A 72,089-nucleotide genomic window follows, 5' to 3' on the forward strand; every position below is an offset into this window, starting at 1 on the left:
CCCATCCTCAACGATGGCGGAGTCCAGCACGTGAGTGCAAAAAGAAAAGGCTGAAGCATTTGCAACCATCTTCAGCCAGAAGTGCCGAGTAGATGATCCATCTCGGCCTCCTCCCGATATCCCCACCATCACAGTAGCCAGTCTTCAGCCAATTTGATTCACTCCAAGTGATATCAAGAAACGGCTGAGTGCACTGGATACAACAAAGGCTATGGGCCCCGACAACATCCCGGCTGTAGTGCTGAAGATTTGTGCTCCAGAACTCTAGCCAAGCTGTTCCAGTACAGCTACAACACTGGCATCTACCCAACAATGTGGAAAATTGCCCAGGTATGTCCTGTCCACAAAAAGCAGGACAAATCCAATCCGGCCAATTACCGTCCCATCAGTTTACTCTCAATCATCAGCAAAGTGATGGAAGGTGTCGTCGACAGTGCTATCAAGCGGCACTTACTCACCAATAACCTGCTCACCGATGCTCAGTTTGGGTTCCGCCAGGCCCATTCGGCTCCAGACCTCATTACAGCCTTGGTCCAAACATGGACAAAAGAGCTGAATTCCAGAGGTGAGGTGAGAGTGACTGCCCTTGACATCAAGGCAGCATTTGACCGAGTGTGGCACCAAGGAGCCCTAGTAAAATTGAAGTCAATGGGAATCAGGGGAAAACTTTCCAGTGGCTGGAGTCATACCTAGCACAAAGGAAGATGGTAGTGGTTGTTGGAGGCCAATCACCTCAGCCTCAGGACATTGCTGCAGGAGTTCCTCAGTGCAGTGTCCTAGGCTCAATCATCTTCAGTTGCTTCATCAATGACCTTCCCTCCATCTTAAGATCAGAAATGGGGATGTTCGCTGATGATTGCACAGTGTTCAGTTCCATTTGCAACCCCTCAAATAATGAAGCAGTCCGTGCCCGCAGCAAGAATTGGACAACATCCAAGCTTGGGCTCATAAGTGGCAAGTAACATTCGTGTCAGACAAGTGCCAGGCAATGACCATCTCCAACAAGAGAGAGTCTAACCATCTCCCCTTGACATTCAACGGCATTACCATCGCCAAATCCCCCACCATCAACATCCTGGGGGTCACCATTGACCAGAAACTTAACTGGACCAGCCACATAAATACTGTGGCTACAAGAGCAGGTCAGAGGCTGGGTATTCTGCGGTGAGTCACTCACCTCCTGACTCCCCAAAGCCTTCCCACCATCTAAAAGGCACAAGTCAGGAGTGTGATGGAATACTCTCCACTTGCTTGGATGAGTGCAGCTCCAACAACACTCAAGAAGCTTGACACCATCCAGGACAAAGCAGTCCGCTTGATTGGCACCCCATCCACCACCCGAAACATTCACTCCCTTCACCACCGGCGCACAGTGGCTGCAGTGTGTACCATCCACAAGATGCACTGCAGCAACTCGCCAAGGCTTCTTCGACAGCACCTCCCAAACCTGTGAACTCTACCACCTATAAGGACAAGGCACATGGGAACAACACCACCTGCACGGTCTCCTCCAAGTCACACACCATCCCGACTTGGAAATATATCGCCGTTCCTCCATCGTCACTGGGTCAAAATCCTGGAACTCCCTACCTAGCAGCACTGTGGGAGAACCGTCACCACACGGACTGCAGCGGTTCAAGAAGGCGGCTCACCACCACCTTCTCAAGGGCAATTAGAGTTGGACAATAAATCCTGGCCAGCGACACCCACATCCCATGAATGAATAAAAAAATCCTCTCCTTTTTTCCATCCTCTCTTGCTGCTGTTCCTTCTCCATTATAATGGCAAAGAAAGGAATGCTGTTTGGGAATCCCATTGCTGGTCCTCAGAACCAATGACCATGGATGGGGGTAAAAGTATCCTGGGGGTCTCACAGTCCTTCAGGAAGTCAGAGGTAAATGCACTGCTATCTAGGTGAAAAGTAAAAAAAAAAGTGCTCACAGAGCTCTTTCCCAGCTCTGGTAATTCGTAGTCAAAGTTTCTGCATTCATCAAGCTCAAAGGATCCTCACTTCTGCTTGTCTCAGCTGTTACTGGCAACAGCTACGCTTCATTTATCTTGTTCTAAGTTACCCCTGGTGCATTGCGAGCATAACATTCGGGACTTCAGCCACCGACGTCACTGGCCCTCTTGTAAACACATAGAAATGAGCTCTATGGGTCCTTGGCCGATGGATTGTGGAGAGGCCCAAACAAGCATCGGAAATTGGAGTGCGCGAGTTTGGGGCTGAAACCCAGTGTAAGTGGCTACCACCCTAATTGCACACCTGAAAATGCCCTTGTGCCAATCCACTGCCAAGGATATGTCAAAAATGGGCAGTAACCTGGTACCTACCCAGTCTTCCTGCCAGTCCCAATCATTCCATATGTAAACATCTCTCTCCCCATTAACAAAAATGACACATCACCCCAATCAGATCTCATTAAGCCTCAGGAGTTCATCAAACAATAAATTCAAATCAAAGTGTAACATCAGATTTATTGTAAAAATGTGATCAAATCTATTTCTTATCACCATGTTTCCCCTGAGTGCTCAGACGTGCTTTTCTAATATCCATCCACCGACACACACAAATCCAGCTACTCGTCAGAAGCGGCGGCAAGTGGAGGGGGAGAAGAAGTGAGAGGAAGTGAGTATCCTGGTACTGCGTCCAGGTCCCACCTGAGATCCACTCTCAGACGAGGTGTTCGGCTGCTGGATTGGTACAAGAGGCTCTTGGGACTGAAATATCATGAACTTCTGGTTTCCTGAAGCATGCGCGCACCCAGAGGGTCTGGGCCATCCACGTTTTTCGGCAGGTTGGAGTCGGGATTCCTTCCCGCTCTGGAAATCCCCGATTTTGTTTGCCCCCCCCCCCCACCCCTTATGCACCCAGACTTCGGAGATAAAATCCAGCCCTAGGTGTCAGTGTAGCAAAAAACGACGAGTCTTTTTCAACACTCCTGTTCCTTCAGATATTCTCCTCCAAATCAGGTGACGCTGTGCCTTTTGAGCACAGGGCGAATTCAGCAAAGGACTATGATGGTGCAGCTCAGAGTTTATCTTACAGCACAGAGTCCGGAACCCATGGGACCGAGTCCCAACAAGAATCAGCACGTCGGGATAGACGGCAAGAACAGTAGGCCAAAAAAACAAGGAAATCCATCAGTACTGTGGGAGCACCTTCACCGCACGGACTGCAGCGGTTCAAGACGAAGGCCCCCCACCACCTTCTCAAGGGCAACTCGGAATGGGCAATAAATACCGGCCTCGCCAGCTATGCCCACATGGTGAATTAAAAAAATTACTTTAATTGTGTGTCAGATGCAGCATCCTGAGGTGATCATGACTGAGAATCAGAAAAAGCCCCAGTTATGGTTTGTCTTGTTACAAAATAAGGTAATGATTAAAAACAACTCGAAAGAGTAAACACAATCCAAAATTCTTTTGGGAAAAATATATCAATCAAATAAATATTTGACTATTACTATGAGTATGAAAATTAAACTGTGTTCAGATGACAATAATGCCTAAAGTGAATTAAAAAAATTATACAAACACACCCCACCACAAAAACTGGCACGTCAAATTTGCATATTGTACAATGGAACTAATAGAATTATTTTAAAAAGCCAGAGAATGAGAACAACAGAAACAGTCACTGGGGGCCCGATATTAGAATGGAGGTGGGGTGGCAGCAGTCGGGGGGGGGGGGGGTGGGTGATTGGGCGCGTGGGTAACCCACCCAATAAAAAATGTCCGTTTCGTACGTGATCGCGATTCAATTGGTGCCACTTTTAAAAAAAATTAGTTCATGGGATGTGGGCATCGCTGGCGAGGCTGGCATTTATTGCCCATCCCTAATTGCCCTTGAGAAGGTGGTGGTGAGCCGCCTTCTTGAACCGCTGCAGTCCGTGTGGTGACGGTTCTCCCACAGTGCTGTTAGGAAGGGAGTTCCAGGATTTTGACCCAGCGACGATGAAGGAACGGCGATATATTTCCAAGTCAGGATGGTGTGTGACTTGGAGGGGAACGTGCAGGTGGTGTTGTTCCCATGTGCCTGCTGCCCTTGCCCTGCTAGATGGTAGAGGTCACGGGTTTGGGAGGTGCTGTCGAAGAAGCCTTGGCGAGTTGCTGCAGTGAATCCTGTGGATGGTACACTCTGCAGCCACAGTGCGCCGGTGGTGAAGGGAGTGAATGTTTCGGGTGGTGGATGGGGTGCCAATCAAGCGGGCTGCTTTGTCCTGGATGATGTCGAGCTCCTTGAGTGTTGTTGGAGCTGCACTCATCCAGGCAAGTGGAGAGTATTCCATCACACTCCTGACTTGTGCCTTGTAGATGGTGAAAAGGCTTTGGGGAGTCAGGAGGTGAGTGACTCGCCACAGAATACCCAGCCTCTGACCTGCTCTTGTAGCCACAGTATTTATGTGGCTCGTCCAGTTAAGTTTCTGGTCAATGGTGACCCCCAGGATGTTGATGGTGGGGGATTTGGCAATGGTAATGCTGTTGAATGTCAAGGGGAGGTGGTTAGACTCTCTCTTGTTGGAGATGGTCATTGCCTGGCACTTGTCTGGCACGAATGTTACTTGTCACTTATCGGGCCAAGCCTGGATGTTGTCCAGGTCTTGCTGCATGCGGGCACGAACTGCTTCATTATTTGAGGGGTTGCGAATGGAACTGAACATTGTGCTATCATCAGCGAACATCCCCATTTCTGACCTTATGATGGAGGGAAGGTCATTGATGAAGCAGCTGAAGATGGTTGGGCCTAGGACACTGCCCTGAGGAACTCCTGCAGCAATGTCCTGGGGCTGAGATGATTGGCCTCCAACAACCACTACCATCTTCCTTTGTGCTAGGTATGACTCCAGCCACTTGAGAGTTTTCCCCCTGATTCCCATTGACTTCAATTTTACTAGGGCTCCTTGGTGCCACTTAACGTGGCTTCCAGGTTTGCCGTCCAAAAGCTGCACAGCGGGCAGACTTCGCAATAGTATCACAGGCTGTCAGCTGGAGGAGCTCTATTTAAAGGGCCATTGCTCCAAAGTCTTTTGCTGGAGCAAAGACCTACATACGACAATGGAGCAGCACAGGGGCAAGGCTGCTCCAAGGTTCAGCGATGCCTCACTCCAGGTGCTACTGGATGGGGTGAGGAGGAGGAGGGATGTGTTTTATCCGGCGGACGGAAGGAGGTGGCCTGCCTTTGCTACCAAGAAGGCTTGTCTCGAGGTGGCAGAGGAGGTCACCAGCAGCAGCAACAACTCCCGCACATGGATCCAGTGCAGGAAGTTCTTCAATGACCTAACTAGGTCAGCCAAAGTAAGTACACTTACTGATTCTCCTACACTCTGTGTTGCACATCACTGCCCCCCACCAACTCATGCTGCACTGTCAAGACTACTCTATCACATCACTCCTCACATCCACTTAAGGCTCATCCTCAACTTACCTACACTTCCTCACCTCCCCATTAGTCACCCCACCACTACCACTCACCCCAATCCTCATCCAATGTGATGGCTCTGTCTCATACTTACCCTCTGATGCATCTCATTCACGGTCAGCCTCACCCAAACCAATGCATTCATCAGTTGGCCACTTCACCATCACTCACTCACACGTCTGTACTTTCTCCCCTTCTAGAAGAAGAGAGCGCAAAATGCACACGAGAGTGCGAGGACCGGGGGGCGGGGGGCGGGGGGCGGGGGGCCTCCACAAACAGTGGTCCTCACAGACGCGGAGCAGGAGGTGCTGGAGCTGAGCCACACCCTCGAGTGCCTGTCTGTCAGGGACTGCGAGGCTGGCACCCGACAAACGTCTGGTGACACAACTTTAACATTCATCACACACAATATGAATTGATGTTAACATGCCTTGCCATCTTCAACACCTCAGTATGCTCATCGCAACATGACACATTTGTGATGATGCTTAATATTGTCTTCTGTTCTCTTACAGGGCCTTCAGCGACCGCAGTGACGGCAGAGGGCGATTCCTCAGAGGACCCCTCAGTTGGTTGGGTTGGCATCTGGCGAGTCACCACACACAAGTGAGCACGAGCAGACACTGGTGGCAGGGGCAGCTGTGGAGAGTCCGTGTCGATGGGAGCACTGCTCTCCAGGCTCTCCTCAGCTGCAACCAGATGCTGAACCCCAGGGGCCATTCTTTAAAAGGAGAATGATTGAGGGACAGCAGCACATTTGCAAGGTACTGGAACAGGTGCCACGCGCACTCTCCACAATAGCACAGAGGATGGAGGAGTCCAACTCCTGCATGGGTGGAATGGTGGCACAGGTGCGGGAGGGAATCTCTGAGATCCTGTCGCAGGGACGTGAGCAACTCTCTGAGATAGTGTCACAGGTAAGTGTGGGAATGTCTGCAATGGAGAGAAGGCTAGACTCCATTGAGCTTCAAGCATGGCTCACAAATGAGTCCATTTGGGCCCTGACAACGGCCGTTCAGACTCAGGGTGAACAACATTCTGCCACCTTAAACAGGCAGACAGAAACTTTACAACTGGGCTTCCAAGGCATCATACATGTCCTCCAAACTGTTCTCCAGCAGGGTGATAGGAGTGATGTGGGCCTGGTCCAGGAGAGGGATGATGGCGAAAGGGGACATGGAAGTGGAGACGCCACTCAAAGCGCTCCCACGTCTCACCCATTGCCCTCCTCTCAACCAGTACCTGCAATGCTGCCTCCTCTCCAGGTGGCCGAGTCTGCCCCTGCACAGGGCTCCAAAACCCAGAGGGCGAAGGCCCAAAGCATCTAAGCTGTCAGGGCAAGAACATGAGTAACCTGCCACTACCCCTGCTGCAGCCACAAGGGATGCACCACGTAGAAATAGTCGGAAGAGAAAGGCGAAGGATTTGTGATCATGAAGGGGATGCACAAGGGTGTTTGTCAGACTGCCATGTTTCTCATTTATATTTAGTTTTTGTTAAAGTGATGTTAAATTTTATGATTGTCACCACTGCTGTCACGTCTTGCCCATTCTTGACTGGCTTTTGTGATAGGGCCCTTTCGTGAGATTCACCATGAACGGCGACACTTGATGCCATCATTGGGTCACTCTACAGTGGGTGTATGAGTAGTTGCAGGACTGTTTTATGCAGGGAGGGGTGGGTGGCCTGATGTGGGCGCTGCTCTTTCCAGGTGGCCTGAGGACTGGACTCTTCACACTTTCTGATGTTAGGAGAACTGTTCACATATCAGTGATTCCGTGGCCTCACAAGCAGCCAGGTGAGCCACTGTTCTGCCCATGGGTTCCTCCTCCTTCTCCATGTGGGTGGCAGATGTGGACGGGGCCTCCTTAAGCGCCACCCCTCCCTGTGGTTGCCCTCTGTGCTCTTGTGCAGATGTCTGTGGCGCAGCACTGTGTTGTGGCGCTCCAAGTGGTGGAGTTGGACGCCGTGCTGCGCGAGGCTGGTGATGTTGCTCGTCCTCGGATTTAATGGTGAATGCAGCCATGGTGCACCTCCCCCCCTCCATCCTGATGGTGTGAGTTTGAGGGGGTCCGAAAAGTTGTTAAATATGTTTGAACAGAAGAGTTGGGAGTGGAAAGTAAGAATTTTCAGTGAAAACACAAAGATCTTGCAGCCAAAAGTTTGTGTGAAAGAACAGAGTGCCCTGCAGCAAGAACTCACCTTTTCTCCCCATCTGTCAAACAAGTATTTGAATGTTCAACATGGAGTGTTTCCCACAGCACAGGAAACACGCTGAGGACGTTTCAAAATCGGACCCCTGCCTTAATGTGGACAAAATTAAGTACTTTAATTACTTTAAGTATCTAAATAAGTGTCTTAACTACCGTCCCGCCGACTTTAATTGCTGGTGGGACTTCTGCATTCGGGAGGCGCTCGCGCACACCCAGACGGGTCAATGGGGAACCCGGAAGTCTGCGGGTTGGAGTCGGGTTCCGAACGCACTCGGGATTTCCACGATTTTCGGAGCCCCCCCCCCGCCCCCAAAGCACCCGCAATTTAATTTTAAAATTGACCCCTAGGTGTCAGTATAGCAAAAAACAACGCGTCTTTTTCAATATAAAAGCAATAAATGCTGGAGAAGCTCAGCAAGTGAGGCAGCACCTGTGGAGAAAGAAACAGTTAATGTTTCAGGTCAAAGACCTTTCGTCAGAACTGGAAGATGTTAAAGAGTTAACAGTTTTTAAGCAAGTATAGAACCAGGGAAAGTGGGGCAGGAGGGAGGGGAGGGAAGAACAAAAGGGAAGGTCTCTGATTGGGAGGGCAGGATTAAATGACAAAAGGGATGATGGTGCAAGGCAAGGAGGGTGGGAATGGGACAAGTAAAGAAACAAAAGATGGATCCGGAGGAGCTGTAAATGGCAACAGCAGAACCATTACCAGCACCTGCAGCGCCACAAAAAAAATAATGGGAGCAGTGGTTATGGTCTGAAGTTATTGAAATCAATGTTGAATCCAGAAGGTTGTAAAATGCCTAAACAATGAACAGCTCGAGATACAGCACCTCATCTTTCATTTAGGCACTTTACAACCTTCCGGGAAGGTGGGAGTTCCTGGGATTCACTGGGAAATGCCTCCTTTCACAACAACAACAACAACTTGCATTTATATAGTGCCATTAAGCGCCATTAACGTAGTGAAACATCCCAAGGCTCTTCACAGGAGTGTTATCAAACAAAATTTGGCATAGCTGCCAATGGTGGAGTGATTAAAATTGGGGATGCGCAAGAGGCAAGAATTGGAGGATTGCAGAGATCTCGGAGGGTTGTAGGGCTAGAGGAGGTTACAGAGATAGAGAGGGACGAGGCCATGGAGGGATTCGAAAACAAGGATAAGAATTTTAAAATCGAGGCATTGCCGATGTAGGTCAGTGAGCGCAGAGGTGCTGGGAGAACGGGAATTGGTGCGAGTTAGGATATGGGGCAGCAGAGTTTATGGAGGGTGGAAGATGGGAGGCCAGCCAGGAGAGCATTTGAATAGTTGCATCTACATCTTGTATATCCGCCTCAGAGGCACTCAAGCTAGTTGAGACCTGGTGTGAGACCCGTTTTACGCCGGTGGAGTGGGGTCCCAGGAATTTCCAGGCCATTGGCTCTTCTTCAAAGCTGAAGTTCCTTCAGATATTCCACTCCAAAACAGGTGGTGCTGTGACTCTTGGATAGTGGATGACCCTCCTTATACACATCAGCAAAAAGCAGAGCGTGTCCTCTTTGTACCACCCAGCAATCATCGGCATTCATGCCAGCCTAATCTTGAAACCATTAGGTTCATCTTGCACGGGCTCAGTTCAGTGAGTTCCATCAGAGACACAAACATCTGTGTATTCATACCTTCAAATAGTCCAGCTAATCACAGACAGCTGCAGTGATTTCAAATTTGCGCTGGTTCAGTGGCGGCAGACCTGAGCGGGAGCAGAGGAGAGAGACCGAGAGCGGGGATAAAAGAGCGGCGGCCCGAGGCCCGAGACCAGAGCGGCGGCGGACCTGAGCGGGAGCAGAGGAGAGAGACCGAGAGCGGGGATATAAAGAGCGGCGGCCCGAGGCCCGAGACCAGAGCAGCGGTGGACCTGAACAGGAGCAGAGGAGAGAGACCGAGAGCGGGGATATAAAGAGCGGCGGCCCGAGGCCCGAGACCAGAGCGACGGCGGACCTGAGCGGGAGCAGAGGAGAGAGACCGAGAGCGGGGATATAAAGAGCGGCGGCCCGAGGCCCGAGACCAGAGCGACGGCGGACCTGAGCGGGAGCAGAGGAGAGAGACCGAGAGCGGGGATATAAAGAGCGGCGGACCCAGGCCCGAGACCAGAGCGACGGCGGACCTGAACGGGAGCAGAGGAGAGAGACCGAGAGCGGGGATATAAAGAGCGGCGGCCCGAGGCCCGAGACCAGAGCGACGGCGGACCTGAGCGGGAGCAGAGGAGAGAGACCGAGAGCGGGGATATAAAGAGCGGCGGACCCAGGCCCGAGACCAGAGCGACGGCGGACCTGAACGGGAGCAGAGGAGAGAGACCGAGAGCGGGGATATAAAGAGCGGCGGCCCGAGGCCCGAGACCAGAGCGACGGCGGACCTGAGCGGGAGCAGAGGAGAGAGACCGAGAGCGGGGATATAAAGAGCGGCGGCCCGAGGCCCGAGACCAGAGCGGTGGGGGACCTGAGCGGGAGCAGAGGAGAGAGACCGAGAGCGGGGATATAAAGAGCGGCGGCCCGAGGCCCGAGACCAGAGCGGTGGGGGACCTGAGCGGAGCAAAAACAACAGAAAACCAAGGAGTGACGTCACAGGACAGCAGGTAAGTGATTGGTTGGTGAGTATTACTGTTTTTTTTCTCTAAATTAGGGCATTGGTTTAAACTAAGAGCTGGGAAACTAAGCAGCTTTTATAGCAGGTAGTGTTTTTTTTTAGTGAACCTCGGTCCCGAGTATAGTTAACATTTTCTAATTTCAACGTAATTTAAAAGGGGTAACTAAGCTAAGGCAAGTCATGGCAGCAGACCTCGCACCCGTGATATGCCCCTCCTGCAAGATGTGGGAAGTAATGGACACTACCAGTGTCCCTGCCGACCATGTGTGCAGGAAGTGTGTCCACCTGCAGCTACTGACCGATCGTATCTCGGATCGTATCTGCGGGTGGACTCACTGTGGAGCATCCGCGATGCAGAGAAACTCGTGGATAGCACGTTTAGCGAGTTGGTCACACCGCAGGTAAAGGGAGTACAGGCAGGAAGTGAATGGGTGACCACCAGGCAGAGTAAGAGGTGCAGGCAGGTAGTGCAGGGGTCCCCTGTGGCCATCCCCCTCTCAAACAGGTATACCGTTTTGGATACTGTTGTGGGAGATGGCTCACCAGGGAAAGGTGGCAGCAGCCAGGTTGATGGCACCATGGCTGGCTCTGCTGCACAGGAGGGCAGGAAAAAGAGTGGCAGAGCTATAGTGATAGGGGACTCGATTGTAAGGGGAATAGACAGGCGTTTCTGCGGACGCAACCGAGACTCCAGGATGGTATGTTGCCTCCCTGGTGCAAGGGTCAGGGATGTCTCGGAGCGGCTGCAGATCATTCTGGAAGGGGAGGGTGAACAGCCAGTTGTCGTGGTGCATATAGGTACCAACGATATAGGTAAAAAACGGGATGAGGACCTACAAGCTGAATTTAGGGAGTTAGGAGTTAAACTAAAAAGTAGGACCTCAAAGGTAGTAATCTCAGGATTGCTACCAGTGCCACGGGCTCGTCAGAGTAGGAATGACAGGATAGCTAGGATGAATACGTGGCTTGAGAGATGGTGCAAGAGAGAGGGATTCAAATTCCTGGGACATTGGAACCGGTTCTGGGGGAGGTGGGACCAGTACAAATTGGACGGTCTGCATCTGGGCAGGACTGGAACCAATGTCCTAGGGGGAGTGTTTGCTAGTGCTGTTGGGGAGGGTTTAAACTAAAGTGGCAGGGGGATGGGAACCGATGCAGGAAGTCAGTGGGAAGTAAAGTGGTGACAGAAACAAAAGGCAGTAAGGGAGAGTGTACAAAACATGACCGGACAGATGGTCTGAGAAAGCAGGGCAAAGACCAAGGGAAGTCTAGATTAAACTGCATTTATTTCAATGCAAGAAGTCTGATGGGCAAGGCAGATGAACTCAGGGCATGGATGGGTACATGGGACTGGGATGTTATAGCTATTACTGAAACATGGCTAAGGGAGGGGCAGGACTGACAGCTCAATGTTCCAGGGTACAGATGCTATAGGAAAGATAGAGCAGGAGGTAAGAGAGGAGGGGGAGTTGCGTTCTTGATTAGGGAGAACATCACGGCAGTAGTGAGAGAGGATATATCCGAGGGTTCGCCCACGGAGTCTATATGGGTAGAACTGAAAAATAAGAAGGGAGAGATCACTTTGATAGGATTGTACTACAGACCCCCAAATAGTCAACGGGAAATTGAGGAGCAAATATGTAAGGAGATTACAGGCAGCTGCAAGAAAAATAGGGTGGTAATAGTAGGGGACTTTAACTTTCCCAACATTGACTGGGACAGCCATAGCATTCGGGGCTTGGATGGAGAGAAATTTGTTGAGTGTATTCAGGAGGAATTTCTCATTCAGTATGTGGATGGCCCGACTAGAGAGGGGGCAAAACTTGAACTCCTCTTGGGAAATAAGGAAGGGCAGGTGACAGAAGTGTTAGTGAGGGATCACTTTGGGACCAGTGATCATAATTCCATTAGTTTTAAGATAGCTATGGAGAATGATAGGTCTGGCCCAAAAGTTAAAATTCTAAATTGGGGAAAGGCCAATTTTGATGGTATTAGACAGGAACTTTCAGAAGTTGATTGGGAGAGTCTGTTGGCAGGCAAAGGGACGACTGGTAAGTGGGAGGCCTTCAAAAGTGTGTTAACCAGGGTTCAGGGTAAGCACATTCCTTATAAAGTGAAGGGCAAGGCTGGTAGAAGTAGGGAACCTTGGATGACTCGGGAGATTGAGGCCCTAGTCAGAAAGAAGAAGGAGGCATATGACATGCATAGGCAGCTGGGATCAAGTGGATCCCTTGAAGAGTATAGTGATTGCCGGAGTAGAGTTAAGAGAGCAATCAGGAGGGCAAAAAGGGGACATGAGATTGCTTTGGCAGATAAGGCAAAGGTGAATCCAAAGAGCTTCTACAAATACATAAAGGGCAAAAGAGTAACTAGGGAGAGAGTAGGGCCTCTTAAGGATCAACAAGGTCATCTATGTGCGGAACCACAAGAGATGGGTGAGATCCTAAATGAATATTTCGCATCGGTATTTACGGTTGAGAAAGGCATGGATGTTAGGGAACGTGGGGAAATAAATAGTGATGTCTTGAGGAGTGTACATATTACAGAGAGGGAGGTGCTGGAAGTCTTAACGCGCATCAAGGTAGATAAATCTCCGGGACCTGATGAAATGTATCCCAGGACGTTATGGGAGGTTAGGGAGGAAATTGCGGGTCCCCTAGCAGAGATATTTGAATCATCGACAGCTACAAGTGAGGTGCCTGAAGATTGGAGGGTAGCAAATGTTGTGCCTTTGTTTAAGAAGGGCGGCAGGGAAAAGCCTGGGAACTACAGACCGGTGAGCCTGACATCTGTAGTGGGTAAGTTGTTAGAGGGTATTCTGAGAGACAGGATCTACGGGCATTTGGAGAGGCAGGGACTGATTAGGAACAGTCAGCATGGTTTTGTGAGAGGAAAATCATGTCTCACAAATTTGATTGAGTTTTTTGAAGGGGTAACCAAGAAGATAGATGAGGGCTGTGCAGTAGATGTGGTCTACATGGACTTTAGCAAAGCCTTTGACAAGGTACCGCATGGTAGGTTGTTACATAAGGTTAGATCTCACGGGATCCAAGGTGAGGTAGCCAATTGGATACAAAATTGGATTGACGACAGAAGACAGAGGGTGGTTGTAGAGGGTTGTTTTTCAAATTGGAGGCCTGTGACCAGCGGTGTGCCTCAGGGATCGGTGCTGGGTCCGCTGTTATTTGTTATTTATATTAATGATTTGGATGAGAATTTAGGAGGCATGGTTAGTAAGTTTGCAGATGACACCAAGATTGGTGGCATTGTGGACAGTGAAGAAGGTTATCTAGGATTGCAACGGGATCTTGATAAATTGGGCCAGTGGGCCGATGAATGGCAGATGGAGTTTAATTTAGATAAATGTGAGGTGATGCATTTTGGTAGATCGAATCGGGCCGGGACCTACTCCGTTAATGGTAGGGCGTTGGGGAGAGTTATAGAACAAAGAGATCTAGGAGTACAGGTTCATAGCTCCTTGAAAGTGGAATCACAGGTGGATAGGGTGGTGAAGAAGGCATTCAGCTTGCTTGGTTTCATTGGTCAGAACATTGAATACAGGAGTTGGGATGTCTTGTTGAAGTTGTACAAGACATTAGTTAGGCCACACTTGGAGTACTGTGTACAGTTCTGGTCACCCTATTATAGAAAGGATATTATTAAACTAGAAAGAGTGCAGAAAAGATTTACTAGGATGCTACCGGGACTTGATGGTTTGACTTACAGGGAGAGGTTGGATAGACTGAGACTTTTTTCCCTGGAGAGTAGGAGGTTTAGGGGTGATCTTATAGAAGTCTATAAAATAATGAGGGGTATAGATAAGGTAGATAGTCATAATCTTTTCCCAAAGGTAGGGGAGTCTATAACGAGGGGGCACAGATTTAAGGTGAGAGGGGAGAGATACAAAAGGGTCCAGAGGGGCAATTTTTTCACTCAAAGGGTGGTGAGTGTCTGGAACGAGCTGCCAGAGGCAGTAGTAGAGGCGGGTACAATTTTGTCTTTTAAAAAGCATTTGGACAGTTACATGGGTAAGATGGGTATAGAGGGATATGGGCCAAGTGCAGGCAACTGGGACTAGCTTAGTGGTATAAACTGGGCGACATGGACATGTTGGGCCGAAGGGCCTGTTTCCATGTTGTAAACTTCTATGATTCTATGATTCTATAATCAGACCAGTCAGATGTGGTCAGGTGAACCAATGGGAAAAAGTAGACACAATAATGTGATGAAAAGGGTGACAACAGAGGTGAGATTCTACCATTGAGCCAAGCTGACACTTATAGACTAAAACTATAATCTGCGACAACATGTGCATTGAGCAGCTCCGTTATGGTGACTTGAATGTGTTGCTATTCCATGTGGTGATCAAAACATTGTGGACAAACTGCTTGTGGGGTGGTGGAGGGGTGGGGGCAGTGCACTGAGGGTAATGGATATAGCCCCAATCCTGGAACCTGCAGGAGGTGGGGAGAGGGAATCTAAAAGAAATGCTCAGCGGAACCAGGAAACAGTTGCCGTTTGTTGATAAGTAACAACAACGTAAACCAAAGAACATGATGGGAGTATTTAATAATTGAATTAGGCAAATAAAAAAGTGTAATCTCTTATTATTAAGTGATCCAGTTGCATCCACTTTAATGTATCATCAAAATTAGAGAAGACCTACTCGCAAACAACAGGCTATGAATGTGAAGCCGTTCGAGGGGACAGGGCTGTGTGTGTTCCCTTGTACAGAATTTCAGAGTGATTTTTATTCACAAAAATTATTCCAGACTTCATTTACTTCAGTGTTGTTTTTCTGCTTTTATGTAGTAAGGAGTTGTGCTTGATATCAAGAACCCATTCAGAAACTTAACACATTATCAAGCTGTTGTATTGAGTGCACTTTAATATTCGTGCCCCAAATGATGACCCATACTTTAATATCAACATTTTCCTCACTGTAGCCACACACCACACCCCAACCCAACACTAATTGGAGAGAGTGAACTGCGGCCTGGACACTTGTTCTCCTACAGCACTTGTACCAGGAGCAACTTCCACAGGATAGTAACGCACTGAAGAGGCCCTGCAAAGGACACGGCTGAGTCGATGTATAGCGGAGGCTAAATCCAAATGTACATGACGTGGACCCCTGCTAACTTTGCTCTACAATTGATTATTTGTTGAACCCACAAATGCACACAAGTAAAGACAACTCAGGATCCATACTTTATCTGACCATGTGCCAATATGCATCACATAGAGATACTCTGCCTCACTCACAGTCAACACTCGGCATTGGAGATTGAACACCTCATTCCTTGGGCATCCCAACCTTCACCACCTGGGCAACAAAGCAACTTCCTGAATTGGACTGCTGAGACCAACTATAGGATCCTGTGCCACATTGCCATATCCGAGTTCACTTAACTCAGTACAGAGCAGAGATTAAACCGGGGACCTTTCTGACGTGTGTGTTCTAAAAGATAGAGCACCAGATATGATTTATCTTTGGTCGGGCATGGAGAAACTTACAGAGTGAATTAAATGGGTTGCGTAGGGTCCTTGAGATGGTGGATTGAACACGGTCAGTGGAAAGAATTCATTTGATGGGCCTTATGGCCTTTTTTTATTCCATGCTTTGTATTCGTACTCAATGGGGAATTTCCACTCTAATCACGAAGGCTTTAGCGATTTCATTATTTAGCAGAGCTTCTTTGATCTTGGCTATTTTTTAACACAGCAGCATGTAAAACAATTTCTTCTGAAGTACACAGACCTGCGATAATAATTCAGTGGAAGTTCATGTAAAGGAAGAGTCCTGACAAGACATCCGGGGTGACCTTAAAGTATTGTTATTCTGTATAGCAGCCAAAACATTTGTGGGACAAACCTCTGTGTTTGTATGTGATTTAAGGGAACGGGCACAACCAATACTACATACCCGTGCAATCTGCAAGTGATAAGAAAGAAAGACTTGCAATTATACAGAGCTTTTCATGACCTCAGGACATCCCAAAGCGCTTTACAGCCAATGAAGTACTTTTGAAGTGTAGTCACTGTTGTAATGTAGGGAACGCGGCAGCCAATTTGCACACAGCAAGGTCCCACAAACAGCAATGTGATAATGACCAGATCATCTGATTTTTGGTGATGTTGATTGAGGGATAAATATTGGCCACGACACAAGGGAGAACTCCCCTGCTCTTCTTCAAAATAGTGCCATGGATCTGTTTACATCCACCTGAGAGAGTCTCAGTTTAACATCTCATCCGATAGACAGTATCTCTGGCAGCACAGGACTCAAGTGTCAGCCTAGATTTTATGGTGGAGTGAGACTTGAACCCACAACCTTCATAACTCAGAGGCGAGAGTGCTACCACTGAGCCACGGCTGATACCTAAGGGCTAGGAATCTAACAAGAAATGTTCAGAATTAACCATGAAGCAGTGCCATCAACTGAAAACCAAAAAACGGATGACAACAAGATTTAAAGAATGGAATCAGAGAGAGAGAATTTCTATAATTGTTGCTCAACTTAGTGGTTGCACTTATGCCTTTGAGCCAGAAGGTTATGGTTCAAGCACATAATCTAGGCTGACACTCAGTACAGTACTGAGGGAGTACTGCACTGTCAGAGGTGCCGTCCCTTGGATGAGACGTTAAACCGAGGCCCCTTCTGCCCTCTCAGGTGGACGCAAAAGATTCCGTGATGCTATTTGAAGAAGAGCAGAGGAGTCCTGGCCAATATTTATCCCTCAACCAACAACTAAAACAGATTATATGATTTATCTTGTTCCTGTTTGTGGGACCTTGTTGAGCACAAATTGGCTGCCACATTTCCCCACATTGTATCAGATGTGACTACACTTCAAAAATATTTCATTGGCTGTGAAGTGCTGCGGCTATGAAAAGCATTATATAAGTGCAAGTTCTTTCTTATAATTGGGGAATCTGCCTGCACGCCACCTTAAAGTACCAGGAAAATTATTGAAGACCTAGCAGCAAACAGTAAAATGTAAAGTTGGGATAGGAGCTGTGTTGTGTCACAAACACAGAATCTCACAGTGATTCATGCTGGGCTGTGCTTCCATTGACATTGGTGACCATGTGATGCCTCACCCTAGTGTCCATTCTTCAAATGAGTGTCAGTAGGCTATTTAACTGTGGGGAGCATCACAACGAAGGCAATCCTTTCCTCATCCCATCTCAGAAGCACTCTCTGTACACGGGACAGCAAGCCCGAGTGGGGACCCTGCTGATTTTTCTCCTTTCTAACCCAAGAGTGCTGAGACCAAATTCAATGCCCTGGTTGTACCTTAGCTGAGATTGGCTAATTCAGCATAGACCAGGAATTGAACCTGGGTCATCCTTGCCTGTATAGCTTAGCGCCTCTACCCAAAGAAAGAATTGTATTTATATAGCGCCTTTCACGACCTCAGGATGTCCCAAAGTGCTTTATTTACAACCAATGAATATTTGTAGTGTAGTCACTGTTGTAATGTAGAAAACGAGGCAGTGAATTTGCACACAGCAAGATCCCACAAACAGCAATGAGATGAAGGACCTGATAATCTGTCCACTGAGGGAGGCCCACAATCAACTTGCATACATCATTGCATGGTACTGTGCACAGTATGTTCGGTTCAGTTTACATAGCACAGATACAGAGTGTTAGAGAACGACCCTTATACAATGAAAAAACATACAGTTCGTTCAAAGATTGTCGAGGCAACCAATGTGCTTTTTTTTCACTAAAAGCATCGATTTGTGGTTCCCTTCCCTTGGTCCTTGTCAAGATTTTCACCACGAGATCTCCTGCCCTGATTAATATAATCTTTCCATGTTTCCGTTATTGGTTTAATCTTGCCTCAAACGAACTGTTATGAACTTGTACTGTTGTTCGTTGTTGCTGTGATATTTTTCTCCTGCCGTTCAAAGAGTGATGTTCGCCTCGTCCTCTCCCATTTTCATTATGGTTTTTAAAGTTATTTCTTTTCCTCTCCTGTTGTAGCTGTTGCTATTGAATTCAAAATTCAGAAAGAACTGTTTTCTGTTCCGTTATTTGCCGCATAAACATTGGACACAATCCCTGGAATATTTACTGATGTTCCAACTTTTTATTTGTTCTCTTTTCCCTAACGACCTGGCGATGTGGCAGTACATGATTATGTAGCAAACAGGGCCAGTATCAACCCACGACTACACATCGAAACACAGAGTGATTTAAAACACATAGGGATAGAGTTCCCGCTTCTTTCCGCTAATATTATCAGCACAAGATTCAATACACCCGGATCAGGCCCCTGCCCACAAAACTGGCCACGCCCCCAGGTTGGAATTGTGACTTTCCACCAATCGCGCTGGTTCAGGAAGGCTCTTTAAACTGGGTTCATTTTCTTAGCCGCACAGGCACTAGCTGAATAAATTCAATAGCTGAATAAATTCTTTTATAAGTATTTTCATAATCAAAAACTATATAATTTGCTGAGAAACTGACTAATGTACACCAATGAAAGTATTAAATAGGTCAGTAGAATTTTTTTTAAGTCCTTTTCAGTGATTTTAAATCGGGTTACTCATAGATGGAGGACTGGACACTCTCTTATTAAAAATGCTTATTTTTGGTGATTTTCAGCTATATTAATAAATAAAACTGCACCAGGTCACCACTCTTAAATACATCAAGGAATACTTTTTAATGGAAATAAAGAAGAAAAAAAGAAATGATTACGTTCTGTTACGCTGCCCGATTGAAGATCATTGAAGATTTTGCGTTTGTGATTATGCAAATTAATTTTAGCGGAAACTTGAACTGTAACCTAACCAGTGCAATTTCAAGTGCATTTTGGGTGCAATTTCCCGATTGCGCCCAAAGCGGAAATTCTACCTCATAAATCAGAGTCGATCAGGTCTTTTCCCCAGTGAAATGCTCACAGGGTTTTCATTGGAATCATTCACACAATCAGTAAATTGTTTCAATGACCCTAAAGGCTCCCTTCACTATAACCTGATTAACACTGGGCTCCAAAAACTTCATCGCTTGATTATGTGCAAATGTTTTAACCTGAACAAATAAATAAAGATGAACTGATTTTATGTTGGCGCTTCTGAAATCGATGTTTTCAACAGCTGAATGAATTCTAATACCTCACAATATTTCTAGACACAATAAAAAGCTATAAATTGTATAAGGGTGTGTGGAAGCCTCCTTGATGCTGATCAGAAAACAAATCAGAAGGAAAATTGCAATGAGCTAATCATTGAAGAACCCAAGTCAGACTTTAACTAGACTGTACCAGTGCACTAAGCATCTCTGACATCTACTTTGATTATGGAATGAGCCTCATTTGACATTGTGGCTGAAACAATCAGACCTCCCCCACTAACAGAAATCGTTTCACTTCTTGGGCTCAGTACTTCTTTAGCAAAGTTTATCTTTGGTGTCAGCTGCGAGTACATCTTCTTGTACAGAGATTTGTCAGTTATCACTGGTCTGTCAGGGATGTATAAAGCAAACACGATGGAGTACAAGTTATAGTCATAAGGGTTGGAGAACATTAGTGAAAACTGGTTATCTCCAAACCTATAGGTCAGTATCCCAACACTGCCACGCGCTGCACCTTTGGTCTTGACAAACGTGGCATCTCCTTTCCCCCCGGGGCTGATGATAGGTGGTGCTGGATTGTATACATGACCACTGTAGTTATAAGTCCTGTAAAAATAATGACATGTAGCGTATTAGAGAAGAGCTGAAACTCGGTTTATCCCAAGCTTCTCAAATCAACTCTCTGGCTTCCAGCAAAAGGCTTGGGATTGTGTCTTCTTCTTTGCCCTGAAAAATGGCTAAATGCCCTTATTTCATTCATTTTGGTCAACCCCAAATCAAAGTAGCTTGTCAGTACAGGTGAATTTGTACAGTATGAGTCTTAATAAACCAGCCAAATACAAACCACAACTTCTCCAAACAACCTCCTTCAGATTTGTTTTAACTTTGAGTTGAAGGCCTGCAGATTGCAACTCAGGCTAGAACCTAACACAGTCTCCTTTCATATCAGACTAGTGGGGGTGATTTTAACCCCACCTGCCCAGCGGAAAACGGGCGGACGGGCAGATGAAATTGCCCAGGTGACATAACTGCCAGAAAGCCGCCAGGAACTCACTGTTCCGAATTTTAACCTGCTCTACTCAGCAGGCAGCAAGGCGTTGGGCATATTTCAGGCATCCTTGGGGCGCACGGCATAGCCCTACGAAATTGGTCACTTTTGCCCCCATTTTCCACAATTCCTACCCCAATGTGTGTTAATGGAACAAAATGGCAGTATAATTCAGGAGTCAGGTCCCAATCTGAATGCTAAACTCACTAAAGGAAAGACAGAGACTACCTCTGGTATGTACAGATATAATATAACAGCAGCCCAGTGCAAGATTGCATTTAAAATTGCCGAAGTGACCCATTGAATGCAACTTTCAACCTTTTCAATGTTATGACAAAGTCACAGCTGCTACACGCATACTCATTGTATTCAAAATTAGCCGCCTGGGAAGTGGAGCTCTGTGCATTGCAAAACTCAGTTGGCAATGTAATTTGGGTCTGTTAGCTGCATATCACACTGACAGATAGTAAGAGCTACAAAAAGAGAGTATGAAAAGAAATTTGCAAGGGATATCAAAACCAATACGAAGAACTTTTATAATTATATTAGGAAAAAAAGGGTGGTCAGGAGCAGTGTTGGCCCCTTAAAAACTGAAAGTGGGGATATTGTCATTGACAATGGGGAAATGGCGGACATGTTGAATAATTACTTTGCTTCAGTATTTACAGTAGAAAAAGAGGATAGCATGCCGGAAATCCCAAGAAAACTAATATTGAATCGGGGACAGGGACTCAATTAAATTAACGTAAGTATAACAACATTATTGAAGAAAATAATAGCACTAAAGAGTGACAAATCCCCAGGACCAGATGGTTTCCATCCCACGGTTTTAAATGAAGTAGGTGAGCGCATTGCAGATGCCCTAACTATAATCTTTCAAAGTTCTCTCGATTCAGGAACCATCCCTCTAGATTGAAAAATTGCACATATCACTCTGCTTTTCAAGAAAGGAGAGAGAGGGAAACCAGGGAATTATAGACCAGAAAGCCTAACATCTGTTGTGGGGAAAGTGCTGGAGTCCATAATTAAGCATAGGGTGACTGAACACCTCGAGAATTTTCAGTTAATCAGAGAGAGCCAGCATGGATTTGTGAAAGGTAGGTCGTGCCTGACAAACCTGATTGAATTTTTTGAAGAGGTGACTAAAGTAGTGGACAGGGGAATGTCAATGGATGTTATTTATATGGGCTCCCAGAAGGCATTTGATAAGGTCCCACATAAGAGACTGTTAGCTAAGATAGAAGCCCATGGAATGGAGGGAAAAGTACGGACTTGGTTAGAAAGTTGGCTGAGTGAAAGGAGACAGAGAGTAAGGATAATGGGTAGGTACTCACATTGGCAGGATGTGACTAGTGGAGTTCCGCAGGGATCTGTCTTGAGGCCTAAATTATTCACAATATTTATTAACGACTTAGGTGAAGGCATAGAAAGTCTCATATCTAAGTTTGCTGATGACACAAAGATTGGTGGCATTGTAAGCAGTGTAGATGAAAACATAAAATTACAAAGGGATATTGATAGATTAGGTGAATGGGCAAAACTGTGGCAAATGGAATTCAATGTAGGCAAATGTGAGGTCATGCACTTTGGACCAAAAAAGCATAGAACAGGGTACTTCCTAAATGGTAAAAAGTTAAAAACAGTGGATGTCCAAAGGGTTCAGGTACATAGATCATTGAAGTGTCATGAACAGGTGCAGAAAATAATCAATAAGGCAAATGGAATGCTGGCCTTTATATCTCGAGGACTCGAGTACAAGGGGGCAGAAGTTATGCGGCAGCTATACAAAACCCTGGTTAGACCGCACCTGGAGTACTGTGAGCAGTTCTGGGCACTGCACCTTCGGAAGGACGTGTTGGCCTTGGAGGGAGTGCAGCGTAGGTTTACTAGAATGATACCCGGACTTCAAGGGATAAGTTACGAGGAGAGATTACACAAATTGGGGTTGCATTCTCTCGAGTTTCGAAGGTTAAGGGGTGATCTGATCGAAGTTTATAAGATATTAAGGGGAACAGATAGGGTGAATAGAGAGAAACTATTTCCGCTGGTTGGGGATTCTAGGAGTAGGGGGCACAGTCTAAAAATTAGAGCCAGACCTTTCATGAGTGAGATTAGAAAACACTTCTAGGGTGGTAGAAGTTTGGAACTCTCTTCCTCAAATGTCAATTGATGCTAGCTCAATTGCTAATTTTAAATCTGAGATAGATAGCTTTTTGCCAACCAAAGGTATTAAGGGATATGGGCCAAACGCAGGTATATGGAGTTAGATCACAGATCAGCCCTGATCTTATCAAATGGCGGAGCGGGCTCGAGGGGCTGAATGGCCTACTCCTGTTCCTATGTTCCTATGTACAGGTACCAGTTTATCAGTATTGTCAGCTTTTGTTGGGCTCTGATTCTTACATATGATATCTTGCAAGTTGATTACCATATTTACTCGAATACAGGCCACACTTTTTAACATAAGAGATCATTTTCAAATTTGGGTAAAGCTTATATATAAGTTATTAATAATGAATTGTTTTCCCAGGTGAGAGACGTGTGGTCTATAAGAAGATTCCGACTTATTTTTTTATATACTAAATGTCTCCCTTACAGCCTTCTTGTAAGTGTCAGATAGACTTCCAGTTACACCTACTTCCTGTCACACTTTAGCTGTCACACTTTATTGATTGGTTTAAAGTAAAACAGCAGCATATCAGAATTGAAGAGGCAAGGATCATAATATCAAAAGCAAGGAAAGCAGCTAGAAAAATGTGGCCCTGACAGCACATTTAGTGTCACATGGCATAACACGCCCAGTGATATGGAACCGTGTATCCTCCAACTCACCATGAGCAATATTTAGTCTTTCACAGAAATCATAGGACGAAAGACAGATTGGTGTCCTTCTCCCGTACCATTTTCAGTGTGGATTGGCTGGGCAGCTGAAGCCTGGGCCCTTTCACAGGCTGCCAGTGGTGTGGGGAGAGATGAGGCAGGCTCACTGTCATGTCTCTCAGTTTAGTTGGCGTGGAAGGAGGGGAGATTAGCTGGGTTAGGAGTGCTAAAGACTAATTCTTCAAAAAAATTACCAAGTTAACTGTTTTTTAAACTGACTATTGAGCGCCCGTGGTATTGCGTACAGACAACAAAAAACAACAGGGAAAATTTTGACTTTGTGCGATAGTGTAAAACGGTTGATAGCGAATCAGAAGCCTGTTTTACATCTCTCCTGATTTTCATTTCCAATGAAAGGAAGAAAGACTTGCATTTATATAGCACCTTTTTTGGCCTCAGGATGTCCCAAAGTGCTTTACAGCCAATGAAGTACTTTCACTGTTGTAATGAAGGAAATGCGGCAGCCAATTAATGCACAGTGAGGTCGCACAAACAGCAATGTGATGAATGACCAGATAATCTGGTTTAGTGATGTTGGTTGAGGGATAAATATTGGCCAGGACACTGGGGAGAACTCCCCTGCTCTTCTTCGAAACAGTGCCATGGGATCTTTACGTCCACTTGACAGAGCAGATGGTTTAACGTCCCATCGGAAAGATGGCACCTCCATTCCAGTGCAGCATCCCTCAGTACTGCACTGGAGTCACAGGCTAAGGCAAAGATCCTATATTGTTTTATTAACACCCACAAATTAAAAGGAATCTCAAGTCCTTGGCTATGTGATCAAGTTCGAAAAGAGAAAATAAATCCCCATGTTTTAGCCCTTGTCATAGGCAGGAATTTCAGCTGCTCACACCCTGGACTAAAATGTGCAAAGAGAGCTGGATCGAGAGAGAGAACCAGAGATCGAGGTGTCCAAATCTAAGTGCCCTCAAGGAATTGGAACTAACTCCTGAGACCTTTGCTCGTCTTCACAAACACTGAAGAGAACTGTAAGTGACTTCAGGAGGGCATCGGTAATTAGTAGATTGAGCAGATGTCGGATGAAATTTAATGTGAGTAAATCTGAGGTAATACATTTTGGGAGAAGAAAAAAGAACGGACATATACACTAAATGGTAAAATTTTAAAAAGAGTAGAGGAGACAGCCTCAGGGATTCTGATGCAAAAATCTTTAAGCTCTTAAAAAAAGCATATGGGATTCTAAGTTTTATAAATAGCTAGATAGAGTACAGAAGCAAAGACACAATGCTAAATCTGTGCAAATCTTTCGCTAAGCTGCAGTTAGAACCTTGTATCCAGTTTTGGGCGCCTTCGTTTAGATAGGATGTCAAGGCCATCTAGAGGGTGCAGAAGAGAGTCACTCAGATGATATCAGGAATGAAAGGCCCTAGTTATGAGGAGGGATTAGAGAAACTGGGGCTCTTTTCATTAGAACGAGGAAGATTGAGAGGAGAGCTGATAGAGGTGTTCAAAATTGTAAGTGGTCTTCATAAAGTGAATTGGGAAAAAGAACAATTTCCACTGGTTGGTGAGTTGGTGACTAGAAGGCAGACATTTAAGGCCATCACCAAAAGAACAAAAGGTGAGGGTAGGAATTTTTTTATGCAGTGGGTTGTTAGGAAATTGAATGCCCTGTCAGAAATAGTGGTAGAAATAGAATCCTTATATAATATATTAAAAATCATGGGCTCGATTTTAGGGTCGGGTTACCTGCGGGTTTCCAGCGGGGGGGCCCTGAAAACCCCGATCTCCGGTCACGTGACCGGATCGCGACGAAATCCCGGCCACTTCCGGGTACCGCGCTGACGTGCGGGGCTGCGCGCGCAAGCCCCGCTGGTGGGAATCCCGCAGGCAATTAAAGCCAGCGGGGTTCCACTTGAGAGTACTTAACTTGCTCGTTGTGGTCAGTTAATGAGCTGAAGCAGCTGTCAAAAGAGGAAGTGTGGGATTTTAGGTTCAAGGCAGTGAGTTTCCCACACTGGGGGAAACAGTCTCCATCCAACCAGGCGTGTTGCAGCCAGCAGCCTGTGGCAGGTGCCAAGGTGCGCTCCACGGGGGAGAGCCCTCACCCACACAGGAGGCCACCGCGTCACATAGGGCAACCCCTGCCCTCCACCACCCCCCGCCAAGCCAGAGGACAGACCGACACGAGACCGCAGCCCCAGTCCGAGGAACCACACACCTACCCTGCACAACCCCTCAGACCAACACCTGCCAGTTGGGTGGTGTGTGGACACCCTCGGAGGACGAAGAGCATGACCAGCACCAGCAGCCTCGCAGTCCACGCCGTCCGCCGCAGAGACGTGGATCCCCCCAACACGGTGTTGTTGCACGCCCACCTGCACAGCAGGAGGGAGGGCTACCGCAGAGAGAGACGCGTCGCAGAGGGCACTACCCTCGCCACAGGGTCCACAGACCGAGGCGCAGCTCCCCGGACCTCTCCGAGCAGCAGTGCACAGGGAGGCGCAGATTCGCTCGACATGTAGTCGTGGAGATCTGCAGCCTCTTTCATGCCGAGCTGCTCCTGGCTGGCCCCAGCACCAACTGCTTACCTGTCGCTGTCAAAGTCACCACTGCCCTCCACACCTTCTCCTCCGCTGCATCCTTCCAGGGTGCAGCCGGCTACACCGCCGATGTCTCTCAGTCGTCTGCGCGGACGAGCCCTGCAAATACACCTGCACCTACTCTGCAGTAACACGATGGGTGGCATCAGTGGTGGGTCCTCATAGTGATACCCAGGAGCGGGCATTATTGGACACAACGGACAGGATTCGCGGAGACATGGCAGTGGTGGTGTCAATATAATGTGTGCTGTTTGTTGCTCTGAAATTCAATATGGGTAACACCCATGACAAACCCTCAGACACCCTTGTGCACCCCCTTCATGCTGACGAGACGTTTGCCTTACGCTGCCTACTGCACATATGTGATGCATGCCCTGTGGCTGCAGCACAGGTGGTGGCAGGTTGAGTGAGGCTGGCCGTGAGGGAGATGCACGAGAGGGTGTGTATGGGATGGAGCAATGAGATTGTATGAGGAGTGGGTTGCGTGTTAGTGGCAGGGTGAGTACTGGCGAGGTGAGTAGGTGGAGGTAAGATGAGGACGGGGTGTGAGTGGGTATGAAGGGTGATGTGACAGAATAGTGTTGGCGGTGCCGAAGGAGATTTGGGGTGGGGGCAGTGTTGTGGCAGACGGAGTGTAGGGGAAAGACTTCGTGTTCTCACTGTGGCGGACCTACTGCGGTCATTGCAGCGCCTCCTGCACTGTATGCAGGTGGGCCATATGTTGGTGGCGCAGGTGACCCCCTCTGCCACCTCGAGCCAGGCCTTCTTGGTGGCAGAGGCAGGCCGCTTCCTCCCGCCTGCCGGGGGGAAGATCTGTGTCCTCCCCCTCCTCCTCACCCCATCTGATGATAGCTGGGGTGAGGCATCATTAAACTGGGAGCAGCCTTCCCCCTGGGCTGCTCCATGCTGCAATTTGTCCCATTGGTTGCAGCATCTGTCAGTGGAGGACTGCCCCTTTAACTAGAGAGCCTCCAGCTGACAGATCGTACTGCGCATGCGCAGCCCGACCGACGCGCAGGCCAGCGCCGTGGACCCCGGAGGAGCAGGTAATTGATTCCGATTAGTGTGCTGCCTGCTACGATCGCGTGGGCAACCCACTAATTTCGCCGTCCGCGTTTTCGACGCTCCCGGAGGACCACCCGCTGGGAACCCGCAGGCCTGCTAAATTCGAGCCCCATATTTCTGTGCACATTTCCTGTTTACTAAACCTTACTTCCTGTTGTCACATTTGTGTCAACTTTTCCCATTATAAGTTCCTATGTCCACATTGATAATTGAGACCACCTAGGTTAACTTGTCACACTGTAATTACAGCCTCTGCAGGTAGTGGCATTGCAATAACTGTTTGGTGTCCTAGCTCCTCAAGCCTGTACTGCAGAGAAACTACTAAGCTCTAACCAACTCCACTTCTCTGCTTCCCAAATTGCAGTAAGTTTTGCTATTTAACTATGAACAATGCTCAGCACTCTCACCTCTGAGTCAGAAGGCTGTGGGTTCAAGTCCCACTCCAGAGACTTGAGCATAAAATCCAGGCTGACACTCCAGTGCAGTACTGAGGGAGTGCTGCACTGTCAGAGGTGGCATCTTTCGGATGAGACATTAAAACGATGCCCTATCTGCCCTCTCAAGGGTGAAATTAAAAAGGAAATTAGGAAAGCAAAGAGAGGGCATGAAAAAATATTGGCAAGTAAAATTAAAGAAAACCCAAAGATGTTTTATAAATACATTAAGAGCAAGAGGATAACTAAGGAAAAAGTAGGGTCTATTAGAGACCAAAGAGGTAACCTGTGTGTGGAGGTGGAAGATGTGGGTATGGTTCTTAATGAATACTTTGCCTCTGTCTTCACAAAAGAAGGGGACGATGCAGGGATTGAAGTTAAGGAGGATGAGTGCGAAATATTGGATGGGATAAACATAGTGAGAGAGGAAATATTAAGGGAATCAGCATCTTTGAAAGTAGATAAATCACCAGGGCCGGATGAAATGTATCCCAGGCTGTTAAACGATCAAGGGAGGAAATGGCGGAGGCTCTGACCATCAATTTTCAATCCTCACTGGATACAGGCTTGGTGCCGGGGGATTGGAGGACTGCTATCGTTGTACCGTTGTTTAAAAAGGGAGCGAGGGATAGACCAAGTTATGACAGGCCAGTCAGTCTAACCTCGGTGGTGGGCAAATTATTGGAATCAATTCTGAGGGACAGGATAAACCGTCACTTAGAAAGGCACGGAGTAATCAAGGACAGTCAGCATGGATTTGTTAAGGGAAGGTCGTGTCTGACTAACTTGATTTAATTTTTTGAGGAGGTGACAAGGAGGGTCGATGAGGGTAGTGCATTTCATGTAGTCTACATGGATTTTAGCAAGGCTTTTGACAAGGTCTTACATGGCAGATTGATCAAAAAAGTACAAGCCCATGGGATCCAAGAGTAGCAAGTTGGATCCAAAATTGGCTCAGTAGCAGGAAGCAAAGGGTAATGGTCGACAGGTGTTTTTGTGACTGGAAGGCTGTTTCCAGTGGGGTTCCGCAGGGCTCAGTACTAGGTCCCTTGCTTTTTGTGGTATATATTAATGATTTTGACTTAAATGTAGGAGGCATGATCAAGGAGTTTGCAGATGATATAAAAATTGACCGTGTGGTTGATAGTGAGGAGGAAAGCTGCAGACTGCAGGAAGATATCAGTGGACTGGTTGGGTGGGCAGAAAAATGGCAAATGGAATTTAATCCGTAGAAGTGTGAGGTAAGACATTTCAGGAGGGCAAACAAGGTAAGGCAGTACTCAATAAATGGGAGGATACTGAAAGGTGTAGAAGAAGTGAGGGACCTTGGAGTGCATGTCCACAGATCCCTGAAAGTAGCAGGACAGGTAGATAAGGTGGTTAAGAAGGCATACGGGATACTTTCCTTTATTAGCTGAGGCATAGAATATAAGAGCAGGGAGGTTATGCTGAACTGTATAAAACACTGGTTAGGCCACAGCTTGAGTACTGTGTACAGTTCTGGTCACCACATTATAAGAAGGATGTAATTGCACTAGAGAATGTATAGAGGAGATTTACGAGGATGTTGCCTGGACTGGAGAATTTTAGCAATGAGGAAAGATTGGATAGGCTGGGGTTGTTCTCTTTGGAACAGAGGAGGCTGAGGGGAGATTTAATTGAGATGTAGAAAATTATGAGGGGTCGAAATAGAATGGATAGGAAGGGCCTATTTTCCTTAGCAGAGAGGTCAATAACCAGGGGGCATAGATTTAAAGTGAAACAGTAGAATAGATAAGGGAGAACCAGTGAATGTGGTTTATTTGAATTTTCAGAAGGCCTTTGATAAAGTCCCACTTAAGAGGTTAGTGTGCAAAATTAAAGCACGTGGGATTGGTGGTAATATATTGGCATGGATTGAAAATTGAGTAACAGACAGGAAACAGGGAGTAGGAATAAACGGGTCTTTTTTGGGAGTAGCAGGCGGTGACTAGTGGGGTACCGCAGGGATCAGTGCTTGGGCCCCAGCTATTCACAATATATATCAATGATTTGGATAAAGGAACCAAATGTAATATTTCCACGTTTGCTGACAACACAAAACTAGGTGGGATCGTGAGTTGTGAGGAGGATGCAAAGAGGCTTCAAGGCGATTTAGACAAGTTGAGTGAGTGGGCAAATACATGGCAGATGCAGTATAATGTGGATAAATGTGAAGTTATCCACTTCGGAAGGAAAAACAGAAAGGCAGAGTATTATTTAAATGGCGATAGATTGGGAAATGTTGATGTACAAAGGGACCTGGGTGTCCTTGTACACCAGTCACTGAAAGCAAACATGCAGGTGCAGCAAGCAGTTAGCAAGGCAAATGGTATGTTGGCCTTCATTATAAGAGGATTTGAGTACAGGAGCAAGGATGTCTTACTGCAGTTATACAGGGCCTTGGTGAGACCACACCTGGAGTATTGTGTGCAGTTTTGGTCTCCTTACCTAAGAAAGGATATACTCGCCATAGAGGGAGTGCAGCGAAGGTTCACCAGACTGATTCCTGGGATGGCAGGACTGTTGTATGAGGAAAGATTGGGTCGACTTGGCCTGTATTCACTCGAGTTTAGAAGAATGAGAGGGGATCTCATTGAAACATATAAAATTCTGACAGGGCTAGACGGACTGGAAGCAGGGAGGATGTTTCCCCTGGCTGGGGGGTCCAGAACAAGGGGTCACAGTCTCAGGATATGGGGTAGGACATTTAAGACTGAGAAGAGGAGAAATTTCTTCATTCAGAGGGTGGTGAACCTGTGGAATTTTCTACCATAGAAGGCTGTGGAGGCCAAGTCACTGAATATATTTAAGAAGAAGCTAGATAGATTTCTAGACACAAAAGGCATCAAGGGGTATGGGGAGAGAGCGGGAATAAGGTATTGAGATAGAGGATCAGCCATGATCACATTGAATAGCGGAGCAGGCTCGAAGGGCCACATGGCCTACTCCTGTTCCTATTTTCTATGTTTCTATGATTGGTAGAAGGATTAGAGGGGAACTGAGGAAAAGTTTTTTCACCCAGAGGGTGGTGGAGGTCTGGAACTCACTGCCTGAAAGGGTGGTAGAGGCAGGAACCCTCAACTCATTGAAAAAGTACCTGGATGCGTACCTGAAGTGCCGTGACCTACAAGGCTATGGACCAAGTGCTGGAAAGTGGGATTAGGCTGGGTGGCTCATTTTTGGCTGGTATGGACATGATGCGCTGAATGGCCTTCTTCTGTGCTGTAAATTTTTTATGATTCTATGATGTAAAAGACTCCATGGCACTATTTTGAAGAAGAGCAGGGGAGTTCTCCCCGGTGTCCTGGCCAATATTTATCCCTCAACCAACATCACCAAAAAACAGATTATCTGGTCATTATCACATTGCTCTTTGTGGGATCTTGCTGTGCACAAATCAGCTGCCACGTTTTCCTACAGTACAACAGTGACTACATTTCAAAAAGTGCATCATTGACTGTAAAGAGCTTTGGAACATCCCGAGGTCATGAAAGGCTCTCTATAAATGTTTCTTCTTCTTTCCTACATCTGGAATTTCCCCAGGGGTTCTCCTGATCTCTGGCTGCAAGTTCAGCAGAAGACCAGTGGAAACCCTAGAGAAATGCCTAAGTCATCTCTCCTCAGTTTCCTCCGATCCTCCATTAAAGTTATGGCGAGAGATCAGGGAATCCCTGCAAAAATTCCACCACGTAATATTAAAGTATTATTTTTAAAAAAGGAGAAATTGTATGAATTTAAAATGAGGATTTAATTATGTCTGCATACCCTGATCTAATTATACCTCACCTCTGATCCGTTTCGTTTGAAGGCTACACTTGGGTCTTGGCCTTCCATGTGCAACACCACAGAAGATCGACTTAGTAACTTTTAAAAGTGGATAAGTATTTGAAAAAGAAAAATTTACAAGGTGTGGGGAAAGGGCTGGGGAATAAGACTGGGGATAGTTCCTTCAGAGAGCTGGCATAAGCAAGATGGGCCGATTAGTCTCCGTCTGTGTTTGTATGATTTTATCACAAGATAGGTTTGAATGAAGAAGGCTGTTCAGCCCAGTTGAGGGTCAAGTCCCTGCTGAGACACTCTCCGCACACAGTGGTGCTCGCAGGGAGCACTGGTTGGGAAAATACGGGCCCACAGCAATTTCCTATGAGCAGCGCTCCACACCTGGGCCTCCCAATCAGAGAAGCAGGCCCTTGACGTCGTCCTTCCAGAATATCAATCTCACCGTCTTCTCGTTACATCGTCCAGTTATTTCTTAAATAAGCCTCAATGTTCTGCCTCAACCAGCCTTCCCGGAAACCTCATTCGTCCGTTGTGAATGAATACTCCGTGAAATCTTTCCTAAATTAGTCCTTCACAACCCTGAACCTATGCCCTTTTTTTCTTTCTCCTGGTATTTTCGAGAGTAATATTTTAGGTTTACTTTCTCATTAAGTACCTTACATACCTTTGTTAAGTCCCATTTGAGACATTTACTTTCAAAGCTGAAAAGCCTTAGATATCAAATCATTCATCATAGCCTTTCGCACTGACACTGGAGATCAGTCTTGTTACTGTCCTCCACTCTGCCGCTAGAGATTGGCTGGTCTCCTACATGAGGTTCAGCTGTATTGAATGGGGAGATGTGGAGCCAAGGCTGCGATGTCCAGAGCAACCAGAATGATTGAGGGGATGGAGGGATTGGATTAGGAGGAGCAATTATGTAAATTGGGCACGTTCTCACTGGAAAAGAGAAGGTTGAGAGGTGATGTGATTTTTAGGATTCCAAAGGGACTAGATAATGACTAAAGACCATGACAGCTATTTCAGCTTGTCCAGAACACTGGAATCATAGAATCATAGAATGGTTACAGGGCAGAAGGAGGCCATTAGGCCAATCGAGCCCATGCCGGCTCTTTGTAAGAGCAATCCAGTTAGTCCCAATCTCCCGCTCTTTCCCCGTAGCCCTGCAAATTTTTTCCCCTCAAGTATTTATACAATTCCTTTTTGGAAACCACGATTGAATCTACTTCCACCACCCTTACAGGCAGCGCATTCCAGATCTTAACTACTCGCTGTTTAAAAAGTTTTTCTTCATGTTGCCTTTGGTTCTTTTGCCAATCACCTTGAATCTGTGTCCTCTGATTTTTGACCCTTCCGCCAATGGGAACAGTTTCTCTTTATTTACATTATCTAAAACCGTCATGATTTTGAACACTTCTATCAAATCTCCTCTCAACTTTCTCTGCTCTAAGGAGAACAACTCCAGCTTCTCCAATCTAACCACGTAACTGAAGTCCTTCATCCCTGGAACTATTCTAGTAAATCTTTTCTGCACCCTCTCTGAGGCCTTCACATCCTTCCTGAAGTGCGGTGCCCAGAATTGGACACAATGCTCCAGCTGTATCTGAACTAGTGTTTTATAAAGGTTCAACATAACTTCCTTGCTTTTGTACTCTATGCCTCAATGCATAAATGATGTGGAGATGCCGGTGATGGACATAAAGACTGGGATCCTGTATGCTTTTTTAACCACTTTCTCAACCTATCCTGCCACCTTCAAAGATTTGTGTACATATACCCCCAAGTCTCTCTGTTCCTGCACCCCCTTTAGAATTGTACCATTTAGTTTATATTGCCTCTCCTCATTCTTCCTGCCAAAATGTATCACTTTGCATTTCTCTGCGTTAAATTTCATCTGCCATGTTTTCCCCCATTCCACCAGCCTGTCAATGTCCTCTTGAAGTCTATCACTATCCTCCTCACTGTTTACAACACTTCCAAGTTAATCTGCAAATTTTGAAATTGTGCCCTTTATACCCAAGTCCAAGTCATTAATATATATCAAAAAAGCAGTGGTCCTAGTACCGACCCATGAGGAACACCACAGTATACCTTCCTCCAGTCCGAAAAACAACCGTTTACCACCCTCTGTTTCCTGTCACTTAGCGAATTTTGTATCCATGCTGCCACTGCCCCTTTTAATCCATGGGTTTTATTTTGCTGACAAGCCTATAATGTGGCATTTTATCAAACGCCTTTTGAAAGTCCATGTACACAACAATCGCATTGCCCTCATCAGCCCTCTCTGTTACCTCATCAAAAAACTCAATCAAGTTAGATAAACACGATTTGCCTGTAACAAATCCGCGCTGGCTTTCCTTTATTAATCCACACTTGTCCAAGTGGCTATTAATTTTGTCCCGGATTATCGTTTCTAAAAGCTTCCCCACCACCGAGGTTAAACTGACTGGCCTATAGTTGCCGAGTTTATCCTTATACCCTTTTTTGAACAATTCTCCAGTTGGAAGACATGCCTGTGCTTGAAAGGGGATGAATTCAAAACAAATCTGTGGAAACATTATTTCAGTGAGCGAGTGGTCAATCTATGGAACAGTCTCCTTAGGGAGATGGTGGGAGCAGTTGGTATTGATTCATTCAAATGCAAATTAGATAGGTTTCTTTCAGAAAATAATATTTTGACATACAGTATATGAGTAATTTGAGACATGATATGTGGTAAGTGTCGCATATTTGGGAGGAACAGAGGAACAGGTGACTTTGGACCAAAGCTCTCCACCGCTGGGGGTTTCTCTGGCATCATGTCTGGGTCTGTTGTAGACTAATTGATAGAGATTGATCGCTATGATTAGTCAACAACTCCATTATCATTGTATCATGCAACTACCAAGATAGTAAAAAGCGAACTAGATGGATCTTGGTCTTGTTTTGTCTACCAATTCCTATTACATAGAATTACATAGAATGTACAGCACAGAAACAGGCCAATTGGCCCAACAGGTCCATGCCGGTGTTTATGCTCCACACGAGCCTCCTCTCTTCCTACTTCATCTAACCCTATCAACATATCCTTCTATACCTTTCTCCCTCATGTGTTTATCTAGCTTCCCCTTAAATGCACCTATGCTAGTTGCCTCAACTACTCCTTGTGCTAGCGAGTTCCATATTCTGACCACTCTCTGGTTAAAGAAGTTTCTCCTGAATTCCCCATTGGATTTATTAGTGACCATCTTATGTTTATGGCCCCTAGTTCTGGTCTCCCCTGAAAGTGGAAACATCTTCTCTACGTCTACTCTATCAAACTCTTTCATAATCTTAAAGTCCTCTATCAGGTCATCTCTCAATCTTCTCTTTTCTAGAGAAAGGAGCCCCAGCCTGTTCAATCTTTCCTGATAGGTATAACCTCTCAGTTCTAGTATCATCTTAGTAAATCTTTTTTGCACCTTCTCCAGTGCCTCTATATCCTTTTTATAATATGGAGACTAGAACTGTTCACAGTGCACCAAGTATACTCTAATCCAGGTTCGATACATGTTTAACATAACTTCTCTGCTTTTCAATCCTATCCCTCTAGAAATGAACCCCAGTGGTTGGTTTGCTTTTTTATGGCCTTATTAACCTGCATCGCTACTTTTAGTGATTTGTGTATCTGTACCCCCAGATCCCTCTGCTCCTCCACCCCATTTAGACTCTTATTTTCCAAAGAGTTTGTGGCATCCTTATTCTTCCTACCAAAATGTAATACCTCACACTTATCTATATTAAAATTAATTTGCCAATTACACGCCCATTCTGCAAGTTTATTAATGTTTTCCTGTATTTTGTCGCAGCCCACCTCAGTATTGACTATGTTCCCCAATTTGGTGTCGTTCGCAAATTTTGAAATTGTACTTCCAATTCCCAGTGCCCCCGGCACTGATCCTTGTGGAACACCACTTTCCATCTTTTGCCAGTCTGAGTAACTACCTTTAACCCCTTCCCTCTGTTTTCTGTTTGTAGCCATCTTGCTATCCATTCTGCTACTTGTCCCCTGACTCCACATGTGTCTACTATGTGGTACATTATTGAAAATCCAAATATATTACATCAACTCCATTACCCTTGTCTACCCATTCTGTTATTTCTTCAAAGAGGTCAAGCATGGGGAGGTTCACCAGTAATGTGGGTGGGGGGGGGGGTTAAACTAATTTGGCTGGGGGATGGGCACCAGGATAGCATTGGAAAGGGGAACCAAGGGACACAAAGGATCAGGAGAGAAGGAAAGCCGTAGAGTAAGAAATAATAAGGTGTTAGGTGGGGTCAGACCAAGATAGAGTACAACAAAGTCTAAGACGGGTTTGCGATGCATGTGTGTGACTGCATGAAGCTTGGCAAACAAGGTTGGTGAGCTGCAGGCGCAAATAGCCACATGGGAATACGATATTGTGGCGATAGTGGAAACCTGGCTCAAAAAAGGGCAGGATTGGGTACTAAATATTCCTGGGTACAAGGTGTTCAAGAAAGATAGGGAAGGAAAGAAAGGAGGGGGGTGGCAGTATTGATTAAGGAGAATATTGCTGTGCTGGAGAGAGAGGATGTTCTGGAGGGGTCAAGGACAGAATCTATTTGGTTAGAGTTAAGGAATAATAGAGGCACCATTACACTACTGGGAGTATTCTATAGGCCACCAACTAATGAGAAGGATATAGAGGAGCAAACTTGCAGGGAAATTACAGAGAGGTGCAAAAGCCATAGAGTAGTGATAATGGGGAATTTCAACTATCCTAATAAAGACTGGGATAACAATAATATAGGGAGCAAAGAGGGGGAGGAATTTTTGAAGTGTGTTCAGGAAAACTTTCTTGACCAGTACATTTCCAGCCCAATGAGGAAGGAGGCATTGCTGGATTTGGTTCTGGGGAATGAGGCGGGCCAAGTGGAGCAAATGTCAGTGGGGCAATATTTAGGGAACAGCGATCATAGTACCAAAAGGTTTAGAATAGCTATGGAAAAGGACACTGAGCACTCTAAAGTGAAATTACTCAATTGGAGGAGGGCCAATTTCAGTGGGATGAGAACAGATCTGGCCCGGATAAATTGGAATCAAAGATTGGCAGGCAAAACTGTAATTGAACAGTGGGCGGCCTTTAAAGAGGAGATGATTCAGGTACAGACAAGGCAGATTCCAATGATGGAGAAAGGTAGGGCAACTAAAGCCAGAGCTCCCTGGATGACAAAGGAGATAGAGATTAAGATGAAGCAGAAAAAAGCGGCATATGACAGATGTCAGGTTGATAACACAAGTGAGAACCAGGCTGAATATGGAAAGTTCAGAGGGGAAGTGAAAAAGGAAATAAAAGGGGCAAAGAAAGAGTATGAGAATAGACCACCGGACAACATAAAAGGGAATCCAAAAGTCTTCTACAGACATGTTAACAGTAAACGGGTAGTAAGAGGAGGGTGGGGCCAATTAGGGACCATAAAGGAGATCGACTTATGGAGGCAGTGGGCATGGCTGAGGTTCTAAATGAGTACTTTGCTACGGTATTTACCAAGGAAGAAGATGCTGCCAGAGTCTCGGTAAAGGAAGATACAGTTAAGATACTGGATGGGCTAAAAATTGAGAAAGAAGAGGTGCTAGAAAGGCTAGCTGTAATTAAAATAGATAATTCACCCGGTCCGGATGGGATGCACCGTAGGATGCTGAGGGAAGTAAGGGGGGAAATTGCACAGGTACTGGCCATAATCTTCCAGACATCCGTAGATACGGGGATGGTGCCAGAGGACTGGAGAATTGCAAATGTTACACCCTTGTTCAAAAAAGAGTGTAAGGATAAAGCCAGCAACTATAGGCCAGTCAGTTTAACCTCGGTGGTGGGGAAACCTTTGGAAACGATAATTCGGGACAGAATTAACAGTCACTTGGATGAGTGTGGATTGATTAGGGAAAGCCAGCACGGATTTGTTAAAGGCAAATCGTGTTTAACCAACTTGATAGAGTTTTTTGATGAGATAACAGAGAGGGTAGATGAGGGCAATGCAGTTGATGTGGTGTATATGGATTTTCAAAAAGCGTTTGATAAAGTGCCACATGGTAGGCTTGCTATTCAGATTGCGGCCCATGGAATAAAGGGGGCAATAGCAACATGCATACAGAATTGGCTAAATGACAGGAAACAGAGAGTAGTGGTGAATGATTGTTTTTCGGACTGGAGGGAGGTGTGCAGTGGTGTTCCCCAGGGGTCGATGCTGGGACCACTGCTTTTCTTGATATATATTAATGACTTGGATTTGGGAGTACAGGGCACAATTTCAAAATTTGCAGATGACACAAAACTTGGAAGGGTAGTGAAGAGTGTGGAGGGTAGTGATAGACTTCAAGAGGATAGAGACACGCTGATGGCATGGGCGGACACCTTGCAGATGAAGTTTAATGCGGAAAAAAGCGAGGTAATGCATTCCAGTGGGAAAAATAAAGAGAGTCAATATAAACTGGAGGGCACAATTCTAAAAAGGGTGGAGGAACAGAGGGATCTGGGGGTATATGTGCACAAATCATTGAAGGTGGATGGGTAGGTTGAGAAAGTGGTTAAAAAAGCATACGGGTCCTGAGCTTTATAAATAAAGGCATAGAGTACAAAAGCAAGGAAGTCATGATGAACCTTTATAAAACACTGGTTCGGCCACAACTGGAACATTGAGTCCAGTTCTGGGCACCGCACTTTAGGAAGGATGTAAAGGCCTTAGAGAGGGTGCAGAAGAGATTTACTAGAATGATTCTAGTAAATTCAGGGATGAGGGACTTAAATTACGTGGATCGACTGGAGAAGCTGGGATTGTTCTCCTTGGAACAAAGAAGGGTCTACTCAGAGTAGATAGAGAGAAACTGTTCCCATTGGCGGAAGGGTCAAGAACCAGAGGGCATAGAGTTAAGGTGATTGGCAAAAGAACCAAAGGTGACATGAGGAAAAACATTTTTACACAGCGAGTGGTTAGGATCTGGAATGCACTGCCCGAGGGGGTGGTGGAGGCAGATTCAGTCATGGCCTTCAAAACTGAACTGGATAAGTACTTGAAAGGAAAAAATGGGCAGGGCTACGGGGATAGGGCGGGGGAGTGGGACTAGCTGGATTCCTTGTGCATAGAGCCAGCGTGGACTCGATGGGCTGAATGGCCTCCTTCCGTGCAGTAACCTTTCCATGGTTCTATGACTTTCCCTTTTGAAATCTGTGCTGCCTACTCTTTATTATATTTTCAGTTTTTAGATGCTTTTCTATTGCATCTTTGAGTGAAGATTCCATTATCTTTCCTACCATCGACGTTAAGCTCATTGGTTGATAGTTCCCTGGACTTGTCTATCTCCCTTTTTAAATATAGGAATCACATCTGCTGTTCGCCAGTCCTCTGCCACTATTCCCTTTACTAATTAATTTTTATATCTATGTAATAGTGCCGCTGCTTTCTTTTCCCTAACTACTTTTAATATGTGCGAATGCAATCCATCCGGACCAGGGGTTTTACCCTCTCTAAGTTTGATTAGTTTGTCAATTATCTCCACCTTTCTATCTTTTTGATCTCTTCTTCTAATGTCATGCCCACCATGTTAGTCTCCCTGGTAAATACTGAGGCAAAGTCATGATTTAACATTTCTGCCATTTCGCTGTCATTACCTGTGAGTTTATCGTGTTTATCCCTTAGTGGCCCTATCCCTATCCTGATTTTTCTTTTCTTATTTATGTGCCTGTAGAATACTTCACTATTTCTTTTTATATTCCTTGATAATTTGATTTTGTAGTTTCCCTTTGCCTTCCTAGTTTTTTTTACTTCTTTCCTGACCTCTTTGTATTCCCATTTGTCATTCTCTCCTTTGTTGTCTACATACTTAGTGTATGCCTTTTTCTTTAAGTTCAATTTTGCACTTATTTCTTTATTCCCTCCCTAAACCTCTCAGCCTCTCTATCTCTCTCTTTCCCCTTTAAGAGGCTCCTTAAAACTTACCTCTTTGACCAAGCTTTTGGTCACCTGTCCTAATATCTCCTTATGTGGCTCGGAGTCAAATTTTGTTTGATAATCGCTCCTGTGAAGCATCTTGGGATGTTTTATTACATTAAAGGTGCTATATAAATGCAAGTTGTTGTTGTTATTCAACCATGGTGTGTCATTGCTGGCCAGCTTGTTCTTGCTTTTTAGGGGGATATATTTCTCCTGGACTCTATTGACCACTGTTTTAAAAGTGATCTCCCAGCAGGAATTGAAGAAAAGACAGAGGAAGACTGATGCCTGAGCAGCTGACTACAGGGGGCACTGGCAACATCTGGGAGCAGGCAGTGCACCCCCACACATTCTGTCTCCCAGGCAGATGAAGGAAGGGAGAAAATGCAGAAAAAAGGGAAGGGTACGCAAGAATACCCCATTAAAAAAAACTTGTATAACAGTAGTTTTATGATCAGTGGCGTACACAGAGGACGGGACCCCACATTAAATTATGCGAACTATAGATACAAGAAGAATTTCCTACAAAGCCCAACACATGACCACAAAGGAAAAGAGAGCTCTATTTATTGAGACTGGAGCTCCCCAGGTTGAACATTCACTGACTAGGCTCAAAGATTAAGAGTGGTCTGGGGGTACAGGTGGAACTGTACCCCAGCATGAGTCAGCACCTTCAGGAGACAAAATTGCAGCTGAGGCGGGAAGGGGGCATGGGGGTTGAGGAGAACTGCACATTTCAATTATCCCTGTCATTGATTTACTCAAAGCTACACTCCATTAGTTAATGAATTGTACTGGAAATGTTTCATTACACTGTAGGAGGAATCAGTGCTTTGGTTTGCCTGAGGCAGCATGTGATCGGCCTGCCAGAGAAACACTTAACATATTGAGCTGCTCTTACATCTCCAAAAGATGATTAGTTACTCCAGTGTTTATTCACCAATACTAATGCACTACTAATATAAACAAGATATTTAGCCATGTCCTTCTCTGTTGGATTCCCCACACCTCATACCAACCCCAGCTGTGAGGCAAGGTATCAGCCTGCTCCTGTACCTGGATTAATGCCAGGTAACAGCTGGGCACTGAGAGGTGAATGAGAGAAACCCCATCTTATGCTGATTCCAATTCAACAACAACAACTTGCATTTATATAGCACCTATAACATAGTAAAACATCCCAAGGCTCTTCACAGGAGCATCATCAGGCAAAATTTGACACCGAGCCACATAAGGAGATATTAGGACAGATGCTCGTTCAAAGAGGTAGGTTTTAAGGAGCAACTTAAAGGAGGAGACAGAGGTGGAGAGGTTTAGGGAGGGAATTCCAGAGCTTAGGACCTAGGTAGCTGAAGGCACGGCCGCCAGTGGTGGAGTGATGAAAATCGGGGATGCTCAAGAGGCCAGAATTAGAGGAGCGCAGAGTTCTCGGAGGGTTGTAGGGCTGGAGGAGGTTACAGAGATAGCAAGGGGGCGAGGCCATGGAGGGAATTTTTAATTCGAGGCGTCGCTGGAACGGGAGCCAATGTAGATCAGTGAGCATAGGAGTGATTGGTGAACGGGACTTGGTGTAAGTTAGGGTATAGGCAGCAGACTTTAGGATGAGCTCAAGTTTACGGAGGATGGTAGGAGGGAGGCCGGCAAGGAGAGCATTGGAATAGTCGAGTCCAGAGGTGAGAAAGGCATGGATTAGGGTTTCAGCAGCAGATGGGCTGAGACAGGGATGGAGCTGGCGATGTTACGGAGGTGCAAGTGGGCGGCCTGCTGCCTTTACGTCAGAAAGTACCAGCCCCGGCCGGGTGCCTCTATCTGGTGGCATGGCCCAGTCATGAGTGCAGTGTCATGCCCTCCCACTCAGTGGCACACCCCATTCACACTCCAGCATGCACAATTGCGTCCAGCGTAGGCTTTAATATAAAATTAATACAAAATGCTTCCATCATTTACATGCTGATACGTGCGATCAGAAAGGGAGAAAGCAGTGTAGCGTCTTTGAATACTTACGCAGCTTCAGTCAGAATTTTATCTTTGCTGTTGTTCTCGATTTGAACTTCAACAGTTCTCTCAGATAAAGGCTGTTTTGCCAAGCCTTTACTCTGGAATGCCATCCTGTTAGAACAGGTCAAAACAGATTCATTCAACACTATGAATTCACAATAGAAATGGCAACTTCAGCAATAATCAAAAATAAATATTTGTTTAACATACTCTTGAGTGCACGTAACGTGTCTGCCTCAGAGGTACCCTGTCCCTTCTGTTCTCCGTGTTCACAACCTTTACTATTTTAGGGCTCTGCTTAAATAGAACCAGTGAAGGAGAACCCGGACATCAAATTCTCCTCTGTGTCAAGCTGATAAAAAAGGAACTCCTACTGAGTATTGGATCTTGCCAAATATGTATCTAATTTCTCTCTAAATTCTGCTTCTATTAGGATCATGCCTGGGCCAGGATCTCAGTGTGTTCCCCATTAACACGGAACGTTGAGAACTTGTTTTGTTACAAGCCATACAGATCAGTCATTTGAGTAATTTTGAACTGACGTAAAAAGAAACAACATATGCGAGTGTAATATTTCAATGGAGCTCTGAGATCAGGCATGGACGGTCTTGGAGACAGATTATAGTCAACTGTGAGAGAAGGTTTCTCTTAACTTATGGTAGAGCTATCAATGCTGGGCAAATGCTAGGTATGAGATTTTGAGTTGTTAAACATGTACCTGAGGCACTAGCTCATTCCAAAAAAACATAAATATGGTTAAAAGCAGCAAGCAGCATCTGTTACGTAGGCTGCAGGATAGAGTCAACGGCGTTAATACATCTTCCTCTCCTCCGTCACTTAAACTCTTTTCCCTGTATTGATCTATCTCATTTCTTTATCTCATAGAATCATAGAAAGGTTACAGCACGGAAGGAGGCCATTCAGCCCGTCGAGTCCGTGTTGGTTCTATGCAAGAGCAATCCAACAAGTCCCACTCCCCCCGCCCTTTCCCCGTAGCCCTGCAAATTCTTTCCTTTCAAGTACTTATTCAGTTCCCTTTTAAAATCCACAATTGAATCTGCCTCCACCACCCCCTCGGGCAGTGCATTCCAGATCCTAACCACTCGCTGTATAAAAAAGTTTTTCCTCATGGCACCTTTGGTTCTTTTGCCAATTACCTTAAATCTATGTCCTCTGGTTCTTGACCCTTCCACCAATGGGAATAGTTTCTCTCTATCTACTCTGTCTAGATCCTTCATGATTTTGAATACCTCTATCAAATCTCCTCTCAACCATCTCTGTTCCAACTGTCAACCTTCTCTGTTCCAAGGAGAACAACCCCAGCTTCTCCAGTCTATCCACGTAACTAAAGTCCATCATCCCTGAAATCATTTTCGTAAATCTCTTCTGCACTCTCTCTAAGGCCTTCACATCTTTCCCAAAGTGTGGTGCCCAGAACTGGACACAATACTCTAGTTGTTTCATAAAGGTTCCTCATGACTTCCTTGCTTTTGTACTCTATGCCTCTATTTATAAAACCCAGGATCCCGTATGCTTTTTAATCACTTTCTCAACCTGCCCTACCACCTTCAATGATTTGTGCACATATACCCCCGGACCTCTCTGTTCCTGTATCCCTTTTAGAATTGTACCCTTTAGTTTATATTGCCTCTCATTCTTCCTACCAAAATGTATCACCTCCCAATCTTTGATTCCAATTTATCCAGGCCAGATCTGTTCTCGTCCCACTGAAATTGGCTCTCCTCCAATTGAGTATTTTTACTTTAGAGTGGTCCATGTCCTTTTCCATAGCTATACTAAACCTTATGATACTATGATCGCTGTTCCCTAAATGTTCCCACACTGACACTTGCTCCACTTGGCCCGCCTCATTCCCCAAAACGAAATCCAGCAATGCCTCCTTCCTCGTTGGGCTGGAAACGTACTAGTCAAGAACGTTCTCCTGAACACACTTCAAAAATTCCTTCCCCTCTTTGCCCCTTATATTATCATTACTATCCCAGTCTATATTAGAGTTGAAATCCCCCATTATCACTTCTCTATAGTCCTTGCACCTCTCTGTAATTTCCCTGCAAAGTTGCTCCCTCTATATCCTTCCTACTAGTTAGTGGCCTGTGGAATACACCCAGTAGTGTAATGGCACCTCCTTTGTTTCTTAACTCTAACCACATAGATTCTGTCCTTGACCCCTCCTGGACACCCTTTCTTTCCGGCGGTGCAATATTCTCCTCAATCAATACTGCCCCCCCCTCTTTTTATCCTTCCCTATTTTTCCTGAACACCTTGTATCCAGGAATATTTAGTACCCAATCCTGCCCTTTTTTGAGCCAGGTCTCCGTTATTGCCACAACATCATATTCCCATGTGGCTATTTGCACCTGCAGCTCACCAACCTTGCTTAACATGCTTCGTGCGTTTAAACCCTCCCCCCCCCCGCCCCCCCCACAGCACTAGTGAACCTCCCTGCGAGGACATTGGTGCCAGCTCTTTTGAGGTGCAACCCATCCGGCTTGTACAGGTCCCACCTCCCTCAGAACTGATCCCAATGCCCTCCCTCCTGCACCATCTCTCCAGCCACGCATTCATCTACTCTATCCTCCTATTTCTATACTCGCTAGCACGTGGCACTGAGAGTAATCCGAAGAGTACTACCTTTGAGGCCCTGTTTGTTAATATCTTTCCTAACTCCTTAAAATCTGCCTGCAGGACCTCATCCCTCTTTCTACCTATGTCGTTGGTACCAATATGGACCCCACAACCTCCAGTTGTTCACCCTCCCCCCTCCAGAATGTTCTGCAGCTGCTCAGTGACATCCTTGACCCTGACACCAGGGAAGCAACATACCATCCTGGAATCACGTCTGTGGCCGCAGAAACACCTGTCTGTTCCCCTAGCTATGGAATCCCCTATCCTTATCGCTCTCCTGACCTTTCTCCTCCCCCCCCTCCCTGTACAACTGAGCCACTCATGGTGCTATGGTCTTGGCTTTGGCTGCACTCCCCAGAAGAACCCTCTCCCTCACCAGTAGAATACTGGTTAGAGAGTGAGATGCCCTCAGGACACTCCTGCACTACCTGCCTGGTCCTCCTTGTCTGTCTGGCGGTCACCCAGTCCCCCTCTGCCTGCACTCTCTTAAGCTGTGGAGTGACCACCTCCTGAAACGTGCTATCCACTTAGCTCTCATGTTCTCATTTCTCTCATCACAGCTTCTCTGCCTGTAAAATTTCTTGTGGTTTCTCTTGCTTCGCTTCCCTTACCTTATAGATTTAATACCTTACTAATGCTGAAGGCATTACCGTTACTATTTACTGAAAGACCAGCTCTGCACCTATCTCTCATTCTCTGATGAGATGGATTACTGTGCTGAAGCTGATACACCAGGTACTGAGGGCAAGTCAATGGGTTGAATGATCTGCAAGCTGCTTAACATAAAACTGTTTGCAGGTCATTCAGTTCATTAACTCCCTCTCTGTGATTGGAGTATCTGTTGTTTTCCCCTCTCCCTTTTATTCACTCTATTTTTCCAGCCTTACTAAAATGCCTGCTTACCTTTGAGTTTTCAGATCTGATGAAGGATCTACATCCAAAACATGAACTTGTCCTTTCTCTTTTCAGATACTGGCTGATCTGCTGTATGATCTTTCCAGCATGATCTAGTAGTGAGACCGAGGGATTAGAAATAGAATTACAAAGTACAGGGGCTTGGTGACTGATACTCTGCCATCGATTGATACATGGAGGAGAGAGAGAATGTTGTGTTCGGAAGAGTGGAGAATGTGCACCAGGATGTGGAACTGGGAAACATCAGAGAGAAAAATCAGAATGAACGGTCTCCACCGAGGCACTCTCGTACTTTCTGATGACCAGCCAAGCACAGCAATGACAGTGAGTGACTCACTCACTCTGTCCTGTTACTCTCAAGGCCAGTAAGTCCTTGAGAGTAACAGGACTGTAAGGCCAGCAGAGACCAGCAAGAGAGCAAACAGGGAAAATAAACTCAAGTTACCCTCAAAAATGGTAGGAGATAATGTTACAATTTATTCGGTTGTTCAAAATATTCATTTCAAAAATGCCAGTATGAACACCTCCTCCAAAGAAAAATATTAAAGGGAGGCAGGAAAGAACAAGGAAACACGGTTAGAGTAGATAACAATGAGTTCTGGATGAGGGACTGGAGGCAAAAGCCCTGTAGTGACAAACATTTGGATGCTGTGATTGGGGACTATAGGTCCTTTGTGGGTGGACGGTCGAAGGTGGGCTTGATTGCCTCATGACCAGCTAGCTCTGTACAGGTTAGAAATCAAACCTGGGAGCTTCCTGGCCTGTGTAGTTCAGTTTCACACTGGGCACTACCTTTACCCACTGAGCTATCAGAGACACTGGGAAAAAAACTTTAACAGTTGAAAGTGACGATGGTAATATTCGGAAAGAAAGCACTGAGATTTTGTTTCCCTGAAACGTGTGCGGCATTACTAGCTTGATCAAAACATAGAGAAGATGTTTCCACTTGTGAGGGTTTCTAAAACTAGGGGCCATGAATATAAAATAGTCACTAATAAATCTGATAAGGAATTCAGGAGAACCTTCTTTATTCAGAGAGTGGTGATAATGTGGAATTTGTTATCACATGGAGTGTTTGAAGCGAATAGCGTAGGTAGACACCTTTAAAGGGAAGCTAGATAAACATATGAGGGAAAAAGGAATAGAAGTATATTTTTTTTTATTCGTTCATGGGATGTGGGCATCGCTGGCTAGGCCAGCATTTATTGCCCATCCCTAATTGCCCTTGAGAAGGTTGATAGGGTAAGATGAAGTAAGGTGGGAGGAGGCTCATGTGGAGCATAAACACCAGCATAGACCAGTTGGGCCGAATGGCCTGTTTCTCTGCCGTAAAATTTGATTTAATTCCATGTAAAAGAACACAGCTTACGGTTTCACTGGAAAGGTGGACCAGAGAAAATCTACATGTACCATGTGGGTGCAACAAGTCTTTCCTGCGGCATTCATTGCTCAGTAAACTACCTACTGCACAATTTTATCCAGGTAAACCTTAGACATCTGCCTGCCTTTTGTCTGAAACTTAGGGTTTTACTTTGTATTTTCTGCTTTTTTTTGCATTGAATTGCTAACTGAACGATTCACGTGGGCTGCGAAACGAGGATTTGCCCACTGGCTGTAGTGTGTGAAGAAAAACAGAAAATGCTGCCAATACCCAACCTTATCCTGCTGGGTTTTAACCCTTTGTCGGGCATGACGGTGTTGACAGGCATGCCGTGCATGGCCAACATTTTTATTTCAGCTTTCCAGCACTTGCCTTTTGTTTTTAAGAAGTCTTTATATCTCTCGGCTATTTTTGTGCGAAGTTCATGGAAATACCACACAATTCTAATTCAAGCAGAATTTCTGAACAAATTAGATACATATTTAGCAAGGCTCAAATGCGTATTTAGTCCGAAGGAGTGCCTTTTTTTATCAGCGTGACAAGGAGGAGAATTTGATGTCAGGGTGCTCCTTTACTGTTTCTATTTAAGCACAACCCAAAAATAGTAAAGATTTTGAAAACACAGAACAGCATGAGCTTGGTTTTCCAAACCACAGTCAAACTGCATACATTTATAGAGGAGGTCAGTGATATTATTTGTTTACTGTTAAAGTTTGCACCGCAGTACATTTATTTGTGATTTTTATCGTGTTGAATGAATTGCTTTTGTCTACTTGTTATAGGATGACAGGATGCGTGTGGATAACCTACTCGCCAGAGGTGGGTCCGTAAATAGTGCAGGCGGAAGGCTAGTTAATGGAGCAATTACTGTGATTATGAGGTGTTAAGTGGGTGTTTTTAAATTGAATTTAAAACACCATTGAATTAACGCCTCCAGCATGGGTTTCCCGCGCCGTTGGAATCACAACAGGTGAAAGGAGGCGAAAAGGGCCGGATCCATGAGGTAAGTGCCTTTATTGCATTGCTTGTGGGCCAGGAGGAGCAGGAGTGCATCCCTGCAGCTCACAAAACGATCAGTGGACCCCTCACCCAATGTCCAACTCACCTCCCGACCCCCGATGTCCAAATCACTTCCTGACCCCTGATGTCCAACTCACCTCCCGATCACCAATGTCCAGCTCATCTCCTGACCCCCAATATCCAACTCATCTCCCAACCCCCAGTATCCAACTCATCTCCCGACACCCAATATCCAACTCATCTCCTGACCCCCAATATCCAGCTCATCTCCTGACACCCAATATCCAACTCATCTCCCGACACCCAATATCCAACTCATCTCCCGACCCCCAATATCCAGCTCATCTCCCGACACCCAATATCCAACTCATCTCCCGACACCCAATATCCAGCTCATCTCCTGACCCCCAATATCCAACTCAACTCCCGACACCCAATATCCAACTCATCTCCCGACACCCAATATCCAACTCATCTCCCGATCCCCAATATCCAGCTCATCTCCTGACCCCCAATATCCAACTCAACTCCCGACACCCAATATCCAACTCATCTCCTGATCACTAATGTCCAACTCACCTACCGATCACCAATGTCCAACTCACCTCCTGACCCCCGATGTCCAACTCATCTCCTGACCCCCGATGTCCAACTCACCTCCTGACCCCCGATGTCCAACTCACCTCCTGACCCCCGATGTCCAACTCACCTCCTGACCCCCGATGTCCAACTCACCTCCTGACCCCCGATGTCCAACTCACCTCCTGACCCCCCATGTCCAACTCACCTCCTGACCCCAGATGTCCAATTCACCTCCTGACCCCCAATGTCCAACTCACCTCCTGACCCCCAATGTCCAGCTCACTTTCTGACCCCCGATGTCCAACTTCTCCTTGCCCCGATCTCCACCTCCCGGCCTGCAATCTTTTCCCTGCACCCCCCCCCACTCATGCCCCCCCAATGTCCTCCATAACTCACCATGCCTCCACGGCCCACGATCTCGCCCTCACTCTTCTCCGAGCCCTGGCTGCGGCCTGCTACTGCATGCTTTCCCGTCCGACAGCCTCTCAATCTGGCTGGCAGCGGGTGGGAAACCGATTTGAAAAATTTAAAACCAGTCCTATAGTTAAATTCTGTAGGATCTGCAGGGAACCCTTACTTTCGGGTTTCCCATCCGAAAACACCCCCAGCACTCTACCCAGCTCCAAGTTAAAATCCAGGCCCGTGTATCTCAGGCAGATCTTCCAGACAAATCCATATTTAGAGAATGTGTCTAATTCCTATTTCTCTTTGTTGCTTGCCTTTCTTTCGCCCATCTAGCACTTGATGAATAAAGGCATGTTAACTGCCCTGAATTATACACAGAGGGCTGGACAGTTTATTAAGAGGACCTTCTTATATATTATGGTTCTATTGTAGTGATTCCATACTTGAGTTGATTCCCATCATTACCAATTTGCTCCAATCAAATTGCGGGGTGGATTTGTCACTGATTGGATAACTGTGCACGTGGAACACATGGCTGAGATACTGAATGAATACTTCGCATCAGTCTTCATTAAAGAAGAGGATGCTGCCGTTGTAGCAGTAAAGGAGGAGATAGTCCGTTTGATTGGCACCCCATCCACAACCCTAAACATTCACTCCCTTCACCACCGGTGCACTGTGGCTGCAGTGTGTACCATCCACAGGATGCACTGCAGCAACTCACCAAGGCTTCCTCAACAGCACCTCCCAAACCCGCGACCTCTACCACCTTGAAGGACAAGAGCAGCAGGTACATGGGAACAACACCACCTGCACGTTCCCCTCCAAGTCACACACCATCCCGACTTGGAAATATATCGCCGTTCCTTCATCGTCGCTGGGTCAAAATCCTGGAACTCCCTTCCTAACAGCACTGTGGGAGAACCTTCACCACATGGACTGCAGTGGTTCAAGAAGGCGGCTCACCACCACCTTCTCAAGGGCAATTATGGATGGGCAATAAATGCTGGCCTTGCCAGCGACGCCCACATCCCATGAATGAATAAAAAAACTGGGACTCTTTCAAAGAGCCGGCACAGGCACGATGGGCCAAATGGCCTCCTCCTGTGTTGTACCTACTCTGATTCTATGACGATAATATGATTTGCTCTCGTGCAAATCCTAGTGACAATGGGTGATAGTGTGAAACAGGTGATATCGATTCAGCCGTTCCTTATACATCTCTCCTGATTTTCATTTGCATTGACTTCAGTAGTGATTCTGTATAACGGGTGGCTAAATCAAAATTATCCCTTTTGCACTATCACCCAAAGCCAAAATTACCCGTAGAACTTTAAATGTGCATAATACAGGTAGTTTGAGAAATGGGTTCTGGCTGCAGACTCAACTCCTCCACAGTACAAATGGTGAGCTAGCAAGCCGCCATTCAACTGAAATCACTGAAGAAAGAAACCATTTTTTAAAATTGGAATATTGTTGATAGTTTAACCTTTGCCCCAGAAATTGCTCTGAGCAGCGAACCAACAGTGCTCGCCATTCCATAGATTGATACTAACCCACTAACTTGCCATAGTCTTTACTGGATGCAATTCCTTTAATAGCAAGCGGAGAAGAGGCCAGCGTTAGTTCAAGTGAAGCTAGGGCACATGGGAGAAGTGAGAGGATCGATCTCTCCCCTCGATCAATCAGATTGCAGCATTTTTGACAGCTGCAAATGGTTTCTGCCAGCTTGGAACGTGAAATTCAGGAAGTGAAAGTCCAACATTAAAATCAAAGTAAAATCAGTGAGAAAAGAGAAGGTAAGAAATAATCAAATTAAATAAAAGAGACAGAAGGGAAAAGTAAAAAAAAAAATTTTTTAAATATTTAATAAAACATTTTTTAATGACCAAAAACTATTCAAAGAAGGAGTAATGACACTCATATTTTTTAAAGTTAATTTTTAGTTGTTTGGCAGTCATTAAGACTTAGTGCATGGATCTGGTATTTTTAAGCGTACCTGTTTGGTGGTGAAATTCGTTACTTTCCAACTGGGCAGATGAGCAAGTTGGCGCTTTTTCAATGATTTCACTGATTCCAGCCGGCGATATCCCTTTAATTCGAAGCTGTCATATCGCCGGCGAACCAGAGGAGCCAGTTCCGGATTTCTGCGTTTCACTGCGCGTGTGTGAACGCCGGAACTTGATCCTCCATTTTGCCTCTAACAACGGAGAGTGCTGTTGAACTCTCCGTTCTTTTCCAAGCAATTTCTGTCCCAGTCTATCTCCTAAGAATTCAGGATTTGATTTGGAAATCAGAGGGTTTTCACTTGGAACCCAGTGCCTTTGTTGGTTCCATGCAGCCGGCTGGCTCAGATTGCCCCGGCCGAGACCAAGACACAGAGGTCTGCAGCCGGGACAAGTTTAATTGGGAAATTTCCATTATAAATATGGACCATCACAGCCACAGGATGGACCATCACATGAAGAAGCTGGGCCATCACAAGCAGACCTGCCATCAGAGCAGTTTGAGTCAGTAACTACACCTGAACAATCACCAGCCAGAAATATGCACCCTGCAAGACGATAGTAAGTTTGAGGAGGGATCACTTAGTGAGACATGGGGGGACAGTTGGGGAACAGAGAAGTGATGGCAAGTAGTCCCAGAGGCCTGGGATAGTCCTGTCGCATTGCTTCAGCAATCAGGCCTCAGGGGGCAGGCTTTCAGATTGAGAGTGCTCCATGAACATGAAAGTGTACACAAGTCATTGCAATCCATGTGCACGATGATGCTGCTACATTAGGGGCAGACTATTTGTGCAGCCATCAGTAAGATGGTTGGTGCCCTGGTTGAGTATTTGTGTAGCCAGCGGTCTACCATTGATTGCTCGGTGGAGATCTCAGTGGTGCTCGGAGAGAAGGTACAATCTCTTATGAATGCTTCCGTTGATGCTGTTGAGACTTTTGCTCCATGATACTTGCAGATAGGAACTGGACTGCTCCAAGGGAGGGTTTAGGAGCCTCAGTGGAATTGGCTATGCTTGCCAAAATTGCTGACTTCTGTGAGGACTTGGCCTCTACCAGGATCTTACATGGAGTAGCACCAAGAATAGGTGGCTGGCTGTCATGTTGGTGCCAGTTTTATGCCATCCAATTCCTCTGTACCAGTGATAGGAGACACTTCTAAAAGCATGCAGTCCCCCACAGTGACAGTCCCGACACAGATGCACAGCCCTCTGGGTTACTAGTTCATCATTGCGATCTCCAGAGCCTAGCATGGCCACCTCAAGACCATCCACCCACCTGTTCCTTCAATTGATGATTGACTTATATAAAGCACCAGACAACAGACAAAAGGTGACAGCACCACAGCGCATCACATTAAACACATTCACACAGCTTGCACTATTACAGCAATAAAACACTAAACTACCCCGACATGTTGAAGTCAGTCTTCATTTTAATGGCTCTGTTGGAACAGCAGGTATGTAGCTGACAGAGCTAAACTGCCAAGTCACAGCAAACAGGTGATGCAAGGTATCAGTCAGTTCAGTGCCATCTGTGGAGCTCAAGGTGTAAAGAAATCCTCAGTAAGTACCTGATGCTCCCTCCCTATGTGCAATTTATTGTTTCCTCATCTTCTCTAGCGTCCTGCTGCTCTTCAATCATTTCCGTGGTGAAACTTTTGCCCATTGTGGAATTGGACAGCGCACAGAACGTCATAATCATTTTGTCAATCTTCTCTGGAGCACATATAAAGTTCCCTCCCCGCCAAGTAGTTCAAACATCTGAGCTATTGCTTGCACAGGCCAAATGGCCTGCTTTATAAATCTTGCAGCATGCCCTTATGGCTAATGGTAGCTCCGCTCATTGGTGTACTGAAATGGTGGAGAAGAGTCATAAGCCACGTTTGCATTGTGCACCCATGGAAGCCAAGCAAACAACCTTCCTTTCTCTGGCAAGAGTTCAGGCACTTTGCCTGGGGGGCATACATGGTATTCGTGCAGTGGTCACAGACCAATTACACATACCAGAAGCTATAGCCCTTTCTGTTTATGTAGGGCAGGGCATTGTTTGCAGGTGCTTGAAAGCCTGCATGAGTGCAGTCTATGACACCCGGAATCCTAGGAATGCCATAATTCCAGAAGGAATGTGCCTGCTTTTCCAGCTACTGCTCCATGCTAAAGTTAATGTCGGTGTCAATGTACCAAAATAAGGGATCTATCACATGTTTGATCTAGCAGTGCATGGCAAGTTTGGTTAACCTGTAATTGCTTATTAAACATTGGGAAGACCGAAGCCATTGTCTTCAACCCCCGCCACAAACTCTGTTCCCTCGTCACCGATTCCATCCCTCTCCCTGGCCAATGTCTCAGCTGAGAGTCTGACCCAAATCCTCTCCATCACAAAGATCATCTACTTCCTCTTGTACTTCTGTAACATCGCCCGCCTCCGCCCTGCCTTGGCTCATTTGCTGCTGAAAACATCATCCATGATTTAGTTAACTCCAGACTTGACTATTCCAATGTTCTCCCGGCCACCTTTCTATTTTCTACCCTCCATAAACCTGAGCTCATCCAAAACTCTGCTACCCATGTCCGAATGGGCACCTTGTCCAATTCATCCATCACCCCTGTATTCGTTAACCTACATTAACTCCCGGTCCACCAACACCTTGATTTTAGAATTCTTATCCTCGTGTTCAAATCCCTTCGTGGCTTCACCCCTCCTTATTTCTGTAATTTCCTCCAGCCCTACAACCCTCCGAGAACTCTGCGTTCCTTCAACTCTGGCCTCTTATGCATCCCCCGCTCTCTTCGCTCCACCATTGGAAGCCATGCTTTCAGCTGTCTGGGCCCTAAGGTCTGGAATTCCCTCCCAAACCTCTCTGCCACTCTCTCCTCCTTTAAATACCTTCTTAAAACTTACCTCTGACCAAACTTTTAGTCACCTTCTTTGGCTTGGTGTCAATTTTATCTGATAACGCTCCTGTGAAGCGCCTTGGGATGTTTTACTACGTTAAATGTGCCATATAAATGTTGTTGTTGCCTTGAATCATTTTACAGTGCAAAGCTTAAGGGCAATGGAGCCACTGAAGTCAATGGAAAACAATGAAGCAGGTTGTAAAACGGGCTGACAATTCGCTATTGTCCGTTTTACGTCACCGCTGAAGACCAATTTCACCCCTAAATGAGTCTTCAGATTTTGCCCACTTAGATCACATACCTCTATGATAGTCTCTCTTCTAAAGTGTAGCCTTCTGGTCAGAGCTCTTCGGTGAGGTGCAGGCAGTTCTATCTACAGTGGGACGTTTAGTGACTGGGGTATTGGTGAGTCCTCCGGCATGTTTCTCAAGCCCCCTCGCTCCCCCCCACCCCACAACATGCTCTTTTGTTTCTTTTGCTTTTCCTCCTTCCAGTCATTCATCAATCATGACATTTCATGTTGTACCAACATTATTGAACAAAGAGAACAAGGCCTCTTTTGTGCAGTTTTGTGCAACTCTCTCCACATAACAGGTTTCAACAAAAACTTAACACGCTGACCCAGATTTATACATGGTATTAAGTGTAACGTATGTAAAAGTTGCCAACGCTAAGGAAGAATTTTCTGTGATGTGCCGTGACCTCATAAACTCTGTTTTTGCTCGAACGTGGGTCAATTTCTGCGTCTGCTCCACTGAGGAAACTCAATCTCTAAGCCTGCAAAATAGAGGGGTGATTTCAGAAGCATGAGTTAAATTGAGCATCAGTCCTTCTCCAATCCTCTAGCTGTAATATGTCTTTTGATAAGACTTACATGCACATCGGATATCTGTACAGCCCACCTCCACCTGTCATCAGCCCAGGATAGAGCGGAATATGTGTGTTCGTCAAGCCACCATCATTAACTACGGGCTGCATTGGAAGATAGGTCATTGGAAGATAGGTCATTGGAAGAAAGGTCATGGCCAGTTCTCCCTGCTAATCTCCAATCCCTCCATCACCACCCTATTGACCAACATGTATATTTTATACATTTCAGAAACATTCAAACCAACTGATGGAACTCTGTACAGTGAGATGTTCTACAATTTGCAGACATCAAGTTGCTTTGCTAAGGCATCAATGAACCAAAGCAATGAAGCAGTTCTCCTTCGCAAAGAAGATCTGATCTTTTCAGCCACAATGTCAAATATGAATAAAGCCACAGCTAAACTAGATGTGAGAGATGGTGAACATACCAGTCAAGTCTGAATTCGATTCTTCAGTAATTAATTCGTTGCAATCTTCTTTCTGATTTGATGACACTTTCTAGCATTAATGAGGCTTTTGCACACACGTTTACAATTCATATATTTTTATTACATCTGAAAATAGTGAGATTTTAGCATTTGTTTAGCTATTAATGAAATTGATTAAAAAATTGGCAGCGTGAAATCAGTTCACCTTCATTTATTTCAACACACACATAGAACCAAGATATAAAGCTTTTGGGAGTCCCAATGTTAAGCAGATTAGAATAAAGGGAACCTTTAGGGTCATTGAAAACTAATGGTGTGAATGATCCCAATGAAAACCCTGTAATCTTTTTACTGGAAAATAGATTGGATCAACTCTGTTAGTTTATGTGCTTCTATGTTTCGATGTGTAATGGTGGGTTGATACTGGCCCTGTTTGCTATATAATCATGTACTGCCACAGCACCAAGCAGATAGGGAAAAGAGAACAATTAGAAAGTTTGAACATCAGTACATATCACAGGGATTGTGCCAACTTTCTGTGGCGTCTAATGAGAAAGAAAATTGTTATTTTTGAATTTTGAAGTCAGGTACAAAAAAACCACAAATAAATAAAGTCAAAAAGAGGTGAACATCATTTTCTGTACAGCAGGAGAGCAATCTTACAGCAATAATAAACCACAGTACAAATTCATAATAATCAGATACCTGAGGCAAGATTAAACTACTAATAGTAACATGGCCTTGAAATCACACTCATTAAAGCAAACAGGTTAATATCACGTTTCAAGGAAATGGCATTAATTATTCATAAACTACTAATCATGCAATATGACATCAAAGCCCATATAATCTATGACAGGAGGTATTGTACTGAGGATTTAGGCAATGACTGAACAGAGGAGAAACATTAGAGGCCTGTTCAGGGCTGATATTCACAAGGTTGGCTGAAACCAGGACAGTAAGTTCTGGAAGTTCCGAGACATTTTGCTTAAATGTTGCACTGTCACCTCAATTACCTTGCAATATTGGTACTTTGACAGAATCGAGCTGATCGAATTTTAGTACAGTTGAGACCACTACCTGTTAGAGCAACGTTGGGACAACAGCGGCAAATTACACTGCCAGCTCTGCATCACTCCCTGACCAGGGAAAGCAGAGCACACAGAGCATGACTCACTATTATCAAAATGTCGGTTAAGTTTTATTGTTAGCTTGCCCTCCCTAGGAACTTGTTAAACCTGAATGTGCACTGGCTGCAGTTACAGCATTTTGCATCATTGCAAACAATGCAGTATAACTGTCTTATTATGTCTATGTAGGCTTTTACTGCACTTTAAGGCGATGCCTCATGATTGAATTGTATTTCAATTTCCTCTAGCAACTTGAATATAACAGAATAACATGCAATTTGCTGCTCTGCTACAGAATTGCTGCATTGACCTTTATCTATGCAACAAATGTGTTATTGAGGAAGATGCAGAATTTGTGTATCACAAGGGGACAGCAAAAATTATCAGAGGCTGAGTCAGCACAAGTACTTGCAGCTGAGTAAAAGTACAGTCCACACATGTCCAAACGAGACAGGGGCTTATGGCTGCAGTTCTGGGGATATATTTTCCTCCACCATGTTATACGAGTCTCCATTTTTTCACTGAACTTAGTGGATGCAGCAAAATATACCCCCTGATATTTGTTTTATTGCTAAGCAAAATTCATGGAGAACTGCACAGTTCAGTGGATTATACACTCAGAGTGGGCAATTTTAACCTAACTCGCCAGGTGGGAAACCCACAGGGTCGGGAGGAACGCAGGTTTTACACCCCGCCCAATATCACTCTCCGCTGACTTCAATGGAGAGTAAAATGGAGCCAAGTGTAAAACCAGCATCGCACCCAATCCCGTTAGTTTCCCCACGGGCGGGTTAGGTTAAGGTTGACCCCTGACAGCTTTTATGTCTGGGGTCTTGGGTTCAGTAAGGGGCCATATGTAGAATGAATCTTAATCCAAGACCTTGTGGGACTCTAGTTCAAAACTGTTCCTAATTTGGCACTAATTAGCAATCTCACTCAGTGACTGCTGTTGTCAGAAATGAAAGAAAAATTGTCACAGTCTCTCTTGGGGTGGGAGGTGGGCTTCTGAGTTGCAGAAAGAACTTTACATCGAGCTGTGCCATATCTTACCTGGGAGTAAACACTTCAGGATTAACATCTCTCAGCTTAATGAGTGAACATTTTTACAAAACATTTCAAAAGCTGTCTTCTCTGATGTGTGAGTAATGTGTAGCTGAGCCATACAGACCAGGAATGTCCGTGATTTGACTGTCTGTCTGTTTGTGCTGAGTTATCTGATCACAGCTGGTGGCTGTAAGAGCTCTACACTTAGGTTAAGTGCCCTTGGGTTAAGGAAGAAAAAATTGGCCAGGGTTCCTGCTCCTCGTCCCTATCTGGTGATCCTGCTGCAAAAGTCAATGAGTGTGGGTCTACATATATTCACTGTGGTAAAGATTTTCACTTCATCAGATTCAAAGCAGTGTTTGTGTTCAATCATAAATAATAACGTATTGTCATTGCATCATTGTACCTAACATTGTCCGTCTGATTATCTTGTGCCAGCTTATATTTTGCTGAACGACCACGCATTCTAAATACTGCCTAATCCAAGTAATGTCTCTGTGCCTGGAATCGCCCTGTAATGTCGACATTCAGTGCGGTCACTTTAACTTCCACTGAGAGTGCCATCCAGATGTTTCTGTCCGGTTTGATTCCAGAAGCAGACACAGGTCTGTAATCATATCCCTGTTGTAGTGGAGCCTCTTTTCACGCTGTTCCTGCATGAAGGTAGGAAATGAATGTCATGTGGGAACAAAGTAAATCCTGAATATATTTGCATGTTAATTGTCTTAACAAGCAGTTAATAAACAAAAATGTGTTAAACGGTTGGATCTCTACTGTTGGGGGGAGTTCAAACACAGTCCGTTCCCCGCGAGGATAGAGACGAGATTGGACTCAAGTAGATTCGATCGTGATCTTTAATCAAGCATAACAGATAGCAAGAGTTTCTATAGTTATATCAAAAGAAAAAGGGTGGCTAAGGCAAATGTAGGTCCCTTAGAGGATGAGACTGGGAAATTAATGGTGGGAAACATGGAGATGGCAAAAATGCTAAACAAATATTTTGTTTCAGTCTTTACGGTAGAGGACACTAAGAATATCCCAACACTGGACAAACAGGGGGCTCTAGGGGTGGGGAGGAGCTAAATATGATTAAAATCACTAAGGAATTGGTACTCAGTAAATTAATGGGACTCAAGGCGGATAAATCCCCTGGACCTGATGGCTTAGATCCTAGGGTCTTGAGGGAAGTGGCAGTGGGGATTGTGGATGCTTTGGTAATAATTTTCCAAAATTCTCTGGACTCGGCAAAGGTCCCGGCAGATTGGAAAACTGCTAATGTAACACCCTTATTTAAAAAGGGTAGTTGGCAGAAGGCTGGAAATTATAGACCAGTTAGCCTAACATCTGTGGTGGGTAAAATTTTGGAGTCTATTATTAAGGAGACAGTAGCGGAACATTTGGATAAACATAATTTATTAGGACAAAGTCAGCATGGCTTTACGAAGGGGAAGCCATGTCTGACAAATTTGCTTGAGTTCTTTGAGGACACAACGTACAGGGTGGATAAAGGGGAACCAGTGGACGTAGTGTATTTAGACTTCCAGAAGGCATTCGACAAGGTGCCACATAAAAGATTATTGCTCAAGATAAAGAATCACCGGATTGGGGGTAATATCCTGGCATGGGTGGAGGATTGGTTAGCTAACAGGAAGCAGAGAGTTGGGATAAATGGTTCATTCTCGGACTGGCAACCAGTAGCCAGTGGTGTTCCGCAGGGGTCGGTGCTGGGTCCCCAACTCTTTACAATCTATATTAACGATTTGGAGGAGGAGACCGAGTGTAACATATCAAAGTTTTCAGATGATACAAAGATGGGAGGGAAAGTAGAGAGTGAGGAGGACATAAAAAACCTAAAAGGGGATATAGACAGGCTGGGTGAGTGGGCGGAGATTTGGCAGATGCAATACAATATTGGAAAATGTGAGGTTATGCACTTAGGCAGGAAAAATCAGAGAGCAAGTTATTATCTTAATGGCAAGAAACTGGAAAGTACTGCAGTACAAAGGGATCTGGGGGTCCTAGTGCAAGAAAATCAAAAAGTTAGTATGCAGGTGCAGCAGGTGATCAAGAAGGCCAACGGAATGTTGGCTTTTATTGCTAGGGGGATAGAATATAAAAACAGGGAGGTATTGCTGCAGTTGTAATACTGCATACAGTTTTGGTCTCCATACTTAAGAAAAGACATACTTGCTCTCGAGGCAGTACAAAGAAGGTTCACTCGGTTAATCCCGGGGATGAGGGGGCAGACATATGAGGAGAGGTTGAGTAGATTGGGACTCTACTCATTGGAGTTCAGAAGAATGAGAAGCGATCTTATTGAAACATATAAGATTGTGAAGGGGCTTGATCGGGTGGATGCGGTAAGGATGTTCCCAAGGATGGGTGAAACTAAAACTAGGGGGCATAATCTTAGAATAAGGGGCTGCTCTTTCAAAACTGAGATGAGGAGAAACTTCTTCACTCAGAGGGTGGTAGGTCTGTGGAATTTGGTGCCCCAGGAAACTGTGGAAGCTACATCATTAAATAATTTTAAAACAGAAATAGACAGTTTCCTAGAAGTAAAGGGAATTAGGGGTTACGGGGAGCGGGCAGGAAATTGGACATGAATTTAGATTTGAGGTTAGGATCAGATCAGCCATGATCTTATTGAATGGCGGAGCAGGCTCGAGGGGCCGATTGGCCTACTCCTGCTCCTATTTCTTATGTTCTTATACGGTGGGGAGTACAAGGTCAAGTGTCTCAAGCAGACCAAGTGAGTGTCTCTCCGAACATCGGAACAGTACAGCTTTTATACAGTTCACCTGTCAATCACCCAGCCGTTATGCCCACCCTCACGGGTCATGCCGTTACCCCGTCCACTACAATTACCGATTTCAGCACGTGAGTCTGAACAGATGTTTCCTTTCATATCCACTGGTCCAGGCTCAAAGTCTCATTTCTGTTTTCCCGTTGGTCATTTTCTAGTTCCCCATTGTGACTAATCTTGGACCTTGTCCCTGCTGACTAGTTTTGTTCAAAACGTGCTTTTCACAGTTGGTGTGGTTAACTTGCTGACCTTTGCTGACAGTGCGCTTCAGCCTGCTTTTCAGTCGGTCCTCCCATTATACCTTGGGGTTCCACTAGTTTGGCCCATAGCTGCTATATTTTGGCCTTAATGGTTTATACATTTACATATATTCTACCAGCAGGTATGATTTTGCCACAACATCTACCTTAATATGAACAGCAAAGTAAATAATGTAAATATTTACTCCCAGGAGTGTGGGCAAGAGTTAGCATTCAGTCAAATCAGAAAATTAATATTCCTTAATGTACAGTTATTGTGTTCACTGGCTCTAACGAATTAAACCCTTTGTGCCGTCTCTCGTCTTTAAGTTGTATATTTTCTGACCAGCATAGTTCCTGTACAGGAACAAGCACCAGCTTTAAAAAAGCACAGAAGGTATTCAGTACGAGAGCATGAGGCATTTGGAGAGGAACAGACACCCGATTCCTGTTTTTTGCCTCACCCACCCCTTCTGACACTCTTCAATTATACGGAATCATGGGAGTTTTATTTCAATTAGTTTCTCCCACCCTAATTTTCTAATCCAGTTCAAGTTTGAATGAAAATTTTGGTAATTTGTACGTGTGAATCCTGCAGCTTTCCTCCCTGAATCTCCCTGTTATGAGGGACCTTGAGATGGGATTTATCACTGCAGATTCTGGTAAGTTTATAATCATGTTTTTTATGTGCAATAAGGTTATTGAGGAACTTTTTGTTTCCAAATGCATCAAAAGCAGCATTTGAACTTTATTATATTTATTATAAAATAAAAGCAGAAAATGCTGGAAACACTCAGCAGGTCAGGCAGCATCTGTGGAGACAGATTCAGAGTTAATGTTTCAGGTTGGTGACCTTTCCTCAGAACTGGTTGCCAACCCTCCAGGTTTGTCCTGGAGTCTCCACAAATTAAAGATTAATCTCCTGGACACTGCAGCAAACCACCAGGATGAAAAATCATCGTGGCATTAAAAGAATTGTGATTTTTTTTTTCATTTTCCTTGGACACTTTTGTCACAAAAATATTGGAGATGAGAAAAAAAGGCTGTTTGACTGGGTGGGTCGGTTGGAGGTAGGAGGTCATGTGATGAAATCTCTAGGAATATACCCAATCGGAGTTGGCAACTCTAGCTGTGAGATACGCAGATCCCGGCCTTCCCTGAAGGTTTCCAAGGGGGCCTTGCCTCTGCCCACCCCAAACAATGTCACTGGTAAAGGAGGGGGCATGAAGAGGAGTTGGGACTCCCAGGCTGGGAATTCCTCTGACCCATCTTGGCAGCACATCAGCAGGCTGGTATGCTGAGTAGAAGCAGATGGACTGACCAATGTGATTTAGACAAGTTGGGTGAGTGGGCAAGAACATGGCAGATGCAGTATAACGTGGATAAATGTGAGGTTATCCACTTTGTTGTAAAAACAGAAAGGCAGATTATTATCTGAATGGTGATAGATTTGGAAAAGGGGAGGTGCAACGAGACCTGGGTGTCCTTGTACACCAGTCGCTGAAAGCGAGCATTCAGGTGCTGCAAGAAGTTCGGAAGGCGAATGGCTTTCATTGCAAGATGATTTGAGTACAGGAATACTGCAGTTATACAGGGCCTTGGTGAGACCACATCTGGAGTATTGTGTGCATTTTGGTCTCCTTATCTGAGGAAGGATGTCCTTGCCATGGAGGGAATTCAACGAAGGTTTTCCAGACTGATTCCTGGGATGGCAGGACTGATGTATGAGGAGAGATTGGGTTGACTAGGCCTATATTCACCAGAGTTTAGAAGAATGAGAGGTGATCTCATCGAAACATATAAAATTCTAACAGGACGAGACAGACTAGATTCAGGGAGGATGTTCCCGATGGCTGGGGGGTCCAGAACCAAGGGTCACAGTCTCAGGATATGGGGTATGCCATTTAGAACCGAGATGAGGAGAAATTTCTTCACTCAGAGGGTGTTGAACCTGTGGTATTCTCTACCACAGAAGGCAGTGGAGGTCAAGTCATTAGATGTATTCAAGAAGGAGATAGATATATTTCTTAATGCTAAAGGGACCAAGGGATATGGGGAAAAAGTGGGAACAGGATACTGAGTTAGACGATCAGCCATGATCATTTTGAATGGTGGAGCAGGCCCGAAGGACCGAATGGCCTACTCTTCCTCCTATTTTCTGTGTTTCTATGTTCCAGATCTTGTAAAGAAGAATTTCCGAAGTAAAGTTCAGTTATCTTTTCTGGAACCCCACCTTCCTGACCCTTCTAAGGTTTACCCGAACTTTCCAATAAGATGATGGAATTACTAACACTGCCCAGCACTTTAAGTCACTGATGCCTTTCGAAGCGGCCGTCTTTGAAGTCATTGGATAGGAGAGTATCGGGTGAGTGGGAGAAGGTGAAGTTGGAGGCTATCCTCGAGCTCATGGACGGTAACATAATATTCATGTCATGTGGTCTCTTTGAGTGGCTGTGACACAGGCACACACTCACCTTGAGTGACAGCACGGAGAGCAACATGCAATGAGAGGGGTGTTTGAAGGTGGTTATTTCAGCCAGCATGTTGACATATTCATCATTTTCTGTTTCCTTAGGAATGGAAGAACAAATTCCAGCCACTGCCAGTGCTCCCAAGCAAGCCAAGACCCTGTACCACCACCCCCACCTCTGCACCAGCTGAGGTACATACACCCCAGATGATATTGATAGCAGTTTTGAGAAGGAAGCACAGAGTGAGTTACAATGCACAGATGAGGAGCAGGTAGTGTTGGTTGCTGAAGGCCAAGTACCTGCTCGTGGGAGGTCATTGTTGTCTACTATGGAGGACGTGAAACTCCAGTCACATCTGTGGCAGAATCTTCAGTAGGTCATGGACACAATGAGAACATCTCCCATGAATGCTCAGACTGCTATAGATGCCTTGGCCTCAAACCTTAAAGATGCTCACTTGGCCAGCTCCACCATGCTGGGAAATCAGAGACAACCTTTGAGTGAAGGATTCACAGACCTTCCAGCTGCCCTAAGTGGCCTTGCTGAGGGAGTGCCCAGCAGCAGTGGCTGTCTCTTTGTCAGCAAGGATACGGCAGCTGGTTGTCAAGCCAACAGTTCCTCCAATCCATCAACTACCCCTGTGCAAGTGCCAGCAGAGGTGATAGAAAACAGGCAGGGAAAATAGTCCTTGCATCACACACCACTAGGAGGTCTAAGGTCACCTAGATCCCCTCAAATGGTGAGTGAAATCCTGCAACCATCAAGAGCAGGCTTGAGGGCCCGTATGGCCTACTCCTGCTCCTATTCCTTATGTAAGATACTTCAAGAAGGGAATCATTTGGAGGAAGGAGGTGCTGGAGAGTGGAGCAACCTTCACAAAGCCCACTAAGCATGGTCAAACATCACACAATGGATTACTGGAATAAATCCATGATTTGAGTATTGATTTGAACATTGTGCTGACTATTTATACGCCACTGGTTAGAATATTTCAGAAACACAGTGAGAGAGTGTTAGATTTGGAAAATGGCGCACTTTCCGAGTGGAAAGTTATTATTGATGGAATAAGTACCTCTTATTCCATCAATAATAAACTCTTCAGGACAGCAGCACACAGCAACCGCATCCCTGTGAACATCATTAGATTGTATGCCAAAAACAACAGGAGCTGTGAGTTGCACCACGCCCCTCAGTACTACAACACCAACCCTCCAATATGTGGAGATGCCGGTGATGGACTGGGGTTGACAATTGTTAACAATTTTACAACACCAAGTTATAGTCCAACGATTTTATTTGAAATCGAAAAGCTCTCGGCGGCTTCCTCCTTCCTCAGGTAAATGTCAGGAACTCCTCGAAGCCTACGCATTTATAAATCACTGTTGATTACAGACAGCCTTTGCAACTGCCCGTTGCCAAGGCAATCACCGTGTTCAGACAGAGAGGTGTTACCTACAGAACCCCTGAATATACATTCAACAAAAAAAACAAACAGGAAAAAAAAACAGAGAGAGAGAGGCAGAAACATCCGGAAGGCAGAGAAAGCCAGCAAATGACCCGTTATATTAAAAACAGATAGCTTTTGTTCGCTGGTGGGCTTACGTGTAGCGTGACATGAACCCAAGATCCCGGTTGAGGCCGTCCTCATGGGTGCGGAACTTGGCTATCAATTTCTGCTCGACGATTTTGCATTGTCGTGTGTCTCGAAGGCCGCCTTGGACATTCAGCCACCGACCTTCGGGTAAGCGTACTCCAAGGCGGCCTTCGAGACACACGACAACGCAAAATCGTCGAGCAGAAATTGATAGTTCAGAGAATGCACAGCGCTAACACTATTGAGTTCAGAGAATGCACAGCGCTAACACTATCGAGTTCAGAGAATGTACAGCGCTAACACTATCGAGTTCAGAGAATGTACAGCGCTAACACTGCAGAGTTCAGAGAATGCACAGCGTTAACACTATCGAGTTCAGAGAATGCACAGCGCTAACACTATCGAGTTCAGAGAATGCACAGCGCTAACACTGCAGAGTTCAGAGAATGCACAGCGCTAACACTATCGAGTTCAGAGAATGCACAGCGCTAACACTATTGAGTTCAGAGAATGCACAGCGCTAATACTATCGAGTTCAGAGAATGCACAGCGCTAACACTATCGAGTTCAGAGAATGCACAGCGCTTACACTATCGAGTTCAGAGAATGCACAGCGCTTACACTATCGAGTTCAGAGAATGCATAGCGCTTACACTATCGAGTTCAGAGAATGCACAGCGCTAACACAATCGAGTTCAGAGAATGCACAGCGCTAACACTACAGAGTTCAGAGAATGCACAGCGCTTACACTATCGAGTTCAGAGAATGCACAGCGCTTACACTATCGAGTTCAGAGAATGCACAGCGCTTACACTATCGAGTTCAGAGAATGCACAGCGCTTACACTATCGAGTTCAGAGAATGCACAGCGCTAATACTATCGAGTTCAGAGAATGCACAGCGCTAACACTACAGAGTTCAGAGAATGCACAGCGCTTACACTATCGAGTTCAGAGAATGCACAGCGCTAACACTATTGAGTTCAGAGAATGCACAGCGCTAACACTATCGAGTTCAGAGAATGCACAGCGCTAACACTATTGAGTTCAGAGAATGCACAGCGCTAACACTATCGAGTTCAGAGAATGCACAGCGCTTACACTATCGAGTTCAGAGAATGCACAGCGCTTACACTATCGAGTTCAGAGAATGCATAGCGCTTACACTATCGAGTTCAGAGAATGCACAGCGCTAACACTATCGAGTTCAGAGAATGCACAGCGCTAACACTACAGAGTTCAGAGAATGCACAGCGCTTACACTATCGAGTTCAGAGAATGCACAGCGCTTACACTATCGAGTTCAGAGAATGCACAGCGCTTACACTATCGAGTTCAGAGAATGCACAGCGCTTACACTATCGAGTTCAGAGAATGCACAGCGCTTACACTATCGAGTTCAGAGAATGCACAGCGCTTACACTATCGAGTTCAGAGAATGCACAGCGCTAACACTATCGAGTTCAGAGAATGCACAGCGCTTACACTATCGAGTTCAGAGAATGCACAGCACTAACACTACAGAGTTCAGAGAATGCACAGCGCGAACACTATCGAGTTCAGAGAATGCACAGCGCCAACTCTATCGAGTTCAGAGAATGCACAGCGCTAACACTCTCGAGTTCAGAGAATGCACAGCGCTAACACTGCAGAGTTCAGAGAATGCACAGCGCTAACACTACAGAGTTCAGAGAATGCACAGCGCTAACACTACAGAGTTCAGAGAACGCACAGCGCTAACACTATCGAGTTCAGAGAACGCACAGCGCTAACACTATCGAGTTCGGAGAATGCACAGCGCTAACACTATCGAGTTCAGAGAATGCACAGCGCTTACACTATCGAGTTCAGAGAATGCACAGCGCTAACACTGCAGAGTTCAGAGAATGCACAGCGCTAACACTACAGAGTTCAGAGAACGCACAGCGCTAACACTATCGAGTTCAGAGAACGCACAGCGCTAACACTACTGAGTTCAGAGAATGTACAGCGCTAACACTACAGAGTTCAGAGAACGCACAGCGCTAACACTATCGAGTTCAGAGAATGCACAGCGCTAACACTATCGAGTTCAGAGAACGCACAGCGCTAACACTGCAGAGTTCAGAGAATGCACAGCGCTAACACTATCGAGTTCAGAGAATGCACAGCGCTAACACTACAGAGTTCAGAGAATGCACAGTGCGAACACTATCGAGTTCAGAGAATGCACAGCGCCAACTCTATCGAGTTCAGAGAATGCACAGCGCTAACACTATCGAGTTCAGAGAATGCACAGCGCTAACACTGCAGAGTTCAGAGAATGCACAGCGCTAACACTGCAGAGTTCAGAGAATGCACAGCGCTAACACGACAGAGTTCAGAGAACGCACAGCACTCACACTACTGAGTTCAGAGAACGCACAGCGCGAACACTATCGAGTTCAGAGAACGCACAGCGCTAACACGACCGAGTTCAGAGAATGCACAGCGCTAACACTACTGAGTTCAGAGAATGCACAGCGCAAACACTACTGAGTTCAGAGAATGCACAGCGCTTACACTATCGAGTTCAGAGAACGCACAGCGCCAACTCTATCGAGTTCAGAGAATGCACAGCGCTTACACGACCGAGTTCAGAGAATGCACAGTGCTAACACTACTGAGTTCAGAGAATGCACAGCGCTAACACGACCGAGTTCAGAGAATGCACAGCGCTAACACTACTGAGTTCAGAGAATGCACAGCGCTAACACTACTGAGTTCAGAGAATGCACAGCGCTAACACTACTGAGTTCAGAGAACGTACAGCGCTAACACTACTGAGTTCAGAGAACGTACAGCGCTTACACTATCGAGTTCAGAGAATGCACAGCGCCAACTCTATCGAGTTCAGAGAATGCACAGCGCTGACACGACCGAGTTCAAATAGGAAGGGGTGAGGCCCATGGAGGGATTTTAGCAGTCTGATTCAGCCCGAGACTGTGGCCAGGGAGGGGGCTGGAATCAATAGTGAGAGAACGGAGTTTGTGGCGGGGACACAAGACAATGCCCCGATATTTACTCAGGGCTCTGAAGAGAGCCGGGGGAGGCGTGTAGATGGTGGATTTCCGGATGGGAATTCCGGAAGTATGGGTTTCCCGGATGTCCTTGCATTTTGACATAAGGGCGTTGTTTAAATTTTTTCAGCAGGTTACCCACGCACCAACCAGCCAGATTGACAGGCTGTCTGTCAGATGGGAAAGTAGCCAGGGAGCGGATGCCAGCAGGTAAGTCTGACATCGGTTGTTATTGGGGGGGATGGCAGGGGTCATCGGCGGGGGGGACATCAGGGGGGTCCGACATCATGGGGGTCGGTCATCGGGGGGTTAGACATCTGAGGGGTCATTCATCGGGGTCGGAGACATTGTGGGTGTCGGACATAGGGGCGGTCGGCCATCGGGGGTCGGTCATCAGGGCAGTCAGATATCAGGGGTTCAGAGATCGGGGGGTCGGTCATCAGGGCGGTCAGATATCGGGGGGTCAGACAGCAGGGGGCATTGGACATCGGGGGGGAGTCGGTCTTCGGGAGCGTCACAACGGGGGGCGTGTCAGACAAGGGGGGCTTGGGGGACGGTTGATGCGTTTGTGGGATCACGGCAGGTAAGCTTGTTGGACCTGCTCCTCCTGGCACAGAAGCAGTGCAATAAAGGCACTTACCTGCTAATATGGGCCTTCTCGCCTCCTCTCACGCGGCGTGAAGCAAAATGCCCGGGAATCCCGGCCACCTGAAGTGAAAAATCAAAAAACCTATTAAAATGGAGGCCCGCAACCTCCTTAAAAGATTTTACTGACACACCCGCCTCCAAAGAGCGAGTTGGTCGCCCGCCTTCTGACCCGCCTCCGTCAAAACCAGAAGTGGGCGGTTGGAGGCGGGTTTTACATTTTTACAATTTTTACCTTCCCACCCGCCGCCTGACAACACAGAGGCAGTGGAGGGGTCGTGAGAGGTGGTGGTGAGGTTTAGCTGGGTGTCATCGGTGTACATGTGGTACCTGATGTCATGTCTTCAGATGATGTCGCCAAGGGGCAGCATGCAAATGTGAAATAGGATGGGGCCAAGGATAGATCCATGGGGGACCTCAGAGGTGAAGGTGCAGGGGCAGGAAGAGGAGCCATTGCAGGAGAATCTCTGGCTACGACTGGATAGGTAATAGTGGTGCAGCAGGTGCTAGGGGGATAGAATATAAAAACAGGGAGGTATTGCTGCAGTTATATAAGGTATTGGTGAGACCGCACCTGGAATACTGCATACAGTTTTGGTGTCCATACTTAAGAAAAGGCATACTTGCTCTCGAGGCAGTACAAAGAAGGTTCACTCGGTTAATCTCGGGGATGAGGGGGCAGACATATGAGGAGAGGTTGAGTAGAATGGGACTCGACTCATTGGAGTTCAGAAGAATGAGAGGCGATCTTATTGAAACATATAAGATTGTGAAGGGGCTTGATCGGGTGGATGCGGGAAGGATGTTCCCAAGGATGGGTGAAACTAGAATTAGGGGGCATAATCTTCGAATAAGGGGCTGCTCCTTCAAAATTGAGATGAGGAGAAACTTCTTCACTCAGAGGGTGGTAGGTCTGTGGAATTTGCTGCGCCAGGAAGCTGTGGAAGCTGCATCATTAAATCAATTTAAAACAGAAATAGACAGTTCCCTAGAAGTAAAGGGAATTAGGGGTTACGGGGAGCGGGCAGGAAATTGGACATGAATTTAGATTAGAGGTTAGGATCAGATCAGCCATGATCTTATTGAATGGCGGAGCAGGCTCGAGGGGCCGATTGGCCTACTCCTGCTCCTATTTCTTATGTTCTTAAAGCAAGGACATTCCCACTCAGATGGACAATGGAGGAGAGGCGTTGGAGAAGGATGGTGTGGTTAACCGTGTTTAAAAACTACTGAAATAAAGGTGAGGAGGGATAGTGCACCACGGTCACAGTCACTGAGGATCTCACTATTGACTTTGATTGGGGCCAAAACCTGATCAGAGAGGTTCAAACATGGAATTGCGGGAAAGATGACCCACAAGTATGGGGCCAATGGACAGCAGCATTGCCTTCTATTCCACAGCTGCAGATAATGCGCAGTGTCTTTTGGAATACAGGTGACAGCAGTTGGGAATTGCGGACAACACAAACTGCACAGAGCCTCCTCTTCACTCCTCCAGCTGCTCTGCCAGTTGGGTTATGTGTATCTATGAATGTTTCTCCTCCTCCTTCCTCTGCTCTTCCTCTTCTTCATTCAAAAAAAAAGACCACAAGATAACCATGGATGAGCACAGCCATTTGGCTCACCTTGAATCAAGTGTTGATCTCTCTTTGTGTCATAAATGGTTTCTAGATATTATTCCTATATTTGAATCTATGTTCTTTTCTCCTACACTAGTGATCCTCCTTTGGACTTTTCTCTGCACTGGCCACAGCACATCAGCAGCTCCCTTGTGCCTCAGTGACCAGCTCTGACATAAATGCCTGGACTTTCCTTATGAAAACCACCCACTTCTGGGTGGCGGTCTTGGCAAGTGGGGCAGGGCCCCTCAGCCCAAACTCCGCACCAGAACTGACCATCTCGATTTCAGCCCTGATTTCCCCCCCATGACCCCTCTGTGGCGCTGATCATTCTGCTGGCAGCGAACCCACCGGAATCAAATGAAGAGGGGGTGTGGGGGGGAATTGCTAAATTCAAACACAGGGGCAGTAACTGTCGCCACTACAGGAGTGACAACAGCTCTTATACCCTCCCCCGAACGTCTGGCTGGTGGCTACATCGATTTCCTGGACTGCTACAGGATCATAGGGACAGGAGGAGGCCAATGAGCCCCTCGAACCTGTTCCGCCATTCAATTAGATCATGGCTGATCTGTTTCTTAACTCCATTTACCCACCTTGGTTCCATATCCCTTAATACCCTTGCCGAACAAAAATCTATCAGTTTCAGTCTTGAAATTTTCAATTGGCTATTTGCGGGACAAAGTTCCAGATTTCAATTCCCCTTTGTGTGAAGAAGTGCTTTCTCACATCACCCCTGAACGGCCCAGCTCAAATTTTAAGGTTACGTCCTTATGTTCTGGATTCTCCCACCAGAGGAAATAGTTTCTCTCTATCAACCCTGTCAAATCCTTTAATCATCTTAAACACCTCAATTAGATCAACCCTTAATCTTCAATACTCAAGCTTAGTTCATGCAACCTGTCCTTATAACTCTATCCTTTTAGGCCTGATATCATTCTGGTGAATCTGCGCAGCACCCACTCCAAGGCCAATATACCCTCCTGAGGTACGGTCTCAGAACCGAATGCAATGCTCCAGATGGGCTCCAACCAGAGCTCTGTGCAGCTGTAACATAATTTCCACCCCTTTGTATTCCAGCCCTCTTGATATAAAGGCCAACATTCCATTAGCATTTATAATTATTTTTTGTACCTGTCCACTAGCTTTTAGCAATTTCTGTACTTGGACCCCTAAATCTCTCTGCTCTTCCACAGTTCCCACAGTTCCCAGCTTCTTGCTATTTAGAAAATGCTCTGATCTGTCTTACTTCGGTCCAAAGTGGATGACCTCACACTTTCCCACATTAAACTCCATCTGCCAGTTTTGCCCATTCACCTAATCTATCAATATCCCTTTGCGACATTCTGCTCCCATTTACACTATTTACTGTACCACCTAACTTTTTTTTTATTCGTTCATGGGATGTGGGCGATGTTGGCGAGGCCAGCCTTTATTGCCCATCCCTAATTGCCGTTGAGAAGGTGGTGGTGAGCCGCCTTCTTGAACTGCTGCAGTCTGTGTGGTGAAGGTTACCCCACAGTGCTGTTAGGAAGGGAGTTCCAGGATTTTGACCCAGCGACGATGAAGGAACGGCGATATATTTCCAGGTCGGGATGGTGTGTGACTTGGAGGGGAATGTGCAGGTGGTGTTGTTCCCATGTGCCTATTGCTCTTGTCCTTCTAGGTGGTAGAGGTTGCAGGTTTGGGAGGTGCTGTTGAAGAAACCTTGGAGAGTTGCTGCATTGCATCCTGTGGATGGTACACACTGCAGCCACTGTGCGCTGGTGGTGAAGGGACTGAATATTAAGGGTGGTGGAGGGGGTGCCAATCAAGCGGGCTGCTTTGTCCTGGATGGTGTCGAGCTTCTTGAGTGTTGTTGGAGCTGCACTCATCCAGGCAAGTGGAGAGCATTCCAACACATTCCTGACTTGTGTCTTGTTGATGGTGGAAAGGCTTTGGGGAGTCAGGAGGTGAGTCACTCACCACAGAATACCCAGCCTCTGACCTGCTCTTGTCGCCACATTATATATATGGCTGGTCCAGTTAAGTTTCTGGTCAATGGTGACCCCCAGGATGTTGATGGTGGGGGATTCGGCGATTGCAATGCCGTTGAATGTCAAGGGGAGGTGGTTAGACTCTCTCTTGTTGGAGATGGTCATTGCCTGGCACTTGTCTGGCACGAATGTTACTTGCCACTTATGAGCCCAAGCCTGGATGTTGTCCAGGTCTTGCTGCATGCGGGCAATGACAGCTTCATTATCTGAGGAGTTGCAAATGTCATCAGCAAACGTAGATATACAGCTCTCTATTCCTTCATCCAAGTTATTTATAAATGTAGTGAAAAGCTGAGGCCCCAGTACAGATCCCTGGGGGATACCACTCGTCACATCCCACCAATTTGAGTACATTCCCATTATCCCAACTCTCTGTCTCCTACCTCCTGACCAATTCCCTATCCAAGCCAATATGTAGCCTTCAATTCCATGCGCTCCCATTTTTGTTAACTGTCTCTTATATCGAATCTTTTTGAATGCCTTCTGGAATTCCATATAAATAACATCCATAGGCAGCTCTTATCTACCATGTTAGTTAACTCCTCAAAAAATTCAACCAGGTTCATTAGACATGACTTACCGTTTACAAATCTATGCTGGCTCTCTGTGATCAGCTCATATTTGTCTAAATGCTCAGTCACTCTGTCCCTAATAAAAGATTCTAGTAACTTCCCCACAATTGACGTTAGAATAATAGGCCTATAATTTCCTAGTTGATCTCGTCTATCCTTCTTAAGTAATGGAGTCACCTGGGTCTCCCTCACTTCATGTCCTGCCTTTCTCATTGCATTGTAGATGTGGGTTCTGGACTCCTCCAATTGTCCCATCATCAGGACCACGAGTGAAGAGACTATTTCCACTGCCTGCATGTGAGACCAATGCTCCTGAATCATTGATCTTTAACAGCCCAGACGCCTGAGATCTTGGTCTTGGAATCCTCAGCTGAGGCCTCGTGCTTTTGTCACCTCTGGGGAGAGACAGATGTCTCCACAAATTTGCCTCCCAGCTCCTCCTGTTCAATGCTGCTCCGGGATCCACCCAGTAATATCTGCTCTGTGTCAGTAATAGCACCTCTCTGAATGGGTGTATCTGAGCTGTTATTTGATCAAATAAGATGCCATGACAGGATGGGTGGATAAGGTGCAGGAAGACCACCCACTTCTGGGTGGAGGTCTTGGCAAGTGAAGTGGGGCAGGACCCCTCTGAGCAT

General features: G+C 45.8%; 1 protein-coding gene across 2 annotated transcripts; it reads right to left on the bottom strand.

Annotated features, from left to right (window-relative positions):
• Positions 1-19,489: 19,489 nt before the first annotated feature.
• On the bottom strand, positions 19,490-41,389 carry LOC137344675 (DELTA-thalatoxin-Avl1a-like). 2 transcript variants are annotated; one of them, XM_068007802.1, is made up of 4 exons: positions 41,318-41,389; positions 41,114-41,218; positions 21,729-21,776; positions 19,490-19,952 (listed from the first exon to the last, which is right to left on the bottom strand). In XM_068007802.1, exons 2-4 carry the CDS (start codon positions 41,215-41,217, stop codon positions 19,544-19,546), a joined length of 561 nt encoding a protein of 186 aa, XP_067863903.1. In that variant the 5' UTR covers position 41,218; positions 41,318-41,389; the 3' UTR covers positions 19,490-19,543. The 2 variants fall into 2 exon arrangements, with proteins under 2 accessions (XP_067863903.1, XP_067863904.1); XM_068007803.1 differs by lacking the exon at positions 21,729-21,776.
• Between the last annotated feature and the right edge of the window lie 30,700 nt (positions 41,390-72,089).

The sequence above is a fragment of the Heptranchias perlo genome, chromosome 27, assembly GCF_035084215.1.
Source record: "Heptranchias perlo isolate sHepPer1 chromosome 27, sHepPer1.hap1, whole genome shotgun sequence".
Taxonomy (NCBI): Eukaryota; Metazoa; Chordata; class Chondrichthyes; order Hexanchiformes; family Hexanchidae; genus Heptranchias; species Heptranchias perlo.

Bases quoted from the DNA above. Each gene is read 5' to 3' on its own strand.
- LOC137344675 (XM_068007802.1), bottom strand. From the start codon at position 41,217: ATGGCATTCCAGAGTAAAGGCTTGGCAAAACAGCCTTTATCTGAGAGA. The intron at 21,777-41,113 runs GTAAGTATTCAA...TGAATAATTTAG, and splicing joins AAAATTCTGACTGAAGCTGC to GCCTCAAGACAGATCCCTGC. The intron at 19,953-21,728 runs GTGAGTACCTAC...TTATTTTTACAG, and splicing joins ACTAGTCACATCCTGCCAAT to GACTTATAACTACAGTGGTC.